The sequence below is a fragment of the Lissotriton vulgaris genome, chromosome 1_1, assembly GCF_964263255.1.
Source record: "Lissotriton vulgaris chromosome 1_1, aLisVul1.2, whole genome shotgun sequence".
Taxonomy (NCBI): Eukaryota; Metazoa; Chordata; class Amphibia; order Caudata; family Salamandridae; genus Lissotriton; species Lissotriton vulgaris.
In genome coordinates this window covers 1,217,099,211-1,217,171,299 of record NC_141685.1, presented here as the reverse complement: position 1 = coordinate 1,217,171,299, position 72,089 = coordinate 1,217,099,211, and positions in this window count along the sequence as shown.

Below are 72,089 nucleotides of genomic sequence, written 5' to 3'. Positions count from 1 at the left end.
GGCCGGTCCATCCCTATTGAAAATTAACAGCGATTAGATTAAGCATTAGCAGAAGACACCTGTATTTAGAGATTATCTTGTCCGTTTATGGAATTTATTTTGTATTTCTGTCAGCCATTTTGTTTGCCATGTGCTCACCATGTGCTCTGTCCTACCTTCCTGTTAACTACTCTTGAAATCTGCCTAGAGACAATATATATTTCTCCTCCTTTGCTTTGCACATGCCCAGTAGAGCTTACAGCTGTTCCTAACTTATAACTGTCAAGATGTGTCCACCAGAATTAGCTTACTATCAGCCCTTCCCACTTGTTGCTAGCACACTCTCTGTATGACTTTATATGTATTTGAAACCAACACTCTGTGCCTTGTACCGCCTTCATTTCAGCCCCTGTGTGGGTATAAAAGGACCAAGCTCCTTCTAGTCAGTGTGCTACTTCATACACTACCAAAGGGTGTTGTATGGTTGTGGTTCCACCTCATGAAGTTTAATAAATAATTTGTTTTCTATTCCAGGTTCTGTGCCAACTTCTTACTATTGGTCTGAGGACTAGGAGCAAAGAAGGGCGAATCCCTTGCACCTGCAGGCCTTGCTGAGGCTTGCTACGACATCCCCAGCAGCAGGAAAGGCTCAGTTGTTTCAGCAGGAGCTCAAAGATTTAATGTAGATTGATGAAGGAATATTTGAAGATTGAGCTGTTTTAGTTAGCTACATCATGCTAAAAGGGCCGTTCTGAGGGATAAAAAATAAATTTCCCATACATAAGGAGTATCGGACCATATTATGTTAGCATGATGCATCTGTATGTACCCTCTTTGCTTGATATATATATATATATATATATATACATATATATATGCATAAAACCTCCTTCCCAAAAAAAGAAGAGACAGATTCCCAGGAGGACCAGGTAGGAGACGCCTCTTTATTGGTAACCTTGCGAATGCATTTCGGCAGCATAACTGCCTTCCTCAGCGCCCAAAGCGTCCCGTAGATGAAGTACCACGCTGTATGTAAGTTCCTCTCAGATATGCTTGTTAGAGCACGTCAGCTCCGCCCTTCTGCTGAAGTCCTCGCACCTGTGAGTAGTTCCAAGTGTGGCGCGGAACTACCAGTCCCAGAATGCAGCAGGATAGATGTTAGGGACCAAGGTGCAGGGGAATGACTGGAATGTACAAAGTCATTGCGGGCTGACAGGGGAAAAGCGTGATGTCTTAGGAAACTGAATGTCCGTCTTGCTTTGGAGTTTCCAACTAGTAAGTGCCTCCTCCGGTCCCCCTTGACCACCGCAACCACATCGACCTGAGAGTCCGTAAAGCAGGGGACGAGCCACAGTGAGCCCTACCCGGCATGGGATTAATAACCCCAAAACTGCTCACACTCCTCCTTGGCTTCAATGGCGGGTTCCCAGCCTGTCCAGCAAACGCTGGCAGCATACACGAACTGCAGGAGTCCAAAGTCCCAGTGAGGCTGGTTTCCCCATAGCGCGATGGGGGTCTCTGTGAAGCGCCCCTGGGTGGCGCTGAATTGATGCACAAAACCTCCTTCCCAAGAAAAGAAGAGACAGATTCCCAGGAGGACCAGGTAGGAGACGCCTCTTTATTGGTAACCTTGCGAATGCATTTCGGCAGCATAACTGCCTTCCTCAGCGCCCAAAGCGTCCCGTAGATGAAGCACCACGCTGTATGTAAGTTCCTCTCAGATATGCTTGTTAGAGCACGTCAGCTCCGCCCTTCTGCTGAAGTCCTCGCACCTGTGAGTAGTTCCAAGTGTGGCGCGGAACTACCAGTCCCAGAATGCAGCAGGATAGATGTTAGGGACCAAGGTGCAGGGGAATGACTGGAATGTACAAAGTCATTGCGGGCTGACAGGGGAAAAGCGTGATGTCTTAGGAAACTGAATGTCCGTCTTGCTTTGGAGTTTCCAACTAGTAAGTGCCTCCTCCGGTCCCCCTTGACCACCGCAACCACATCGACCTGAGAGTCCGTAAAGCAGGGAAGGAGGTTTTGTGCATCAATTCAGCGCCACCCAGGGGCGCTTCACAGAGACCCCCATCGCGCTATGGGGAATACATATATATATATATATATATATATATATATATATATATATATATATATATATATAAATATATATATATATATATATTGCTTTTGCTTTTGCTATTGCTTTTGCAGGGAGGACAGCATTTATTCACTCCTTGCGTTAACACAGTCACCCTTCCTGACCTTCCAAGTAATAAATAGTTAAGCTTTGAACTAATCATGTGTGCCATATATGGTCTTTTTCTGGAGCTCGCAGGCCAACTGGTGTTTTTACTTTTACAGTGATTATATGTGTTGAACTGAAAAGTATATAACCTCAGGATTTGAATGCGAGCCAACAGTCTTCTCCGTGCACCTGATGGGTGAGCGTTGGATAGGCTCCTCTATAGAGTATTTTTGCTTAATAAATGATTGAACTTTCTTCACTGCCAACTGACTGAATATTTGGTAATGGGATTGGGGCTATTGGTAGGTATAGCTCTTTATGTTACTTTTATGGTACTTCAGAGGCCTTGCAAAGAAATGGAGCCTTCCAGAGAGCCATTTTTGCTAGCATAAACTCCATAAAGAGCTAGCTCTTCTCAGATTCCAGTTGTGCCCATTCTGATAGAGTCCACAACTGCGTCGCTTCATAATAACGGTCGAGATCAGGGATCCCTACCACCCTCCTCACGGGGTCGAAAACCCAGATCCTGATGCATTTGCGGCTTCTTGTTTGCCTGGACAAAAGTGTTAAATTCCGATTGTAACTGCTTTAAGACACCCGGAGGGGGTTTTACCTGTGAGGGATTGGAAGAGGTATAGGACTTTGGGGAGTATGCTCATCTTGAGCGCTGCTACTCTAACCAGCCATGAGAGATTGAATGGCCGCGATTGTTTGAGCTCCTGCCTTGCTTGAAGAAGTAACCAAGAGTAATTCTGGGATGTCGTCTTGGTAATAGATAACAACAGTGTACTACCCAGGTAGGGCATTACCTTTTGATCCCACCGTATAGGGCATGCCTGAGACAGGACCATGATGTATTCTGCTTCACTGAGAAACCCAATGCTTGTGACTTGGCCACATTGACCTTGAATCCAGATACTTCTGTGCCCTCCTATAATTCTGCCAAAAACGCCGGGACTGAGGTATGGGGGAAATCCAGCAGGGCAACATCATCATCCGCGTAAAGGCTGATGGTACAGTGCTCTCCCCCGAAAAGGATCCCCTGAATCTGCTGGTTCTCCCAGACCCATTGAGCTAGTGGCTCCATATAAAGAGCAAACAATAGTGGGGAGAGTGGGCATCCCTGACGCATTCCCCTGGTGATATTAAAGGGTTCTGAATTAAAGCCATTCACTCTGACAGTGGCTGAAGGGTGGCTTTAGATGCGAAAAACCCATTGGTGAAAGCGGCGCCCAAACCCAAACCTCTCCAGTACAGTCTATAAGAAGGGCCACTGGGCCCCGTCTAATGCCTTCTCGGCGTCTACTGATAGGAACACTCGTTCCTCCGACTGTCAGTGGGATTTATCTAAGAGATGTAGAAGCCTTCTGGTATTATCGCTGCACTCCCTAGTCACAACAAATCCTGCCTGATCCGGGTCTATGAATCCCTGCATAATAGGCCCCAGTCTGGTCGCAAGAATCCTTGTGAAAATCTTGAAGTCGATGTTTAAGGGAGATATCGGCCCAAAAAATATTAACATTATTATTATTAACAGATTTGTACAGCGCACAGCTGCCCCAGAAACGGGGTGATCCAGCGCTACCCCAACAATACCCGTAAGTAGTGACAGCCCGCGAGAAGGGAAGAGAGTTACGCTGGGAAAAGCCAGGTCTTTATGGCTTTCCGGAAAGCTAGGTGATCTTGAAGCCCTCTAATAGCAGCTGGAAGGGAGTTACAGAGATTAGCCACCAGAACTTTAAAAGAACGACCACCAGCTCTGGCTCTTAAAACTCTGGGGGCGCATGCCAGCCCTTGATCCGCTGACCGCAGACCACAACTTGGAACATATGTTGTTACCAAGTCTAATAAAACCGGGGGGGGCTTGTTGAGTTAAGATTCTATGAGCAACGCATAAAGTCTTAAACTGACTTCTTTTCTCCACCGGTAGCCAGTGTAGTTTTGCTAGGGACCTAGATACAGAACATGTTTTAAGGAAGCGCCAGTAGGGTGCGGGCTTCTGCATTTTGTATTCTCTGAAGGCGCTGAATACAGGATTTGTTGGCACCTAGTAAAGGGAATTGCCATAATCCAGTCTACATAAGATTGTGACCTGTACTATAGTCTGCCGCACATGGGGCTCCAAAAAAGCAAGTAGGGGTTTTAACCCTCTCAGGAGTCCGAAGCAGATCCCTGCGACTAATTTGGATTGGGTTACAAAAGAGAGACCTCTGTCAATCCAGAAGCCGAGGTTCTTGACTACCTCCTTTGGCGGTGGTGCTGGTTTTAGTTGGTCTGGCCACCATTGTTCTGACCAGCAACATTTCCGACTTACTGACATTTAGCTGCAACAATTTGTTGTCAGCCAGTTGGCGACTGCCAGCAAGTGATGTTGCCTGGGATGTCGGGAACCACACGTCAGACTCGATCAGTTGAGCTACAGTCAAACTTTGCAAGGTAACGAAATGAGCAGAGATTTAACTTTCCAGTGTGTAGCATTCATCCGCTGTGTAGAGATAGTCCAGGTGATTCAGCACTGCTAAATGCAGAAGCCTCTGTGGTGGCAAGTGATGGATGGGACAACAACACGGGGCCTTAAAAGTTTTACATATATGTTAATATATATATAAATGCATCAGTATTTATTAGTTTAACAGTGTGCATGCTGAAGTTAGAGTTCAAAACAATTAAAAGGCATGGGAAAGCATATGGACATTTCTATTTTGGATGGAAAGAAACATGTGAGAACAATTCTCTATAGTGCATCAGCATAGAGACATACCTGTCTGCATAGGTGGGTTGCATTGCAAGACTTGCTCTGTTGCATTTGCAATGACTTCTTCCCCAGCTGAAGCAATCAATCTGGCTGTATGAAACATAGTAATATGAACATTAACACAAAATGTAGAAATATTTAGGGTTGTTTATGGGGTGTATATATGTGATGGATACTAACAATGCAGGTAGGGGTGAACAAGAAATATGGATGGGTGATAACAGATTTGGTATTTATAGAGATACTAGCAGCCCGTCCCGACGTTGTCCAGGAGCAATTAGGCTTCAGGGCCCCCGCCGGCCCCGACTTTGTCCGTGGGTCCCCTGGAGCCTTCCTCCATATATTGCAGTATTATACCTCTAAGTTTACTTTGTACGCTTTTGTAACCTGCAGACGTAACTTTTTCCTCCTGTAATGCACCGTTTGGCTCACTTTTTTAATGCTCCGTTTGCATACTCTTGCTACCTGCACACGTCACTTTTTCCTCCTATACCTCTATGTTTACTTTCTACGCTTTTCTAACCTGCAAACGTAATTCTTTCCTCCTGTAATGCACCATTTGGCTCACTTTTTTAATGCTCCGTTTGCTTACTCTTGCTACCTCCACAGGTCACTTTTTCCTCCTATACCTCTATGTTTACTTTCTACGCTTTTGTAACCTGCACACATAACTTTTTCCTCCTGCAATGCACCATTTGGCTCACTTTTGTAATGCTCTGTTTGCTTCCTCTTGCTCACGATGTACGCTTTTGTAACCTGCACATGTAACTTTTTCCTCCTGTAATGCACCGTTTGGCTCACTTTTGTAATGCTCCGTTTGCTTCCTCTTGCTCTCGATTTTCATTTTTGATTCATTTTTCCGCCGCTCCTAAATAAATAAATAAATAACCTACCTCATCCGCCGCTCACCGCTCCTCCCCGCCTGTCTGCCGCTCCTCACCACCAATCCGGCTCCTCACCGCTCCTCCCCGCACCATGTCCGCCGGTCCTCCTCATGCTCCTGGACGCCGCTCCTCCCCGCGCTCCTCACGTCGGGCACGCACGTCGCGGCCGGCGCTTCTTCCAAGGGACTACTTTTTTTTCGGTAAATTTTTTAAATACTGTATATTTATTACGTTTATATAGCCTATGTCCATCTGCACACCGTGACGATTACAACAATGTATCGGGTGTGTGGATTGGCACTGTGGTTCCCGAGTTTACCCGCCTCAAAGGTTCAAAGTTCTTCCTTTATAATAGTAGTATAGAGAGAAGCTCATATTTGCCACGTTTTCAAAGTCCATGTTGACTAGCTAGGCCAGTGCCATTTATATATATAGTTCTGGGACTTGTAGTCTCATTAAACCTAATACAAAACCAGTACTACAAGTCTAGAATTCAAAGAAAACAACAGGGCTGGCTTACCTAGTCATGCATAGACCTTGGAAAACTTAAAGCTATGGAAAGTAGAGGGTTAGAGAGCAGTTATCATCTTACCTGTTAAACATTAGTGTTGTACTGAAGTGGCAGCCCAGATAGCAGGTAACGGTGTGTAGGAAATTGGGTTACTTTTTGAGGGGTGAAAGGCTACTCATGCAGAAATGACAATCTCTGTCAGGGTGATACAGAATCAAACCCCAAATTAAGCCATGCTTCGCCCTTTGGTAGCTTGGCAGAAAAGCAATCAAACTAAACTTAGAGGCAATGTGTAAAGTATTTATGCCGCACGCCAAACAGTAATAAAAGGAAAACACAGCACAAAAAAGCTCACACCAACTTAGATTTCGAGAGTACAATTTAATAAATTATTTGAGGCCAAAATGGCAAAAATCCAATCAGTAGAAACTGAGATATGAAATTGTACAGTTTTAAGTGAAACAGTGCTTTCAAAGCACAAGTGATACTGTGGTTATCTGTCTACTCCAGACCATGACAAAGTCACGCGTTGAAGTCAACTGTGATGGAGTGCAGATCAGCTACAGGGACCAAGTTAGGTCTACTGAACAAAAGTACATTAAATGCTGGCTTGTAAGCGTTGCGAAAACCTGTGTCGAAGATGCATTGCAAGTTCCGAGGAGCTGCAGGGCTGTGATGCAGTTTCCTGCATCATCGTCAAAGATGCCATCAGTGAAGGGCTAGCAAAAAGAGCATGTGCAGCAAGGATGCATTGTGCAGTGGTGATTATGAAGAGATTGAGAGCTGTGATGTGAGTTCCGGTATCGAAGTGCATCATTCTGCGGCGGTTCTAATTTGGCTACAAGGAGATCTGTTGGGCTGCATCAGGGATCCCAGCTGGCCTGACAGACCACATTCAGACCCACTATTAAGAATCTAGAACTATTGTGGCACCACTTGGCGGGTATGACTCACAGCACAAAGAACCTAGGAGCTGGGTTCAAGCAGATTAGAGCCTTTTCAGTCCCCGAGACTCTGACTAGGGGGCCAACCATCTAGCCCTTGGAGTCACTCTGTTTGTCCCGGGTTTAAGATGCAGGTGCATTCCTTAACTCAGGCAGCAGGGCTGCAAGGCAGCAGACAGTAGTCCTTCTGACAGAGTAGCACCTAATTACTTCTGAGTCTTCCACAGATTCAGAGGTATGCTAAAGGAGAAGTGACAGGTTGAGTCTAGGAGTGGAAAGAGTAGAGAACAGAGAAGGCAAGAGAAAGAAATGGGAGGTGTTAGGAACAGTAGTGTAGAGATAACAATAGGAAAATATATAACAGCATTGATGGACAAAATGTGGGAGAGAAGGTGAAACATTGTGAGGAAGGAAACATTTTAGTTCCTTTGGCAGAAATGTAGATTCTTTGTAGAACAATAAAGAGGAGGAAGACTTGGAATGAACAATAAGCAAAAAAGAGGTAAACACATATTATCTAGAAAATTGTGAGCGTAACAGGAATACAATGATTTATGAGTCAGTCAGGCTCAGATTTATGAGTAAAGAATTTGCTTAAATAAAGCTTAAATAAAGGAGACTATGGGTTCAGGTAGGCTATCTTGAGTTTTCCGAAATGAAAAAAGTCCTTAGTGCAATGTGTTCTGGCAGAAAATCCCAGAGTTGGAACAGCACAAGTTGAAGGCTGTTTAGTAGCTCCGTGACCTAAGCATTTCTTAACTTCTAATCAGAAAGTGTCTTTAAACCTCAGTCTTTTCTGACCACCAGAAATGTATAATGAGTCCTGCAGATATTCCGGTTCTTTTTCAAGGAGTGTTTTGTAAATAATGCAGGCCGCTTTGAACTTAATTCTCCAGTGTGGTTCTCTTAGCACAGGGGGGGATTGATCAATTTTCTTGCACCAGAGACCAGGGTGGCTACAGGTGAAGAGCTGCCACATCCTGAGTGGGTGATACACCACCATGTTTTTTATGTGGCTATTCTTTAGGATTATGGAGTCCTGGTTGGAACCCAAGAATCTGGCACACTGAAGGTGAAGTACAAATGTAAGGTACAGACCATCTGGGCGATGATTATGTGCTGCATTTTCCTAGTAGAACAATAATAATGGTTCTGTAGGACTGAAATACACAGTAATATAGTATTTCCTGGTTTGTTACTCACAACATCCGTCCCTATAAGGGTACAACGATAGCGGTACCTATACCAATATGAAACAGAACACACTGACCACACTGACCACAATGAAGATTAGAGTAAAGTTTTAGTCATATACTTTTATCTTCTCTGAATTGTATTAAAACATTGATTATAGCTGTCCAGACAAACACAAAACATATATACCACATACATTTTGATTAGGACTCATATACATTTAAAACAACATACAAAATTGTCAAGTCACGAAATTATTAGTAGCATCAACTATAAGAACAATAATCCACTAGGCATATCAATCAATTCTTGGTTCCTAGTAGATTTTATAAAGTTGATTTCACGATAGAGAAAATGCGTCAACGTTTCGACCCTGGGGGGCGATGTGCTGGTTGTGCGCATCAGGGGCGGGTCTTCATCAGGACTGTACGGTTGTGGGACAGCCTTTTCTGGACCTCGGCTTCTCTTGGGTACCTGGTCCTATATATGTAGTATTGGTGATCAGCCGACTCAGCCAATATCGGAATAATTCTTAGATCTCTGTATTGATTGACACGTACGTGCTCGAATCACGGCTACCACGCAGGGTTAAGAAGGAGCTAGAAACAGAGCCGGTCGGCTGATCCGGTTCTCAGAAGGAAGGAGTTAGACCGTGACACCTGTTTTACATATCACGGACACAACGCCTTACCGATCGTGTCAGCGCTGTATAAATAATCAATACAGAGATCTAAGAATTATTCCGATATTGGCTGAGTCGGCTGATCACCAATACTACATATATAGGACCAGGTACCCAAGAGAAGCCGAGGTCCAGAAAAGGCTGTCCCACAACCGTACAGTCCTGATGAAGACCCGCCCCTGATGCGCACAACCAGCACATCGCCCCCCAGGGTCGAAACGTCGACGCATTTTCTCTATCGTGAAATCAACTTTATAAAATCTACTAGGAACCAAGAATTGATTGATATGCCTAGTGGATTATTGTTCTTATAGTTGATGCTACTAATAATTTCGTGACTTGACAATTTTGTATGTTGTTTTAAATGTATATGAGTCCTAATCAAAATGTATGTGGTATATATGTTTTGTGTTTGTCTGGACAGCTATAATCAATGTTTTAATACAATTCAGAGAAGATAAAAGTATATGACTAAAACTTTACTCTAATCTTCATTGTGGTCAGTGTGGTCAGTGTGTTCTGTTTCATATTGGTATAGGTACCGCTATCGTTGTACCCTTATAGGGACGGATGTTGTGAGTAACAAACCAGGAAATACTATATTACTGTGTATTTCAGTCCTACAGAACCATTATTATTGTTCTATTACCCACCCAGGTTCTGAGGGTTACAGGGTCACCCCATTACATGTAATGGCATTTTCCTAGTAGCCTAGGAGAAGGCAGTAGCAAGTAGCATATTGAACCTACATAGCACATTAGGAAACCCCACAATAGATTCAAAGCTTATTGTTACTGTTTAGACAGGTTGTGAGCCGACAGGTTATATAATATGCTCAATATTATGAGCTGAACAAAAGCAAAGCATTCAAGACCTGGGCAGTATTTTGGAAAAAGAGTATTGTATCATCCCGTACCCCATGGCCAATGTTTGCTAATGCCCCAGTTACTTACCAGTAATCTTCATTACTCAGAGTATAGTCTTCCTCACCACATGATTAACAAAGTGAGCTTCAGCTCCACACCAGAACTCTCCAAAGCAAAAAGTCAGCCTCCCATGCCTCTCATCCCTTCCCAATATGGCCGACCCATTACCACCTGACCTCTATAAGAGGCGGGCTGGTTCAACCCATCAGCCTGAAACTACCAAGCACAACATGAAGCCGAGAGCCAGACAGAGAGGGAGGGATGGGAACTCATGTGGTGAGGAAGACTATACTCGGAGTAATGAAGATTACCGGTAAGTAACCGGGGCATTACCTCCTCGTTAGTCTTACTCGCCACATGACAAACAAAGGGAGCAAATACCAAAGCCAAGCGACTTCATGGAAACTCACAAGAAACCAACGGACCAGAATGGGACACCGACGGAAGAGGGCATACCCAACAGACCAGATGAGTGGAGACCCACCCAAGAGAGGCAACCCCTAGCAGGAAGAACCAGCCCAGGACAGAAAGACAATGGGAGGGCCGAAAACTTGTACCCCCGAGACATGAAGCTCCGCCAGAAATTCGCCCAACCAAGACCGAAGGAGGATAGAAAAAGGCATGGCACCCGACCACACAGAGCCAAAAGCAACAGCAAACAGGCTCCAGAACAGAAAGCAGCCAGCCGGTCAAATACACCAAGACTGCCCAATGGACAGCCAAAAGTGAGGGGGGAGCAAAAACCCAAACAGAGTAACCGAAGAAACAGAGGGCAACCCCACCACAGAGACCCAACAAAAAAACCACAGCACCAAGAGACACAGTCCGAACGAAGCCCATCCACACCGAACTGCGGACCACCAACAGCGATAGAGTCGAACCATCCGGAAACAAATGACCGGAGGGTAGAGGAAAACAAAACCCACCAGGCCAAGCGGCAATTGAGGGCCTAAGCTGAGGAACCAGAAGGAACCAACCAAGACCAGCAGGCGCTGCCAGAAAGGATGCAGGTGCAGAAAGGAAACCAGCAACCCACCCGCAAAAATGAAGGTCACCCAAACCCACTAACAAGGAGAGACAGGCGGGACAAGGGCCACAGTCGCCCAGAGGATCCTCGGGAGGGGAGCGTGACAGCAACAACAGAGCCCAGTCAGGTGCAAGACAAAACTGACCGCAGGAAACTACAACAAAGCAACCTGTCCACCAAGGGCAACCAACAGCGAAAAGCAGAAAGCCCACAAGGCCAGCCACGGAGGCCAAAGAGTGGAAAAAGAACCAGGACCAAGGCCAAGCCCTAAACAAGAAGGCAAACACCCACCAGGGGACCTCATGTACCAGAAAGCATTAGGAACCTAGAAGTAAGGGGAAAGCAGAATGAACGAGCGAGACAGCTCAGCACAAGGTACAAGCAAACCACTCCTGCAAAGTTCCACATGCAACAAAGGAGCCACCAAGGCGAGCAACCAGGACCCACCCATCTGAATAACATAGATTCAACAGGAACCGGAATGACCACAGAGGCAAGGCCGCAGGCAGTAACACACCAAAGGCGAGAACGAGCCAGAGAAAGGGCAACACCCCTAGGGAGCAACCCAGAGACAGCAGGCTCCAAGACCCCAAACCACATAGGGAACAGAGTGCGTCAGTGCCCATAGAGGCACAACACAGAACCCCGATCCAACACACCCAAGGCCAACATTGGCAGGAGCAGAAACCAACTGAGAAGCACACAGCAGAGCCCCACCAACAGGTCAAAAGTCCCGGCCGGCCAAAAAGCGGTGGACGTGAACCTTGTAGGTCACAACGCGGGTAGCCATCGGAGTGAAAGTTCCTCCGATGTGAAGTAACCCCCGCCACTTTGCCCATGAAGTGAGACAGACACTGGTTTCACATTGCAAAACCTGGAAATGCCAGGGTGAACCGGTATTAAGAACCGTGAGTTTAGTTAAGTTTCAAGAAACACTGAGGTTAGGGTACGCCTTAGAGTGCGCACACCGCCCAGTGTTTGAATTGTGTTTGGTCCTGAAGAAAGCTCGGCCAAATTGGCCTTAATGAGCAGAAACATGTCGACCATTTGACCCAATGAATAGGACAATTTGACTCAAACTTAAAGTCAATACTGTCCTTTCATAAACTTTTAATCTGGTGCTCATATTGATCTTTATTAAAGTCTGGTTTGTATCAATGTCCGCACCGTTTTAATTTTTATCACAATCACAATTTTTCACTGTTTTTATTTTTACCCAGCTCCACTGTAATTGCAGGTGTCGTAGCACACCAGGTAGGTCTTTTACCTGCCTGGTGAAAAAATACCCAATGATGAAGCATGTCACCCAATAGTCGGGTGAGTTAGGGTAATACAAAAAATTTTGTTTATTGTTTCACGTTTCACTCCACTTTAGGCACTTTTTTGAATTTGCAGTCACTCCTTTGTTGTTGGTTATACAAAAAGCCGAGAACCCATGAAAGTAAAGGGACCAATGGAAGCGCAAAGCCCAGAAAAGAAGGCAGAAAAAAAAGCCATCACCGGGACGAAAGAAAGTGACAGAGGCAAGGACAGCACCACCATGCCAATAAAACAAAGGGACAAACCCTTTGGCAGCAACCAAATCACCCAGGAGAGCAACAAGAAGTCCCAGCGGGGCAGGGGCAAATGCTAAACAAGCCAAGAACTGGGCAACAGAAGGCAGATGAGAAAACTGCCAAAAAAACATACCAACAGACCCAGCACGGACCGGGAACCCATGCACGCCCCACAGGCCAAAAAGCCACCAACAACTGGAAAGGGGAGACCAGAACACAAAGACCACCGGACATACCGGTAGACTGACATGAAGGGAGCCACTGGGGCAAGAGAAGGAGCACCCACTGAAACAGGCAAAGTCAGGAAACCCCACAGAGCACCAGGACCAACCAGACGAGGAGGACCCCTGATGGACAGATTGGGCAAGCACCGCCAGTCACCTAGGCACAAGGAGCTCAAAACCCCCCCTACGGAAGGAACACACCAGGGCGGAGAAACCAGACACGAACAGTCGGGGGACCACTCAAACCCAGACAAGAGGGGACAGCTACCTAAGGGAGGAACACAACCACAGAGCCCCAGCACGTGGGACCGACCCTGGAAGCCCAACAACCGACAACTGGAGCAACCCATCAGGGACAACAGAAACCCGACCCCCAGGTAGTGATGAGAAAAAGGACCAGGAGGAGGGCGCAGGTGATGCCTGCTGAGCCATAGAGCAGGAGGAGGAGACTGCCGTGGCCCAAGGCAAGAAAAAACAGACTCTAGGAACAAGAGCAGAAGCCAACATCCACACATAGGCCACAGAAGCAGCCAGAAGGAAGAACAGGAGCAAACAGAGGTCCACCCCAACCCGACACGCAGCCGCCCACAACCCCCAGACCCTCGAAGGCTACATCTACCAGGACCAACCAGGACAGATCCCGCACAACAGTGGAGAGCAGGCGGGGACAGGGGAATACAGGACGAAAGGATCGCAGGACCAAAACCTGGAAGTGACGCCAGGGAAGGGGAAACATCCACCCCACCGGGCCAAAGGACCAAAAATGCGCGATTTACCAGCACATAATAATAAACAGTAAAACATACAGCCCAACAAGAGGAGCGGAGCTACACCCCATGTAACTCAGAAGAAATTATAAACAAACAAGGAACGCATCACAAATGTTCGTATCAGCCAAACGCAGGCCATCCCACTCATCACTGGAGAGATCCAATTTAGAATATGTGCCACCGAAGCGAGCCCCGGTCCAGAAGGACCCAACACTGCGTCAAGCAGTGCACGTAATAGGGCTCCCTATCAGGGAACCTAACAAGCATGGGCACCCAGAAGGGCATCCTGGCACTGAAGAACAGAGGCCACGGCAACCCAATGGTTCCCAAGTAACAGCCACAGAAAAAAGAAACCTTGTGGCACCAAGGGAAGAACCCACGACCACAAGTATGAACATAGGCCACCACAGCCGAAAGTAGAGGTAGAAAACCCCAGAGAACACCAAGCAACCATACGCAGGCAAACCGTCCAACTAACCCAAGAAAAAAAGACCCAACGCACGGGGAGAATAGGAGAAGTGCGCAGAGTCACAGGATGTTGAGCGTTGGTGCTGAGACAGGAACCCAGGATCCCAGTGTCAAAGACGACTGGCCCAGCCCAATGCCGGCCTCTTCCCTGAAAAAACACTAAAAAGCCGGGAAGGCAAAAGAGACGCAACGCAGCAACAAGTGGCAGAGATGTAAAAGAACACAGAAATAAATGAGCAAAGAACTCTCAGCCAGAGGAGGAGCACCGGACCTCCAGCACATGGCCACCACGACCCCAAAACAACGTAATCGTGGAGCATCTGCACATCACCACAGCAGCCGCAAACGAGGCAGCCCGGAGTGCAGCTGGGGGAGAATGAAGAGCGTGGGCACAAGACACCCCAACAAACCATGGGTGTGCAAGATGTGAGATCCACCACAGAGGAGGCCGCAGCCCGTTTGCCCACCACCAAACCCCCCAGTCAGGAACAACACCGGCCCACAGATGGAACCCATAGACCGGAACCCAGACAAAAACCGGAAGAAGCCGCTGCAGGTGTTAGATCATCTAGTCAGAACACTGGAACTGTTGCACCTGAGAAACATAGCCCTGAGTGAAGCCGGGGGAGTCAGGCCCCACCCGATGGAGGACGTCCTAGCGAGGAACACCCAAATGCCAACAGCCCAGCCCCAACCAACTGAGGCCGGGAAACACAGGAAGAAAATTGGCACTATCACAGCCAAGAACAAGAAGACCCGTGAACAGGGATTAATCAGGCGACATCAATCGCATAAGCAAAAGGCCGTATGTGCATTAGAGCGAACCCCTAAGTTCCACCAATGACATGCCCTTGCTGAACTTGTTGAGCTACGTCGGCCCATCAGGAAAAGGCGGGACAGTGGTTGACACTGACCTGCAACACCTGTGCATCAGCGCGGGAACTAGCACCAGACCCCGCCCTGGGAGGACGAGCCCAACACAGGAGCCACGCTGCGGGGATACGGCAAGAGCCAAGCAGCACCGCCCCCACCCACCGCAATGTTCGGGGTACTCAGAGCAGCAAAGCTGCCGCAGCGCCTCAGGGGCGGGTGACGTGAAAATGGAAAACAAGCGCTCTCCCCAGCAGGGATGCGGGAAACCCAACGCGGAGGAGACTTGCAGCTGACCACTGCAATGAACACAGCGTTTAGGAGCAGGCAAGCAGCATGCGACTAATTCGGGGCACTCAGTCAAAGGACTTCCCAAAGGCACACTCCTGCTGTGCAATCCTTGATTGGACCTTCAGTGAGTAACAGCCGCGCCGCACTGCTTCCGCAAGGCCTCGAAGGGCAGGCGGGCAGCGCAAGCAGAGAGCAGACAGAAATAATGGGGCAGAAAAACACCCAAACACTGCCGCCGCCCGCCGCAGTGCCACGAAAGGCGGGGGGCGGCGAATAAACTGGGCAGAGAGCAAAAGGAGCTCACAAAAGGACAGGCTATACAGGGAGCCCAACGATTGGAGGCATGGCAGAGCGCCGGCCACATTCCCAATCCGTACCCCGGACACACCCCCTGGAAACCCACGGCCAGCAGGAGCAGAGCCTAACCAGCCAGAACACACCAGGGGAAAAGAGGGGGGGAAGAGCCCAAGAACCAAGGGTCCGCTAGAGCAGGACCTCCAACCTGAGACACACGTACCTGCTACCGCAGGCACCACTTACCTGACACATCTGGAGAGACGTGCGCAGAACTAAAAAAACAGGCTGATGGGTTGGACCGGCCTGCCTCTTATAGAGGTCAGGTGGTAATGGTTCGGCCATTTTGGGATGGGATGGGAGGCATGGGAGGCTGACTTTTTGCTTTGGATAGTTCTGGTGTGGAGCTGAAGCTCACTTAGTTAGTCATGTGGCAAGGAAGTCTAACGAGGAGGCAATGAGATCCTCTTTGGAATAAAACAAATGAACTGTGAGTAATTTGATAAATGGGAGTTATGACAGCTTGTGTTCAGATACTTGGCTTGATTGGGTTGAAAGTGTATAGAGCAGGCAAATACCTAGATAGTGCCTTGGCACTAAACACAGCTGAACGCTAGGGAAAAGCAAATGAAGAGAGGTAGCCACTAGCTTTTAGTCAGGAGTTTCCTGAATGTTATTTACTGACCACAAGCTCTTAGATGGAGATGGAGCCGATTTTGATGTTGAGTAGCTCACCCTTCCAGGGAACATGCTGATACTTTAGTGGCAGCTCACAGGTGGGCATTGCTTGATCTCTGATGCTGAGAAGGCACAATAATCAATGCATTTGCATATTATATAGACAAGGCCAGGGAGGGTTAAGCTTTGAATGTAATAAGCAATGTTTTAAAAAGGATGCTCAGGGAAATATACAACCAGTGTACGTTTTCATAGAGGCAGAAGCAAAGACAGTAGACTGAGTGTTAATCTCCAGCCTAGCAGCAGAATTCAAAACTTGGTGAAGTCTTAAGAGTAATAAAGTGATCCAGGTGATATATGATCGATGCCTGTTTGACTAAGGGGGTGATTAGGATTATCGGACAACGGGAGCACCCAACTTTCTGTCAGTGGTCCCATCAATGTAAAATGCTTCCGCCTCCAAGGCGGTTGCACTGTCTGTCTTTTGTATTGTAGCAGGTCCTGCATGCTGCAGCACATGCCACAGTACAAAAAAATAGGCAGGAAACGTATTCCTGCACTATGCGGCAGGCACCATGTGGTGCCTGCCACATGGTGCAGGGATACATAGGGGAACCTCACATCCAAAGGCCATAGGGTATGCGGGCCCACTATGGGCCCCCAATGCCCCTTTCCTTCAGCCTTTTCATAGCAGGTAAACCGCCATGAAAAGGCTGCCGGGGATGGACATTGTGATCCCTATGGCGGTGCCTGACCGGCACGCCACCATTGTAGGGATTCTGCCTCTGATGCACCAACAGGCTCCTTGAGCCTTTTGGATGTGTGGCGGTAGGGCAGGCTTTCTGGCCGCCGTCCTTAATAATGGCGGGAGGAAAACATGCACACAATGGCGATGAGACCGCCATTGACAGCCTGTCAGTGGCGATTTCACCATCATTGTAATCAGCCCCTAATTGATGAGATTTAGGAGGTGAAAAGGGAAGAATCTTGTGCTAGACATTTAGCTAAAAGAAGTACGAAGAAGATAGCTTATCAATCTACAGAAAAAAGAAAAGGTAGTGACCGAAGAGAATACTCCCAGATTTCTAACCACGGAAGCAGGCATGAAAGTGGGGTCAAGCAGGGCAGGCCAAAAAGCGAACCCAAGACTTTGAGGTCTGTTTTTTGCATGAGAATATGATAATCTCGGTTTTGTAGGTTTAAGGAAGGTTGTAGTGTCTTTTTGCCTCTGGTTATCAAAAGAGACAGGATGTTTGTGTTCTCAGCATAGCTCATAAATCTGGGTCAAGCTGAATGTATCAGTTTATTGAGGGGAAGAAAATATAGAGCAAAAAAGGCCATGATAAGGAGGATTCTTGAAAAACACCATGAGTATTAGTCTAGAAATCAGATGCCTATCAAGTCAAGTCAAGATTAACTTTATTGCAGTTCAAAGAACCATAAAAGTTTAACAAATAAAACTTTACAGTTTAAAAATATTCTAAAAACAATAACTATGAGCGAGATAAAAAGAGAAAAAAGAAAAAAACTGAGACAATTCTTAGGGTTCTACAATTAAAAAGTCTAATACAAAAATGGAACATTTAGTGCAACATGGTATTACACAGCTCAGGCAGCATTTAAACAATATAGATTTACATCACAAACAGTTGCACAATTCTTATTCAGACTCTAAAACTCATAGTGCTTCTAATATCCATCAACACTTCAATATAATTAGATACTGCAATGCAAATTTCAGGGGTGGCCAGCGTGTCCCAAAAATTAAAACCATCAATATATGTACAAGGACGGGTCTTCAATAAAAGTGGGGCTAAAAATGTGCTCCTCGCATCTTTATATAAGGAGCACAATAGAATAAAGTGCATAGTGCTCTGGCAGGCCAAGTTGTCACAAGGGCAATGTCAGCTCACCCTGTTTGGCCCACAAAGACCACTAGAAAGTGCAAGGTGCATAAATGAAATTTGGTTAAGAGAAATCTAGTCTAGACATTAATAGTGAATGTTAAATAATAATGCTGTGACACGGGGGAACAAACATAAGAGACCCGTCTCCTCATGTTGCTAATAACGCCTAATGGCCCTAGAGTGGTATGCCTCTTTAATAATGACTTTTGCGTTTGTAGGAATGCTTTCTGGGATATCATAAAAGTGTTCCAATCCTATCTCTTGAAATTTGTCTTTCATGGATCGAATCCAAGGAATTGTTAGGGCCTTAGCCAGGTTGATACAATCTTTAAATATTTCCCTTGAGATCCTTAATTCATCAGACAGCCAAATGTTTGCCCATATGAGCAGAACTCTAACCCTAGTTCTTTTTGACAAAAGAGTGTGGGGGCACTAATTGGGATCATCAATAATCTTTTAATAAAATATTTTTCCAAAACTTTTAATTGGCGACTTTTGTGGTGTCCCCACACCCCTGCCCTGTATGTTGCACCAAACATTTAGCTTTGTAAAGGGCAACTAACCCTCTCACAGGCTTATGATCTAACTTGCATTCAAAGTGAAATAGCCCCTCCACAGCCCTGTTTGTGTGATGCACCCTTGTTGTTATAAGCGGTTCCCAGTTCTTCTTGTTATTAAATAGGTTCCGCAGATAAGTGAAATTGTTCAGGTTTTTTTATTCTTTTCCCCCTTACAGCAAATGTCCTAGTTTTTATCGATTTGGGGCCACACAACATGATATATGATTGAATAAAATTGACTTTTAAGTCGAGCGACAACATAAAATAAGTAAAAGCATTTAGGGGCCGATGTAGGTAATAGTGAAATACCGAATTCTAAATACCGAATTTTACTGATTCGGTATTTAGAAATCAGTATTTTAGATGTAAGTAAGAATTCGGTAAAAAATACTGAATTCTTAATATTCTTTATTACGGAATCGGTAATTGAGATTCGGTAATAACGAATACCTACCCATTCATTCCTATGGGCTTGGAGGCCCATAGGAATGACTGTGAAGACATTCGGTATTACTGATTCGGTATTACCAAATCTGTAATACCGGGAGGTATTTCAAGGATGCCAGGGTGTCCAAAGGACACCCTGTTGCATCCCTGAAATGTGCATATGTGTACATGTGGCACACATGAATGCCCTAAGGGCATGGATGTGTGCCACATGGCACTTAAAAAAAAACAATAAAGTGCTTTTTTAAAGGAATTCTGTAAATTACCACCAACTTGAAGTTGGTGGTAATTACCGATTACTTCAGGCCCAAAAGCACTCTTTTATGTGCTTTTTACATTAAATGCAAGGCCAATTAGGAATCAGTATTAAGGAATCGGTATTTACCGATTCCTTATTACCGAATCCTTCCCTATATCACAAATGCCTAAATACCGGTCGGTAACGGTGAAATTTACTGAATTTCACCGTTACCGACCTGTATTTGGGCCACCTACATCGGGCCCCAAGTGATTTATGAAGGCTATTAGATTTCATTGCCATTAACACTGTAACATCAGCATTTGATAATAATGGGATAGGGTTGCCATCAATTTGAGGAAAATCAATCTCCTCACCTAATAAATAAGCCTCTAGGCCGTAATATGAATAAATAAAGGAAGTGGGCCAAAATTTGCCCTCGCCGGACAACTTCTGTGGACACAATCAGCTTGTTCTATTCACTGCTGCTGCCATATCTTATAACAACTGAAGTGTTAGAGTGTAACCTGTGAAGAAGGGATATCAGTACTCCTTTTACACCCATTCTTCCCATCATGTCCCACAGTTTACCCCGATTAATTGTATTAAAAGCTCTTGAAAAGTGCTTGAAGGCCAGGTGTATAGAGCTCTTCCTGGCCTTCATGTACTTATTAAAAATTAGGGAAATTAGGGAAATTGGCCTATAACATGTCGGGTCACCCCTGTTGCCCTTTTTAAAAACAGGAACCACGATAGCCTCCTTCCAAGTCTCTGGAACAGGGCTGATAACTACTGCTTTAAAAACATTTGTCAACACAGGTGCCCACAGGTTGGCATTCCTTTTAAACAAATCAAGTGTGACCCCATCAGGACTTGAGGCTTTCAAGCAAATCTCCTGCGCTAACGCCTCCTCAACCTCAGATTCTGAAATGGATGAGCTTAGGTGGGAGTCTACAATTAAGTCTGCAGCCAAATCCCTTATATTCTCCTCCAACTGCTTGAAATGCAGATTAAATATATCAGTAAAGTGAGCTCCCCAGGCATCCCCCAGGATCAATGAGCCCATCTGTGTCACTTTTTCCGTAAATAGAGGGAGTTTATTAATGTTCTAGAAGCTTTTAGAATCTTTAAGGATGTTTGCACTCTCCAAATCTTCCCATGCCAGTCTCCTCAATGCTTCTTTTCTTCCATCAATAGTAATTTTATACGTTTGCCTTGTGAGAAGCGGTTCTGGTCCACCTCTTGACTACATCCGAATAGAGCAGCCTAAACTACCGGCCAACCTCAGCTGGGTGGGAATCTTGCTGGACACCTCATAATAGAGTGATAATTTGCTATAATAGTATCTTACTCAAATTTTAGAGGATGTATCTTTCCCCAATTTAGTCTTACCCCTTTGTTCAGATCATAGTGTATCGGATGATCATAGCCCTTTCCCGCCTGGATCATTATATTTAGAGAGACTATAAGAGGATTATGGTCACTAGCACAGTTAGCATCCACCATAAAGTCACGGATAAGAGGAATAAATATCCTGAATATTAACATATAGTTGGTGAAACTTTCCCTGCCACAACCTACATAGGTAGGACACTGGGATAAAGAACCACCGACCATGTTGTTGATAAAACCTAGATCATTCCCAACAAGGCTAGAATAGAATTTTTGCCTTGAGGTGAATGAATAAAATGTGGCTGAGGCTGACCCTCAGTATCCAACAGCCCCCAGACATTTTGAAAGCTATACTTACAGGTTGTGCAATTAAAGTCCCCCACCCAGAATATAGAAAGTGCCTGCCACTTCCTAGAAATTTGTGTAACTTCCAGCTGTAGGGATTCAATAACATGACCACTATGTTGGTCAAAGATGTTATAGTGTCAATTCACCACTAGTATTTTAGCATTTGTTAATTTGGATATCATAATTTTGTTGGTACCAGGGTGATGAGCTCATACAGGAGGCTTTTAAAATTCCATATTTGACCGCAATTAGCAGTGCAATTCCGCCTTTGGCCCTTCCTGCTAAAGAAGGAATTGCAGGGTCTGTAAAGAAGCAATGCCATCTAAAACAATGTCATCCCTAGAACAAGTTTCCTGGAGACAGATGATATCATATCCTCTGATATACTCTAACCATACCTCGTTCATATGCTTAGGGCGAATTCCTGCGATGTTCCAGGAAATACATTTAAAGGGAAGTATAGTGTTTCCCTGATTTATTGAACCCTCCGAAGTGTTCTTAAAAGCGGGCAATGTATGGTGAACTAATAGTCTCTCAAAGGGGGTCACCCTTACTTAAAGTCAGTGTTGTACTTCTGGGGACAGTCCTATTAAGGGTAACATTATCTATGCTGCTAACTAGACTGCTCGCTTGGGTGGCCTTATCCCTCTGCAGGTTGTCTATTGGATTTACTTCGTTCTCACTTAAATCCTGCAACACACAGGAAAGCTGCTCTTCAATACAGACCAGTCGATCTGAGATAGGGGCCAGCGCTTCTGATACTATTTTACTAATTTTATCCAGTGAAATATCTGATCTTTCAAGTGTTCCCTTCTTCCTGCCCCCACTCGTGTTCTATGTGCACAACCGGTCTTGTCTTATTCTCTTAATCTTGGGTGTTTGACCCTTTGTGATCAGCCCCTACCAACTCAAGTTGTTTCCTTGCTAATTGCATATATCCATTCCTCTCCAAGTGCCACACTGCAGTGGGCTTTTTGTGGAGCTGGAATGTATTGTACGCAAATTTAGTGCATGTGGTTTTACAGCACTATTTGAGTACGGGCACTCATTTCCTATTCACTTTAACTACATGCACGTTGGTATATGCAATAAAGTAACATTTATTAATTTCAAAAGAGTAAAACCAAATGTGCTAAAGTCACCCACATGCACAGGCCTGGGTCTGGCAAATTGACTGCAAATTTTGGGCAAACAAACAGTAACAGCTTACAGCATTATTCAAAATTAGGTTGTTAAACCTCGATTGCAAGTACCATGGAAGACTCAAACCCCAGTTTGAACAGGTGCCAGAATTATGAGTGGGATTTACCCTAGGCAGATACGAGCAGGTGTCTATTTGCTGCACAGTGCCATTGTACCTCAAAACAAGCTATGCAATTAGCAAACCTGCATTGAAATGTCCGCATACATTTCCCAGTTTAGCTGGTCTTAATTATAAGGAAATTATACAGCTATGTGGTGCAAAGTATCTCGGAATGCTTAGAAAAGAATGCCGGGGCGGAGGCACATAAGGAGTTCGTAAACTGTGAAAAATCCCAAACTTCACAACACTGGGTTGGCAACAAGAGAAATGTGTGAACTGCTAAGTTAAGATCCTTTGCACTATGTTCAGACCGAGCTTCTTGAAAATCAGCCTTGCTTCGTTTCTTCCAGAGGTAAAAACAGCTAAAGCGGCAGACACCAGGTAAATCATAGGACAGAACTTATTGATTTTCTTGAGTATTGTATGGAGTTTATGAAGTATAGCTGGATATTTCATTTAGAGAGCCAATTTTCAGACAGGAATAGCAATGGCAAATAGCAATTAGAATTATTTCTTAGAAAATGAACCTTATTAGCAGAAACTCGGTACTTTCATATTGATGTCGGTATAGGGTTTTAAACCGTGTTTAATATTTCTAAGATGAAGAGAGCGAAGTTACATTTTGTAATTAGCTCCAACATATATAGATTTTTTCCTACTAAGATATATCCATATACACATAGGTGTCTTATGTGACTAATGAAAGAGGTGCGATAGATGTTTTAACGAGCAATTTTCTAGCCATTAATTTACCCATGTGAATTGCAATAGTATAAAAAACAAACCCATGGGTGCAAACATTTGAATAAAAAGTGCTGGCTGTGGGTGAAGCTCGGAAATGGCACCGCACTCTCACTGAGAATCTATACCACGGTTGACTTGAAGCAGGGGTGCGTTCTTGCCCCCTTACTGTTCAACATCTATATCTCAAGTCTGTCCAACCAATTGGATCCCATAAATGCTCATTCCCAAAAACCTTGGGGCCCGCCCCCTTAGTGACATTTTATATACCGACGACCAGCTCATAATGAGTATAACCCCTGTGGGTTTCAGTGACTCTTAAACACTTTTCTTTGTTTTACAAAATGGCACAAACTTGAAATCAATAACAAGAAAACGAAAGCAGTGAAATTTAGGAAGAAAGTAATTACACCTGGATCATGGAATATTGCCAGGCTCCAGTAATGAACTGAATCAATAAGCAAATACCTTGGGGTGATATTTGGTTCTAGAGGCACTTTTGTGACACTCATGGATGTAATGAAATCTGAAATCTCTTCCCTGATCTCAGGATTTCTTACACTTTAATGCTTTCTTCTCAGCCCTATTTTAGGGCAACTATGAAGACCATGGTGGCGAAGCTGTTTCCGACCATCACGTGAAGCTACGAAATAACAGCTGGTAAAGCGGCAAGATTATTAGATCTGTTGATGCAAAAGACCAGCGGCCCATTTACAAGCTCCCAAACCACACCTCGTAGACACAACTGCATCTAGAGTTGGGCTTGACAAAACCAACCTGGACCACAAAAAGACATTTCCGCAAGATGTGCCATAGATTTAGGTTGGAAGAGGAGAGGACAACTCTAGCTGCACACATCTAGATTTCAATAAACAAGCAGCACTTTAAATCAACATTCATATGTTTTCTAGAAGACATTCCGCATACGGTACAAGTTATCAATCTATCTAACAGCCAACTGGTGAATTGAAAAAACAACTCAATAGAAGAGAGAATCTACCCGTAAGAAGAAAATGTGAGTTTGGCAAAGCGGGCCCACGAATGACAAGTCATTCCTATACCTATAAGCCACTAAAGCCTCAGCTTTATGTTGATCTTGGGTTCCCATTCCACATAAAGTTCAAGTTCTTACAACTCCAGCTAGGAATGTAATCAACACTGGACCATTTGCCAGCTTAGTTAAAAACTGCCAACCCCTCAGCATGCAAACTCAATGGAGTGCCAAAGGAGACCATGATACCTGCCCTTACCATTTTCCCAGCCATGGTACCCAATCGAAAAAAGATGCTGCATGGAGCTCTTAACCAAGCTGCAATTCGAAATTGCAGGCAACCACTCATTGCTGTCCTAAACCCGAAACATACTCTCCAGTGTAAAGTTCCTGAAAGTTCGAAGCTCAAGTAAAAGCCAGCGAGGGTAATTGACAAGTTACGCTGCCACTGTTGATAATGAGCCTTTCTGACAGCGGCAGCCAGAACAGGTAAGCACTGTGGGGCGGGCAGGGAGCAGCAGGGGGGAAGCCGACAGATGACTGAATAGGTGTTATTCATTAATTTATTTAATTATACCTATTCTGTCGTCTTCCCCCGCTCCCACCCCGCCCGCCCACCGCGTATAACTGTGCCGGCCGCCACTGCTTACTGACTTCACACTTGCAATTAAAAACAGTGCACAGCGGCAATAAGAGGTGCCAGCCTATAGTTGGTCACTGGGCACCAACAAAGGAGACAAGTACTGGCCCTTGTGCAAACTTTGCACCACCATAGCTATGGCCTCATCAACTCGATACCCACAGCTGAAAATTGTTCAAATTTGCTCTTTGAGTTGGCTGGCCACTGCAGCACTATTGAATACATGCCAACTCTCCTGATTCAGGTGCCAGACTACCGATCTGAAGGCCAGTCTTCCGCCTCCTGATTCCTGCATGCAAAAACCTGATTCCTCTGCTAGATTCTGGCGACAGAGACTTGTTGTGTGTGACACGGAGTGTGAATTGCCAGTAGCCTGCTCTTTTATCACACTCTCTCTGCTTTCTCCATGCTCCTGACATGCAAGGAGACAATTTTATATTTTCATTTCTAATATCCGATTCTGCAGCAGCACAGTTGCAAGTTCTCTACATGACAATAGACTCAATTCCGGGCTCAACAGAAGTCGAAGGGAGTAATGCAGTCTCCTTAATATTTTTTCTAAGTCTCCCACGTTCCTCTTCTAAAACATTGGCATGTATGTACTGCCTCCAGAAGGATGGCATGGTCGAGCGCTGTCACTTTACCAAACTTTGCACAGCCACTGTTAGAGCTTTACTAAATTATAAGCATAGGTTTTTTACCAACTCGTGTATTTAATGAATGTATATGTGTGAAAAGATGGTTAAGTTTCGGTTTGATTGTAGATTTTTATCTTCTATTATACATTTTTATCTTTTGCTGTCTTTGTGTGAATATGTAATTGGCTTAGCTAACTATGCACAAACGAAAATTGTAAAAAAGTACTGAGGAGGTAGGCAGGGCTATATTCTTGTGCCAGTTCTCTTCTCCATTTACACATATGGAGTAGAAAAAACCCTTATCAAGTCCACAAAAGATGTTCCAATATTTGACTCGCAACCTCTACCAATCCTGGCATACGCAGATGATGTGGTGTTGATGGCCAGGACGGTCTCCGGCCTCCAGCACCTCCTATCTTCGTATGTATTTTTTATGGACTCACTTGATTTGAGGGTGAACCGTACCAAATCCTTTGCTGTGATAGTGGGTGCAAGGAAAAGAGAGAGAACACCGTACCTCCATGTGGAGAATGAGAGGATCGAGGTGGTGGATTCCTTCCAGTACCTGGGTGTTCTTATTGATAAGGATTTGGCATGGACAAAACTAGTATAAGGACGCAGAGGTGTTATGTAAAAAACCCTGTTGGCAGTAAAAACTTTCGCAAAAAAATTGGGCGATAAGCCATTATTACCAATAAAACAAATTTATCAGGCCAAAGTTACGACAGTAGTGACGTATGGGGTGGGTGTTTGGGGGACTGTAGGAACGGGTGTACCTCAAACAATAAAAAACAAGTTTTTCAAATCCCTAGTTGGCCTACCCATCTCGACCCCTAATTACATTTTGCACTTAGAACTGGGACTCCCCTATATCACTGATTCAATACAATTGGCCCTGTTCTCTTGTGGCATGCAATCTGGAGAAAGGATACACTCCCTATGACATATACAATAATCAAGAATTGTTTAAACATGCATAATTGGAGGAGATCCAGATGGTTGTGTTACGTAGAAAAAGTCCTGAATAAAATTGGATTACCTGAATTGTTTCACGATCCAGATGAATGTAGAAATATCTCTGAAGAAAAGGTCAAAACTTTGTTTAGGGTGAGGGTAGAATATGAGAGAAGGGAAACTCAGGGTAAAAAGCAGGCAATGTTAAATTATAGATTAATCCCCCCAGTGATGGAGAGAGGAGATTTTTTTCATCTGTCAGTCTGTCAGACGTTGCAAAGCCACACCACAGATTCATACTGGTAAGGTTTCATCTGAATATGATTCCACTAATGTTAGGTTACCCTGGTAAAATATACAACCATGCTGACTTAAATCTATGCCCGTGTGATGGCTTGTCAAGACAAACTGATTTGCACCTAGTTTTATTCTTCAAACTGTACAAGAAGTAGAGATATACTTATTTATAAACCGATATTACAGAAGATGAATTTTAAACAATGCAGGGTGGCACTATATTTTTAAAGAGTTTATCTGATCCTTTGATTTGTTTTACATTAGCTTCGTTTCTATGGGCGTGCATGAAAAAAAGGAAAAATCCAGCACTAGAAGCAGTCACTGGATGAAAAGCATATAATAGGAGTAAAACCATGGAAACTTATAATTTGTATAATTCTTATTTTTACATGTTTAATAAGCATAAAATGAACTATCATATTTTGGATTCTTAAATGAAATTGAATATTGGAAATCAATTTTTATATATGTACTTTTATGATAATTTTGTATTTGATTGAATAAAGGATTTTGACTATGAATATGACTTTTGGCGAACTCAATATGTCTTCTCAGCACTAATAGGCCATATTATTGGTTTTGTCAATGCTTGTTTGCATTAGCATTATTTAATGCCAAAATGGCTGCAAGTGGGCACTAAAAGCACGTACAGCATACATGATGATTCATTCATACACATGCAGACACGTGGACAGTCAGCTTGGGATGGATTTTCTATTAAAGAAAAACATTCCAAGATGGCATCTGACGTCAAGTACACATTCCTTGTGACACAGGTGTGTATTGAGACACATGCATGCACACAAATCCATTCAAAGATGACCATATGTTTATGCTTGTGGTATAATGCATGTGCAACCCATAGTCACGCTGCATTAGTGGTCCTTTATTAAAAAGTGAAAACAAAGTGCACGGAAGCGCCAGTACAGGAAACAATCAGCTGCATAGCACTTTGTAGCTTGTATAAACATAAGAAAATTGAAATGGGGAGCCGGCAGATGACCTGGGAAATAAGGAATGGATAGTGTGACCAAGACCTCAAAACAAAAACAAACAAACAGAACAAGTCATAAACATAAAAGCCGGACTAACGTTTGCATCAACCCTCGACTATTTGACAGCTAGCATAGACATAAAAAAAGTTACTACAAAAACAGCCTCCTCCAGAGACTGTAATTATGTGGCAGGGGAGCACGAAATTATGTGTCAGGTGGAATGCCACATCACTGGACCCGGGTCTAGAAGGCGAAACCGGACCAATGGGGGCCCAGGGTAGAACGCCATCCGGAGGCGGGAGCCCTCCCCCGCCCCCTCCCCATTAGCATGCCAGCCTAGGATGGTGGGGGGCCAGGATTGGATTAGCCCCCTTAAACAAAGCAAGTCTGACCCCAGTCAGGGGGCATGGAAGGAATTGTGGGGGGAAGGGCCGAGAAGGGGCCAACAACCCAAAGTAAACACATTTCCCCCCTCGCAGGAAGACAGAAAGGAATCCCACCCACCCACACCTAACACAAGGGCATCGCAGCTGTAAGGGGAAAGAGGGTAGCTGAACAAACACAAGGAAGCCAGTAAAAAAAGAAAAATTACTAGAAGGTAGGTGGAAGGCTCTCACAGTGTCCCCAGGCTGCCTCGTGGCAGGGGCCTTGATTGCATATATATATATCCTACAAACAATGTTGTCCCCTTGACAGAAGCCTCACAACAGGAAGGTAAGTATTTTGCATTCATTTTCTTGTAAGCTGCTGCTTCCAGCTTGAAGCATTTATTCTGATATCCCAAGTCAAACTGCCAACGCGTTTTGTGCGCATCTCGCAGTTCTTCATGGGCTGATTTCAAGTAACAACGCCAAACGGACCCCAGCATCTGATATATTTTGTGACGCTCGCCCCTGTGGGCGGTGACAATCGAGCTGCCTTCTGGTTTGGTGGTGCCGGGCAGTATTATTGCAGTGAATTGCTTGAGCGCTGCCACATTTCACATATAAAAGTCCCAAGTGGGATGATAAATTGTCCACACATCGAAGGCTGCACGGTATGACTTACACCATGCTCATTACTGCACATAGATGCTGAAGCTGGTTGGCACCAGCAATGATCCGTGAAAACACGTCGGGCCTGTTCGGTTTCAGAATCAATAAAAAAAAGGTTGAAAAAAAGAAAAGGGGGCTGGGTAGAAACATCCTGACCCCTAGGCCTGCTCACGGGGTCCCACAGGGACCCCCAGGCCCAAACAGATTTTTTTGGTTTTTTAAATCAGCAGAATTTGTGCTGCGAGCTCGAATCCTGCTGGGAAAATCTAAAAAAACAAAGAGCGGGCTCCCGCGCTTCGTTATCTGTAAGCCCTCGGGTGGGTAAGGTCCTTGAGGCAAAAATATAGAGGTTGCCCATGGGGGCCCCACAGCCCCACAGCCCCAGAGACCATCACCTCCATGGGGTTATACTAATTATATGTGGGGCACGCGGCCCCCCGCATTCCTGGGGACCGCAACCTCCCCAGGGCTTCTTTAAATAGGATGTAGGGGTTGCTCTAAGGCCTCACCAAACCCTTGGGACAGCCACCTCCCCAGGGCTTTATTTAAATAGGTGTAGGGGCAAGCGGCCCCCCTTCTGCCCCGGGGACTGCCACCACCCGGGGCTAAAATTTGCATTAAAAAATGCGATGGGGGCCTCACGGACCCCCCACACCCCGGGGACCACCACCTCCCTGGGGCTTTCTTCAATTATTTGCGGGGGTCTTGCGGGGCCCTCCTGGAGCCCTTGATGGCCTTGGGGACCGCCACCGCCCAGGACCTGCTTTTGCAATGTCCCGGGATGCCCACCCCCGGCTGTTTGCTATGGCAGGGCGGGAGCACGGCTCCCGCCCAGCCGTAGCAAACTCTGCTTTGCTTCATTGAAGCGGAAGCGGGAAAAACTGCTATTGCTTCAATGAAGCAAAGCAGGATTGTTCCCGCAGGAGGCAGGGAGCTGGCAGGGACTGTGGGGGCATTGGGGCTCCCCCCAGGGTCCCCAACTTGAGGGCTGACCCCAGGGGATGGGGTCCCTGGGGCCAATAGTGGACCGGTAGGGAGGCCACTCAGTCCCCTACAATTTCATAAAAAAGTTAAATAAAAGCAGTCTGGCCCAGTGGGATGGGATCCCTGGAGCCAATACTGGCCTAGGGAAGGGGGCCATGCAGCCCCACTTCCCAATGAATACATTTAAAAAGTAAGTCCATTCCCCGGGGGATAGGGTCCAAAGGGCGGAAATTGGCATCTGGAGGGAGTCCGCACGGCCCCTTCCTTTTTTTTTTTAAAGGGGTCAGGCCTTGAGAGATGGAGTCCCCAGGGCCCCAAAAATAGTAAAAGAAGGGAAGCCACCAAGCCCCCTTTAGAATTTAAATTAAAAAAAAGCCGGCATCACGTCGGAGGCCACGCACCACTCTGCAAACGCACCCCCCTGTCGCGTAGTAAGTTGGGAAATTAAGTCCCCATGAATACTGAGGGTCTCTAAAGGCCAACTAGCCCACCAGGTACCTACAATAAGCGCCACATAGCTGGTTTGCAGACAGGTGGTCTGAGGTCATGCCCCTTTTTATACCACTCTGCAAACGCACCTCTTGGTGCCCTGCTGGTGGGGCGATGAGGTTGTCTTGTGCCCTGAGGACCTTAGAACACAAGTGGACTTCATCCCCCAAGCAGCAGTGCGCCAGGAGCCATGTTTGCAGAGTGGTGGTAAAAGGGGGCATGGCCACTGACCATTCTCATTAATCCAGGTGTGTGGTGCTTACTGGAGGTACCTGGTGGGCTAATTGGCCCCCAGGGACCCTCAGGAATGAAGGGGACTTAATACCCCATCTTAGAACACACCAGGAGGTGCGTTTGCAGAGTGGTGGGGAAAGGGGGCATGGCCTTTGTCCACCTCTCTGCAATCCCACTGTGTGGGGCTTACTGGAGGTAGGAGGTAGGCTAGTTGGCCCCCAAAGGACAACCAACAGCAAAGGGAACTTCAATCCCCTTCCAAGAGCGCACCAGGGAGCGTGTTTGCAGAGTGGTGGGCAAAGGGAGCATGGCCTGCTATGAGAACTTAGCAATCCTGCTGTGTGGAACAGACTGGAGGTAATAGAAGGGGTAGTTGGCCCCCAAAGTTGGCCGTGGGGGTCAACTACCCCTTTTGTTACCTCCAGTAAATCCCACACAGTGGGACTGCTAAGACGTCTTCGCATGACATGCCTCTCTTTCTCCACCACTCTGCAAACATACCCGCTGGCAGACTACGGGATGGGGGATGAATGTCTAAGTTACTCCTGAGGGACTTTGGGGGCCAAAAAGCCCTCCCAGTACCTCCTCTAACTCCTAAGCAAGCAGCAGAATACCTGAGCGCTGGTCGGAGGCCCAACACCCTATCTCAACCACTTTGCAAATGTGACTACTACTCTTTCTGCTCCTCTGACTTAGAGGTAGTTTTATACCCTCTGCCCTATTATGTACTAGGGCTTTACAGAGGAGGTCATGCCAATTACAGGGATACCCCAACACATAGAGTTCCCTAGTGTATGTAGGTGTTTTCACTGTATTCTAAGTGTCTTTTAGCATAGCACTGGCTCTAGGCCTGGTTAGTCAGAGTCAGTTACCACCAGTTCCCAACAGCAAAAAGTTGGGTGCACAGGATGACTTTGCAACAAGGCCTTTTTCTGCTCCTCTGTTGGCTCTTTCTGCACTGCTCTTGCTTCTTTATGCACCTCACTTGTCTCTTTCTGCACTTCTCTAGCTTCTTTCTGCACCTCTGTTGCTTCTTTCAGCAATTCTCTTGCATCTTTCTGTACTTAACTTGCTTCTTTCTACATCTCTCTTGCTTCTTTTCACAATTCTCTTGCCTCTTTCTGCACTTCACTTGCTTCTTTGTGCACCCCTCCTGCCTCTTTCTGTACCTCTTTAGCCTCTTTGTGCACTTCTCCTACCTTTTGCTGCACCCCTCTTGCCTCATTTTGTAGCTCTGTTGGTTCTTTCTGCACAGCTCTTGCTTCTTTCTGCGCCTCACTAGCTTCTTCTACATTTTTCATGCTTCTTTTTAAACCTTTATTGTTTCTTTCAGCAATTCTCTTGCCTCTTTCTGCACTACGCTTGCTTCTTTCTGCACCTCTCTCGCCTCTTTCCGCATCTCTGTTAATTCTTTATGTACCCCGCCTGCCTCTTTCTTTACCCTCTTCGCTATTTGTGCAACTCTCTTGCCTCTTCCTACACTTCGTTTCCCTCTTTCTGCACCACTCTTGCATCTTTCTGTAGCTCTGTTGCTTAATTCTGCACTTCTCTTGCCTCTTTCTACACGCTTTGTGACTCTTTCAGCACCTCTGTTGCTTCTTTCTGTACTCCTCTTCCTTCTTTCTGCATGCCTCATGCCTCTTTCAGCTCCTCTGTTGCTTCTTTCTGCGCTACTCTTCCTTCTTTTAGCACCCCATGTGCCTCCTTCTGTACCTCTGTTGCCTCTTTCAGAAACTCTATTGGTTCTTTCTGCACTACTCTTGCTTCTTTCTGCACCTCACTTGCCTCTTTCTGCACTTCTCTTGCTACTTTATAAACCTCAGTTGCTTCTTTCAACAATACTCTTGCCTCTTTCTTCACTTGTCTTGCTTGTTTCTGCACCTCTCTTGTGTCTTTCTGCACCTCCGTTGCCTCTTTCTGTACTTAACTTGCTTCTTTCTGCACTTCTCTTATCTCTTTCGGCACCTCTGTTTCTTCTTTCTGTACTCCTCTGCCTCTTTCTGCACCCCTCTTCCATATTTGTCTAACTCTCTTGCCTCTTGCTATACCTGTCTTCCATCTTTCTGCACCACTCTTGCATCTTTCTGTACCTCTGTTGCTTCTTTTAGCATTTCTCTTGCCTCTCTCTGCACCCTACGTACCACTTTCACCACCTCTGTTGCTTCTTTCTACATTTCGTCCTCCTTTCTGCACCCCTCATGCCTCCTTCTGCACCTCAGTTGCTTCTTTCTGCACCTCTTGATTCTTTCTGCACTTCTCTTGCCTTTTTCTGCACCCTTTGTGCCTCTTTCAGCACCTCTGTTGCTTCTTTCTGCTCTTCTCTTCCTTCTTTCTTCACCCCTCTTGCCTCATTCTGAACCCCTGTTTGTTCTTTCTGCACTTCTGTTGCCTCTTTCTGCACCTCTCTTGCTTCTTTCTGTGCCTCACTTTCATCTTTCAACACCTCTGTGGCTTTTTTCTGCAGATCTCTTGCCTTTTTCTGCATCTCACTTGCCTCTTTCAGCACCTCTGTTGGTTTTGTCTGCAGATCTCTTGCTTCTTTCTGCACACCTCCATTCTCTTCCTGCACCTCCCGTGCCTCTTTCTGCACACTATTCCATGATTCTGCACCTTTCCTGCCTGTTTCTGCACCCTTTACACCTCTTTTAGCACCTCTGTTGGTTCTTACAGCACGTCTCTTCCTTCTTCCTGCACCCCTTTTGCCTCCTTCAGCACCTCCGTTGCTTCTTTCTGCACTTCTATTGCCGCTTTCTGTGCCTCTTTTGCTTCTTTGTACACCTCTGTTGCTTCTTTCTGCACTCACTTGCCTCTTTCTGCACTTCTCTTGCTTCTTTCTACTCCTCTGTTGCTTCTTTCAGCAATTCTCTTGACGCTTTCTGCACTTCTCTTCCTTCTTTCTGCACCCCTCCTGCCTCTTCTGTACCTTCTTGCCTCTTTGTTGCACCCCTCCACCTTTTCTGCACCCTTCTTGCCTCTTTTTGCACCTCTGTTGGTTCTTTCTACACTGCCCTTAATTATTTCTTTATCTCACTTGCCTCTTTCTATACCCCTGTTTCCTTTTTCTGTACCTTACCTACATGTTTATGCACCTCTCTTGCCTTTTTCTGCACCTCTGAGTTAGAGATAGTTTGAATCCCCCTGCCGTATTATGTACTAGGACCTTAACGGGAGGTCATGCCAATCACAAGGGGTACCCTGACCCATAGTGTACCCTGATGCATGTAGGTGTTTTCACGGCATTCTAAGTCTTTCATCATAACACTGGCTGTAGGCCTGGTTAGTCAGAGTCAGTTACCACCAGTACCCGTGTGCAAAAAGTTGGGCGCACAAGATGACTTTGCAACAAGGCCTTTTCTGCTCATCTGTTCGTTCTTTCTGCACTGCTCTTGCTTCTTTATGCCCTTCACTTGTCTCTTTCTGCACTTCTCTTGCTTCTTTCTACACCTCTGTTGGTTCTTTCAGCAATTCTCTTGCCTCTTTCTGTACTTCACTTGCTTCTTTCAGCACCTCTCTTGCTTCTTTTCGCAATTCTCTTGCCTCTTTCTGCACTTTACTTGCTTCTTTGTGCACCCTTCCTGCCTCTTTCTGTATGTCTCATGCCTCTTTGTGCACCTCTGTTGGTTCTTTCTGCACTTCTCTTGCTTCTTTCTAAACCTCTGTTGTTTTTTTCATCAATTCTCTTGCTTCTTTCTGCATGTTACTTGTTTCTTTCTGCACCTCTCTTGCCTCTTTTGGCACCTCTGTTACATCTGTCTGTACCCTGCCTGCCTCTTTCTTTACCACTCTTCACTATTTGTGCAACTCTCTTGCCTCTTCCTACACTCCTTTTCCCTCTTTCTGCACCACTCTTGCATCTTTCTGTAGCTCTGTTGCTTAATTATGCACTTTTCTTGCCTCTTTCTGCATGCTTTGTGACTCTTTCAGCACCTCTGTTGCTTCTTTCTGTACTCCTCTTCCTTCTTTCTGCATGCCTCGTGCCTCTTTCAGCACCTCTGTTGCTTCTTTCTGAGCTACTCTGTCTTCATTCAGCACCCCTTGTGCCTCCTTCTGTACTTCTGTAGCGTCTTTCAGAACCTCTGTTGATTCTTTCTGCACTACTCTTGCTTCTTTCTGCACCTAACTTGCCTCTTTCTGCACTTCTCTTCCTATTTCATAAACCTCAGTTGCTTCTTTCAACAATACTCTTGCCTCTTTCTTCACTTGCCTTGCTTGTTTCTGCACCTCTCTTGTGTCTTTCTGCACTTCTGTTGCCTCTTTCTGTACTTAACATGCTTCTTTCTGTACCTCTCTTACCTCTTTTGGCACCTCTGTTGCTTCTTTCTGTACTCCTCTGCCTCTTTCTGTACCCCTCTTCCATATTTGTCTAACTCTTTTGCCTCTTTCTATGTCTCTCTTCCCTCTTTCTGCACCCCTCTTACATCTTTCTGTACCTCTGTTGCTTCTTTCTGTATTTCTCTTGCCTCTTTCTGCACCCTACAAACCACTTTTAGCACCTCTGTTGCTTCTTTCTACATTTTGTCCTCCTTTCTGCACCCCTCATGCCTCCTTCTGCACCTCTGTTACTTCTTTCTGCACCTCTGTTGCTTCTTTCTGCTCTTTTCTTCCTTCTTTCTGCACCATTCTTGCCTCATTCTGAACCCTTGTTTCTTCTTTCTGCACTTCTATTGCCTCTTTCTGCACCTCTCTTGCTTCTTTCTGTGTCTCACTTACCTCTTTCAACACCTCTGTGAGTTTTTTCTGCAGACCTCTTGCCTTTTCTGCACCTCACATAGCCTCTTTCAGCATCTCTGTTGGTTTTGTCTGCAGATCTCTTGCTTCTTTCTGCACCCCTCCTTTCTCTTTCTGCACCTCTCCTGCCTCTTTCTGCACACTATTCCCTGATGCTGCACCTTTCCTGCCTGTTTCTGTACCTCTCTTGCCTCTTTCTGTACCTCTGTGTCCTCTTTCTGCACTTTCCTTGCTCTTTCTGCACCCTTTACGCCTCTTTTAGCACCTCTGTTGGTTCTAACAGCACTTCTCTTCCTACTTCCTGCACCCCTTTTGCCTCTTTCAGCACCTCTGTTGCTTTTTTCTGCACTTCTATTGCCGCTTTCTGTACCTCTCTTGCTTCTTTCTACACCTCTGTTGCTTCTTACTGCACTCACTTGCCTCTTTCTGCACTTCTTTTGCTTCTTTCTACTCCTCTGTTGCTTCTTTCGCAATTCTCTTGCCTCTTTCTGCGCTTCTCTTCCTTCTTTCTGCACCCCTCCTGCCTCTTTCTGTACCTATCTTGCCTCTTTGTTGCACCCCTCCACCTTTTCTGCACCCTTCCTGCCTCTTTTTTGCACCTCTGTTGGTTCTTTCTACACTGCCCTTAATTCTTTCTTTACCTCACTTGCCTCTTTCTGTACCCCTGTTTCCTGTTTCTGCACCTTTCCTACCTGTTTTTGCACCTCTCTTGCCTTTTTCTGTACCTCTGAGTTAGAGAAAGTTTTAATCCCCCTGACCTATTATGTACTAGGACCTTAATGGGAGGTCATGCCAATCACAAGGGGTACCCCGACCCATAGTGTACCCTGGTGTATGTAAGTATTTTCACTGTATTCTAAGTGTCTTTCATCATAGCACTGGCTCTAGGCCTGGTTAGTCAGAGTCAGTTACCACCAGTAACCAGCAAAAAGTTGGACGCACAAGATAATTTTGCAACAAGGCCTTTTTCTGCTTCTCTGTTTTTTCTTTCTGCACTGCTCTTGCTTCTTTGTGTACCTCACTTGTCTCTTTCTGCACTTCTCTTGCTTCTTTCTACACCTTTGTTGGTTCTTTCAGCAATTCTCTTGCCTCTTTCTGTACTTCACTTGCTTCTTTCAGCACCTCTCTTGCTTCTTTTCGCAATTCTCTTGCCTCTTTCTGCACTTCACTTGCTTCTTTTTGCACCCTTCCTGCCTCTTTCTGTACATCTCATGCCTCTTTGTGTACCTCTGTTGGTTCTTTCTGCACTTCTCTTGCTTCTTTCTAAACCTCTGTTGTTTTTTTCATCAATTCTCTTGCCTCTTTCTGCACATTACTTGTTTCTTTCTACACCTCTCTTGCCTCTTTTGGCACCTCTGTTAAATCTGTCTGTACCCTGCCTGCCTCTTTCTTTACCCCTCTTCACTATTTGTGCAACTGTCTTGCCTCTTTCTACACCTCTCTTCCCACTTTCTGCACCACTCTTGCCTCTTTCTGTACCTCTGTTGCTTCATTCTGCACTTCTCTTGCCTCTTTCTGCACGTTTCGTGCCTCTTTCAGCACCTCTGTTGCTTCTTTTTGTACTACTCTAACTTCTTTCTGTACCCCATGTGCCTCCTTCTGTACCGCTGTTACCTCTTTAGCACCTCTGTTGGTTCTTTCTGCACTACTCTTGCTTCTTTCTGCACCTCACTTGCCTCTTTCTACACTGCTCTTGCTTCTTTTTAAACCTCAGTTTCTTCTTTCAGCAATTCTCCTGCCTCTTTCTTCACTTGTCTTGTGTGTTTCTGTACTTCCCTTGTGTCTTTCTGCACCTCTGTTGCCTCTTTCTGTACTTAACTTCCTTCTTTCTGCACTTCTCTTGCCTCTTTCTGCACCTCTGTTGCTTCTTTCTGTACTCCTCTTCCTCTTTCTGCACCCCTCTTCCCTATTTGTCTAACTCTCTTGCTTCTTTCTAAACCTTTCTTCCCTCTTTCTGTACCACTCTTGCATCTTTCTGTACCTCTGTTGCTTCTTGACATCTCAAATGACACCACTTATGACATCACTGATGACATCATCCAGTGAATGTGTGTCTTTCTGAATAATAAATATTATTTATATATGTATATCTAAAGGTCGACGGAAGAATAAATGGGTAAATACGTGTCTAAATAGATGGCTTTTTTGTCAAATTGATTGTATAAATGACTTATTAATTGTATCTTAGTGAATACATGTATTAACGAGTAATGTTTAAATATTTAAATATCTGTATCAGTGTCTCACTTTATGTATAAGTGGCTGCATGGGTTGGTGAGTAGCTACATGAGTGTGTATATGGGTTATTAGTTTGTATTTTGAGTATCAATATGAGTGTCTGTATGGTTCGGTGGGGAATATTACTTAGTGTGTAGATGCATGAATGAGTGACTCACTGTTTGTATGTTTTTTTAAGACAGCATGTGTGCTGGACTGTATGGGTGGATGAGTGTGTGTATGGGTATGTTAATGAGTGTGTCATATAGATATGCTTTGCCTATATGCTGTGTTAAGGTAGCATGAGCTTATTAGGAGTTTAAACGCCATTTTACCTTTCTGCTGCTTCTGCACACAACACATATCTGTTGCTTTAGCTTTGAGCCTAGTAGGGTGTTTTGATTCACGCAAGAATAATATGTTGTTAGTCTGATATCAGCCGTACTTGGTGAGATGTGTCTGTAAAGTGAGTGCTGAAACCTTCAAGGATATCTTAAAACAGTGGTTGTTGTGAGGTCTGATCTTCGCACGTTCCTAGACATAACATACATGCAGCTGCGGCCAAATTCTGGCTTTAGGCACGTTTTATATTGCTTTGCACAGAGCATACAAAAACACTTGATGGTGCTTCGCATGCAGAGAGCTGGTGGAAGATGATGTGATCCCTTACCACTAGGATCTTGAGGTATGGGGCCCCCCTGCTAAAAACCCAAAGAGACCTTCTTAGATATAATATAATGTACTAGTTAGGGAGTGTGAGATTTAGGTGTTGCTGAACCCTATTCATTTTAGCATTTTACCATGCTTTCACCTTTTGTATTCTATGGACTAGTGACTATGCTGATTACTTTGTTTCTTATAATATGCTTGCTTGTATTAGCTAAAATACTGCGTTTGAGAACACTGCATTAGTAAATAAACATTTCAAATATGCACGCGTCCTCATTTACTCCTTGTGCTGGATTGAAATGATTGTATAACGAAAGAGTGTTCATGTGTTCCACGTTACCTGAGGTGTACTAAGTCCATGTTCTGGTTTGTCTAAGCATTGGGAGTTTGTGATAACCAATGAGACACTGTAGATAGTCTGGTAGGGGATTTTGGGTACTGAGGTGAGTTTTGGTACACCCTAATTCACTGAGGTTCCAAGTCTCTATGCACAGTTCTGTATGAGAACGAAATCCCTGCGACATGGCGCCCAACGTTGGTGGCCCTATTACATGACACTTGAGTAGTACAATATTCAGTCCTTAACACCTTCACTATTGTTTCCGGTTAATGGTGGTGTCGGACAAACCTACCTATATTTACATAGGTCTTTTCAAGCTTGAAACTTTCGAAACGGTTTCCTTGAATTACTACCCGTTGTGCTACAAAGTTTACTTTGTACCTTTTCCTTTTTGTGTCACTATGGTCACGGTGAACATTCCCCAACATAGTCGCATTGCGGCGCGCAATCATTTGCAAACTTATAATGTTCCTGTGGATGGCATGGCCATGATAATGGTGGTGAGTGCAGAGGTGGCTTACCCGTGTGAAATTTTTTACCCATGACTGACCTTCCCAGCTGTGAACGCAAATACTAATGTGTTCGACACGTACACTCCCACGGCTGTGCCACATGAATATGCTCCATTTAGGGTACAGGAAATTCCTATAGATACTTGGCAGCACCGCGTTTGGTTTGATGGCGACCTACCCCATTCTCTGAGGTTAGGTCCCTTGTCCATTCCAGGTGCAAATTGGCCTGTTTTGGCTGGATTTACACCTCATCCTCAACACGGGGCATGTACCGTGGTTGAGTTAAGATGATTACATGTATCCGCAATTAGCGTGATTAGGTTGTTAGTGCAATACATAACCCGTAATCTCCCGGGCGGGGCCCCGGGTGGTGAGGCACTTCCTGCCGGACAGGGCGGAATGAAACTCAGTCCCGGTATGGCCAATGCTGTGATGGGCAAGCGACCCTAGGTAAAGGATGATTTTCCTTTCTGGCTTGCCGAGAAGTTTGAGCAGCTGGAAGCAGTATTTCCTAACACGACTCCTGGTGAAAAACACAGGATTCTGACAATTAGCTTACAGAAAGACTTGACATTTGCTACGGTCTATACGAGGTGTTACGGCACTCTGTCTATGACTGTCCTGCCGACGGTCCTTAAATGTGTTCAGGATGAGCACGGACCTGAGGCTGCTGTTGAATTGGGTATGCGCCTCTGTGGCTCCTTTGATGTGGTTTCCAATCTCTTACTTGCAAATGTCAAGGGGGATGCGTTGAGGGGATGCGTTGAACTTTCAGGTTGCCAACGCTTTGCAGGCAATTCCTGATGCCGAAAAAACCCCGACAGTTGGCGAGGATTATTGTGGCGGCTTATAAAACTGTGGGCCGCAATAGTAGGGGTCTCAAGCCTTTTTCTACTAAAGAGAAGAAACAACTCCAAGGGCAGAAGTCAGAAACTGACGAAGAGCCCAAGACCAAAAAACTGAATTGGCCGAAAAAACAAAAACATGGAAAGCAACAACAACAACAGAAACAGGAGTCTCGTCCTGCGTCTCCATTGCCTGCGCCCCCAGAACGTGTTTATGACTTGCGCGATCGCGCAATGATAAAATCACCTGATCGTTTTCAGGTTTCTGATCAACGCTCTCCTCGTTCTTTTCAGGACTCATCGGTCTCATCGACCGGTCGTGGAGGAGGCGGCAGGGGTCGGGGTGGCCAGCAAGGACGCGACCAGCCCCGCCCAAAAGACGGCAAAGGCAAGCAGGACGTTTCTACACCGAAGAGACCCCAGTTTCAGAAAAAGAAAGTCGCCGCTTTATCAGCGAGATATGCCACAGACAGTGAGAATGCAGCTTCAGAATCAGACATGGGCTCTGACCTTGCTGGACAGCGCGGCGTAGATTACAATAGTGCGAGAGGCCCTGCGTCCACTACTGAAGGTGACAGCGACTGACCATTACGTTGTTGTGGAAACAGCTGACACTAGAGTTGCTCCCCCTGACAGACTTTATGAAATAGTCCTGTTCATTGAAGGTGACATACAACGTACCATAAAACCGGTATTTTGGTAGAATCTTACGACTACCTATGACATTTTGTTAGCGGAGGCTGACTGACCCCCACCTTTTGTGCTCACGGCTCCAAGAGGGGAGGAGGTAATCCTCCCAAGTTTCGCGCACACTGTCTCGAAGGAGCATGCGCTGAAATTTGCAGAAGAGTGGGCTAAAGCCCTCGCACCGGCTCTGTACCGTACACACTGTGGCTGGGATAAATTTTCCCCACACCACGAGATTCCGTTGCGGTCTATGCCACAGCCTCAACCTCAATATCCCATTAGACGCGAAGCTAAGGTTTCCGTTGCAGAAATCCTTGAACAATTGGAATATCAGGGAGTGATTGAAACTTGTATGTCACCAATGCATAACCCTCTTTTTACTGTGACCAAGCCTGACGGTTCATATCGTTTGGTATTGGATTACCGGCATTTAAACTCGCATTGCCGTACTTGAGCAGTACAGAATACTCACGGCTCTGCCTTAGTGGATAGTCTTGTGCGTAAGCGGTTTGAAACCACGCTTGACATTTCCAACGGTTTTTATGCCCACCATTTGGATGGTCTAAGTTCCCAATGGACTAGCTTTACTTGCGGCGGTGTCCAAAACATTTCAAACGTTTACCGATGGGCTATGAGAATAGTCCTGGGGTGTTTGCTGCCCGCATAGTTTCTCATAGGGTTGACCCAATGCTTGTTTGTATGTAGATGACATTTATCTCACGGATTACGAACTTTGGGAGCATCTGTGTCATGTTGACCGCTTCATTTGTAGCTTTGCAGACTTCGGTTACAAATTCAACTTTGCAAAATCGTACATTGCGGAGTACACAGTGCTGTTTCTGGGCTACGAGCTGAACAATGAAGGGCGAAGATTAGCTCCTCACTTCTTGGAGAAATGCGCACAACTGCGTGCTCCGACAACTCTGAAAAAAGTACAGTCTTTGCTGGGATTTTTGAATTTCGGGAGGATATACATTCCTGAATATGCCCAGGGTATCAAGCCTTTGTATGCTTTGATACAACCAACTTTTACCAAATCAAACTGGCTGCCGGAGCACTCAGCTATACTGCAATCTTTGCAGGCTGATCTGCTCGCTTCTAAATACTCATTGACTCGTGACAACCACACCAACCTGGTGATAAGAATCATCCCTGGGACGGTGGGTTTCACAAACCTTACTTTTAACGAAGGAGACACAGTACCTATTGCCTACAAGTCACACTTGTACACATCAGCTGAAATGTGATTTTCCACTGTGGAGAAAGTTTTGACGGCTGTACAGATGGTGATTCTTAAGGAACGTGCTCTGTCACAGGGAAAACACATGCTGGTTGTTACCCCGTGTCCTGCTTTGGAAGCAGTTATGAAAGCCAGTGTACCTAATTCTAAAGCTTTGCACCCTCAGTGGATACAATGGGCAGCATCATTGACGTCTCCGGATGTCACCTTTATTTTTGGTGCCTCCTTACGGTCGCAGGAGTTTTTGCAATATGAATTTGTTCATCCTGCACCTTTGGCTATGCAGCCTTTGGAGGATTTCCATTGCAGCATAAACACTGATGGTTCGGCGCAGGTTGCGCATGGTTCTAAATACGCCTATGTTTCCGCATGTGCCATTGTGGTAGGTGCCATGGTGAACGATGAGTTCAAGTCCAGAGACGTGCAGACGCAGACTCTAGGGGACTGCACAGCACAATTGGCAGAGCTTTGTGCTCTGATGCTTGCATTGGAGTACGCAGATCCTAGTGTGACAACACTTATTGTAAGTGATTCTTACTACTGTGTCCAATCTTACAATGAAAACTTGTTCTTTTGGATTCAGAATAATTTTCGTGATTCCAAGGGTAGCACAATAAAACATAAAATGATCTGGGTCCGAGTGGCTGAGCTTAAAGAGCAGTTGCCACTTGTGTTTGTAATTCATACTCTTGGTCATCAGCGCGCTGGAGTTCACGCTGTTGGCAACTCGCTGGCTGATGAAGCAGCAAAATCTGCGGTATCGACATATTTAGTTGCAGCAGTCGCACGGTCCAAAAGTAAGATTGATGATGATATCTTGGCGGCTGTTGCTGCCACTGAGAAGGGAGGTAAACATCATAAGGGGTTCCCTTTGAAGTGCACATACCACTTAAGTCCCGATAAGGTTCCTTATGTGAAAATTCCTGAAGTTGGGGAGAGATTGATTCCCAACTTGGATCGCAGAAATACATTGATCACAGTGACCCTTGAAGGAGCTGCGTCTGCGCATGTGGGCGTTTCTGCCACTGTGTCTCAATTGCAACAACGTTTTTGGTGGCGGGGACTGTACAAACAGACGTGTGATTATTTCCTTCAATGTGACATTTGCCAGCAGATTAAGCCTTCAATTGCTGTGTGTCCGCCCCAAACACAGTTGTTCATTTCTAATGAGCCACTGGGTTGTCTTTATTTAGATCACTGCAGTCCTTTTTCTTCTGATACTGCATATAAGTACATCTTAGTCGCAGTTGATTCATGCACACGCTTTGTATGGGTCTGGCCTCACCGCAGCGCTGATTCACAGACTGTCATAAGGGATTTGCGTGTCTTTGTAGGGATTTTTGCCTGTGGTACCTTCCATTCGGATCAGGGTCCTGCTATCGCCTCTAAGGCGTATAAGGATGCCATGGCTTCGATGGGGGTCCAAGTCAAGGTTTCGTCTCCATACAGGCCTGAGGGTCATAGTGTGGTGGAACGAATGAACCGTGACTTAAAGCAATCATTGACAGCTCGAGTTATAGGCAAAGGCAGGAACTGGCTGGCCAATCTGAATGGCGTGCAGCGTGCTCCTAATAATCTCCCTAGAAGGTCACTGGGTGGGCGGACCCCATACGAAATGCTCTTTGGTATCAAGATGTATGTACCAGACCTTGACGGTCTAGACTCGGTGGCTGTTGCTGCCTCCTTTGACGTAGATGAACATTGCAATGTTTTACAGACTCTACAAAAGACAAGAGACAGTCTTGCAAAGGAACATTTGCCCTCCACTTCAGATGATGAGTTGCAGATCCTGGTAGTTGGCTGGCTACACCAAGTTGGAGAATTGGTTTGGGAGAAGATCGATAACAAGAAAGAATTTGGTCCCTCATACCGTGCTCCAGTTCCTGTACTTGGTGTGAAGGGCACAAGAACAGTCATTTTACCACCACTTCCAGGACGTAAAGAAAACAGGTATATCTCCATTGACAATGTCAAGATACACAGAGTGGCCGATTCTTCTTAGTATGACACCGGCAGTCTCATGTCCTTCGATGATGAGAAATTCTGTATTGGCCACAGCTTCGAATTCTGAGCCAGAGGTGGCCCTCGAGATGCCTGCAATTTCAAATCCTTTATTGAGTGCATTGCCTGGTACTCAACTTGATGAAACTGACTACACTTACCCAACTGACTTATCGATGCCTGATTTGCAAACTCGTTTGGCCACAGAATCCAGATTTTCACTTGACACTGTTTCACACACTTCAGGAAAGCCCACAAGGATTAGAGTCTATGCAACATTATTTAAAAAACATTTTTTGATTCCCCCTTGGACTTATATTTGGCAGGGGCTTTTTTCACTTTACCTTTTTATGTCAATTGGTTTTGTGTTTTATTTTTTCCGATTCATTAATGGACACTATGTCGAGGAGAGAATATGCATTCGACATCTGAATAGAACGTTGGGACCCCATTCCTCATCACATCCTGCCCACAGATTGAAGAGAGACTTGGCTTTTGTTAATATCACTGCTTGGCTTGTCCTGGATGGGATAGTCTGGGATGCTGTTAAATTTCAAATCCATGGGCCCACTGAAGCTATAAATGTCCCTAATGTGCTTAGAGTTAACATGGGGTGTGTGGTTAAACAAAACATACGTTCTGATGATTGGGATGTTCAAGCCGTAGAGGCTTTGTTTGCTGATTTGAAATATTATGCTGCCTTTGATGCTGAAGAGTTATATATAGATTCTGCTAATTATGGTGATTTGTTTTGCTTCCAACATTTTGGCAATCATTACCTACATAAAACTAATTCCAGGAGGAGTACCGTCAATTATACACAGTGGGAGCATTGCCCAGCTCCTTTGCAGGGCAGCTCAAGTAAATTTTTTTAAAAGTACACTTATTTTACTGATTTCCATCAGTCCAATCCCACTCCATTTTATTTCAGAATGACAGAAAAATCCATGTCCAAAGTTAGACTTACCGATACTAAGTTATTGTACTCGAAGTCCTTTCTAGACCAGCTAGCTGTTGGAGGCTACGAGTTGTGGCAGGAAACAGTTGACCTTAAATCTGTTTGGGGTTCTAAAAATTGGCAGGTAAAAGGCACTGAGGCTTTGCACCGTGTATGTCTCATCCCGAATCATATGTTGTTTTTGAATTCTACGATCTCACAGACAACATGCTTTGGATTGGCTACTTCTAAAAAATTAAATACCCCTTCCTTCCCTGATTTGGAAGAATATTCAGGGTGGATTAATACTACAAAACATTCGATTAGAGAGTTACAAACTCTATTGCAAAACTCGTCCTTTAACATTTCCAGTTTGGATCCCAAGGGTTGGTTGATGTGGCACAGAAGTGCTGATGCGTGCCACCATCGTTTTCTGGGTCTGGCTGATGGCTTTACACAGATCAGGGTCGATCCCCTATTTGAAAGTGACCATTCTGTAACCACTTATTCAGTAGGCAAGTTATGTCAGAATTGGCTCAAACATTCTACATTGGCGTCGGTCAAACTGCATTTGTCTAAACTGACTGACGATGTTGATTGAATTATTTCATAAAAGGCCCAGCAAGAGGTAGATCCAGAAGTTGGATATATGCCGTTTATAATGAAATCTGGTAAACATCACAGATTGAGGACGCTACCCGCCTTAGGGCTATTGATCACTTTTTTAAAGTAGTTAGCAGTGGTCTTGTGACCTCTTTCCAAAAGATAATTGGAATCATTCCTGCTTTCTTCCATTCGATCTTTTCCAGCCTACTTGGTGGATTTCCCGTTTTGCTGGCCCTGGCTGCAGGCTTTCTGGTGCTGTTTTCTTTTATTAAAAATGGATGCACGTCCTGTGTTCCAAGACGAGCTGTCTCGGTTGGCACTTTTTCACAACAGGATGCTTGAATACTATGGAACGCTGCCGCTCGCCACCTTAAGTGCTTCAGAAAAGGGGGTGGTGATGAACTGAGTGTCTGAATTAAGCAGACCACTCTTACCCAGTCCAAAGATCAGGGCTTGATCCATCACCGTTATTTATCTCACTGCCCCATCCCAGCTCAGAACCTGGCTTTATTCAAATCAGTCTGTCCCTGGCCCAGTGCATCATGGGAACAGGGCAGACTAAACTACCAAGCCAATTCTTCACCAGAAAGGAGACAAGCTACCGGGGACCGGTTTCTGGCATTTCAGCCGTCTTCGGCCCGGCTTGCTTGAATCCTGATGGAGCAGTGAGAAAGGGACTCATGTCTGAGTATACCCTGCCACACCTATAGTGGCCAAAAACGATTCAGAAAAGGGGGTGGTGATGAACAGAGTGTCTGAATTAAGCAGACCACTCTTACCCAGTCCAAAGATCAGGGCTTGATCCATCACCGTTATTTATCTCACTGCCCCATCCCAGCTCAGAACCTGGCTATATGCAAATCAGTCTGTCCCTGGCCCAGTGCATCATGGGAACAGGGCAGACTAAACTACCAAGCCAATTCTTCACCAGAAAGGAGACAAGCTACCGGGGACCGGTTTCTGGCATTTCAGCCTTCTTCGGCCCGGCTTGCTTGAATTCTGATGGAGCAGTGAGAAAGGGACTCATGTCTGAGTATACCCTGCCACACCTATAGTGGCCAAAAACGATTCAGAAAAGGGGGTGGTGATGAACAGAGTGTCTGAATTAAGCAGACCACTCTTACCCAGTCCAAAGATCAGGGCTTGATCCATCACCGTTATTTATCTCACTGCCCCATCCCAGCTCAGAACCTGGCTATATGCAAATCAGTCTGTCCCTGGCCCAGTGCATCATGGGAACAGGGCAGACTAAACTACCAAGCCAATTCTTCACCAGAAAGGAGACAAGCTACCGGGGACCGGTTTCTGGCATTTCAGCCGTCTTCGGCCCGGCTTGCTTGAATCCTGATGGAGCAGTGAGAAAGGGACTCATGTCTGAGTATACCCTGCCACACCTATAGTGGCCAAAAACGATTCAGAAAAGGGGGTGGTGATGAACAGAGTGTCTGAATTAAGCAGACCACTCTTACCCAGTCCAAAGATCAGGGCTTGATCCATCACCGTTATTTATCTCACTGCCCCATCCCAGCTCAGAACCTGGCTATATGCAAATCAGTCTGTCCCTGGCCCAGTGCATCATGGGAACAGGGCAGACTAAACTACCAAGCCAATTCTTCACCAGAAAGGAGACAAGCTACCGGGGACCGGTTTCTGGCATTTCAGCCGTCTTCGGCACGGCTTGCTTGAATCCTGATGGAGCAGTGAGAAAGGGACTCATGTCTGAGTATACCCTGCCACACCTATAGTGGCCAAAAACGATTCAGAAAAGGGGGTGGTGATGAACAGAGTGTCTGAATTAAGCAGACCACTCTTACCCAGTCCAAAGATCAGGGCTTGATCCATCACCGTTATTTATCTCACTGCCCCATCCCAGCTCAGAACCTGGCTATATGCAAATCAGTCTGTCCCTGGCCCAGTGCATCATGGGAACAGGGCAGACTAAACTACCAAGCCAATTCTTCACCAGAAAGGAGACAAGCTACCGGGGACCGGTTTCTGGCATTTCAGCCATCTTCGGCCCGGCTTGCTTGAATCCTGATGGAGCAGTGAGAAAGGGACTCATGTCTGAGTATACCCTGCCACACCTATAGTGGCCAAAAACGATTCAGAAAAGGGGGTGGTGATGAACAGAGTGTCTGAATTAAGCAGACCACTCTTACCCAGTCCAAAGATCAGGGCTTGATCCATCACCGTTATTTATCTCACTGCCCCATCCCAGCTCAGAACCTGGCTATATGCAAATCAGTCTGTCCCTGGCCCAGTGCATCATGGGAACAGGGCAGACTAAACTACCAAGCCAATTCTTCACCAGAAAGGAGACAAGCTACCGGGGACCGGTTTCTGGCATTTCAGCCGTCTTCGGCCCGGCTTGCTTGAATCCTGATGGAGCAGTGAGAAAGGGACTCATGTCTGAGTATACCCTGCAACACCTATAGTGGCCAAAAACGATTCAGAAAAGGGGGTGGTGATGAACAGAGTGTCTGAATTAAGCAGACCACTCTTACCCAGTCCAAAGATCAGGGCTTGATCCATCACCGTTATTTATCTCACTGCCCCATCCCAGCTCAGAACCTGGCTATATGCAAATCAGTCTGTCCCTGGCCCAGTGCATCATGGGAACAGGGCAGACTAAACTACCAAGCCAATTCTTCACCAGAAAGGAGACAAGCTACCGGGGACCGGTTTCTGGCATTTCAGCCGTCTTCGGCCCGGCTTGCTTGAATCCTGATGGAGCAGTGAGAAAGGGACTCATGTCTGAGTATACCCTGCCACACCTATAGTGGCCAAAAACGATTCAGAAAAGGGGGTGGTGATGAACAGAGTGTCTGAATTAAGCAGACCACTCTTACCCAGTCCAAAGATCAGGGCTTGATCCATCACCGTTATTTATCTCACTGCCCCATCCCAGCTCAGAACCTGGCTATATGCAAATCAGTCTGTCCCTGGCCCAGTGCATCATGGGAACAGGGCAGACTAAACTACCAAGCCAATTCTTCACCAGAAAGGAGACAAGCTACCGGGGACCGGTTTCTGGCATTTCAGCCGTCTTCGGCCCGGCTTGCTTGAATCCTGATGGAGCAGTGAGAAAGGGACTCATGTCTGAGTATACCCTGCCACACCTACAGTGGCCAAAAACGATTCAGAAAAGGGGGTGGTGATGAACAGAGTGTCTGAATTAAGCAGACCACTCTTACCCAGTCCAAAGATCAGGGCTTGATCCATCACCGTTATTTATCTCACTGCCCCATCCCAGCTCAGAACCTGGCTATATGCAAATCAGTCTGTCCCTGGCCCAGTGCATCATGGGAACAGGGCAGACTAAACTACCAAGCCAATTCTTCACCAGAAAGGAGACAAGCTACCGGGGACCGGTTTCTGGCATTTCAGCCGTCTTCGGCCCGGCTTGCTTGAATCCTGATGGAGCAGTGAGAAAGGGGCTCATGTCTGAGTATACCCTGCCACACCTATAGTGGCCAAAAACGATTCAGAAAAGGGGGTGGTGATGAACAGAGTGTCTGAATTAAGCAGACCACTCTTACCCAGTCCAAAGATCAGGGCTTGATCCATCACCGTTATTTATCTCACTGCCCCATCCCAGCTCAGAACCTGGCTATATGCAAATCAGTCTGTCCCTGGCCCAGTGCATCATGGGAACAGGGCAGACTAAACTACCAAGCCAATTCTTCACCAGAAAGGAGACAAGCTACCGGGGACCGGTTTCTGGCATTTCAGCCGTCTTCGGCCCGGCTTGCTTGAATCCTGATGGAGCAGTGAGAAAGGGACTCATGTCTGAGTATACCCTGCCACACCTATAGTGGCCAAAAACGATTCTGAAAAGGGGGTGGTGATGAACAGAGTGTCTGAATTAAGCAGACCACTCTTACCCAGTCCAAAGATCAGGGCTTGATCCATCACCGTTATTTATCTCACTGCCCCATCCCAGCTCAGAACCTGGCTATATGCAAATCAGTCTGTCCCTGGCCCAGTGCATCATGGGAACAGGGCAGACTAAACTACCAAGCCAATTCTTCACCAGAAAGGAGACAAGCTACCGGGGACCGGTTTCTGGCATTTCAGCCATCTTCGGCCCGGCTTGCTTGAATCCTGATGGAGCAGTGAGAAAGGGACTCATGTCTGAGTATACCCTGCCACACCTATAGTGGCCAAAAACGATTCAGAAAAGGGGGTGGTGATGAACAGAGTGTCTGAATTAAGCAGACCACTCTTACCCAGTCCAAAGATCAGGGCTTGATCCATCACCGTTATTTATCTCACTGCCCCATCCCAGCTCAGAACCTGGCTATATGCAAATCAGTGGGCAGACTAAACTACCAAGCCAATTCTTCACCAGAAAGGAGACAAGCTACCGGGGACCGGTTTCTGGCATTTCAGCCGTCTTGGCACTTTTTCGCAACAGGATGCTTGAATACTATGGAACGCTGCCGCTCGCCACCTTAAGTGCAGCATATGGATTATCATTTCGATTTTCCTATTTCACATGTGTCCAGCCTGTCTTTCATTGCCTGAGCTGCGATTTCGACTGGGCCCTGGATTTGTGTCCCTGCAATATGGTGTCTCCTGAAGTGGATTTTAATCAGCTCATGAGCCCCTTAGTTGCTCATGAATTGCTTTGTTCTGAGGGAGGGATTATGGCATTTGCAGCGATGCATGGAATACTGGGTCGTTGGAATATATTCGCAGCGGCGCAAGATTTCTTGGCACACAGCTTCATTTAGAACCCGCCGAGTTGTCCTCTTATGGTACTAGAGGCTCCGGTAATTGAAGAGCATGTATGTTCTTTCACAATATTAAATTGGATGGCTGAGTTATTTTCGGATGATAACAGTGACTTCCTTTTGGAAGCTGTTGCTGCTTATTTTGCATACTCAGTATTAGCCTGAATCCTATCAAGGCCCTTGATATCATGGAACTTTTTCGTTATTTTTTGGGGGGAAATTATGATGAACATTTTAAGTCTCGGACCTATTGTCTTTGATTAAAGTGAACACTAAATTGTCATGCTGGTGAGATTTTGTTTTTTTTGACTGTCAACATTTTTTTTTCCTCGCCTTCTCAAATTTGGACTGACTATCTTTTTTTGAACTCTGCCTTTCAAAATTGAGTCCTTTATCTTAGATTATCTTATCCGTGCTCGGATCATGGGAGGGTATCATATAGATATGCTTTGCCTATATGCTGTGTTAAGTTAGCATGAGCTTATTAGGAGTTTAAACCGATTTTACCTTTCTGCTGCTTCTGCACACGACACATATCTGTTGCTTTAGCTTTGAGCCTAGTAGGGTGTTTTGATTCATGCAAGAATAATATGTTTTTACTCTGATATCAGCCTTGCTTGTTGAGCTGTGTCTGTACAGTGAGTGCTGAAACCTTCAAGGATATCTCAACACAGTGGTTGTTGGGAGGTCTGATCTTCGCACGTTCGTAGACATAACATACATGCAGCTGCGGCCAAATTCTGGCTTTAGGCACATTTTATATTGCTTTGCACAGAGCATACAAACACAATTGATGGTGCTTCGCCTGCAGAGAGCTGGTGGAAGATGATGTGATCCCTTACCACTAGGATCTTGAGGTATGGGGCCGCCCTACTAAAAACCCAAAGAGACCTTCTTAGATAAAATATAATATACTAGTTAGGGAGGGTGAGAATTAGGTGTTGCTGAACCCTGTTCGTTTTAGCATTTTACCATGCTTTCACCTTTTGTATTCTATGGATTAGTGACTATGCTGATTACTTTGTTTCTCATAATATGCTTGCTTGTATTAGCTAAGATACTGCGTTTGAGAACACTGCATTAGTAAATAAACATTTCAAATATGCACGCATCCTCATTTACTCCTTGTTCTGGATTGAAATGATTGTATAACGAAAGAGTGTTCAAGTGTTCCACGTTACCTGAGGTGTACTAAGTCCATGTTCTGGTTTGTCTAAGCATTGGGAGTTTGTGATAACCAATGAGACACTGTAGCTAGTCTGGTATGAGATTTTGGGTACTGAGGTGAGTTTTGGTACACCCTAATTCACTGAGGTTCCAAGTCTCTATGCACAGTTGTGTATGAGAACGGAATCCCTGCAACAAGTGAATGACTGTCTCAATAGTGTCTTTATTAGTAAGTACATATGTTTTAAACTAGTATATGTGAGTATTGATGTATATAAGTGAGTGTATGTGAGAGTGAGAGATTGGAAGAGTTTCTGTATAAATAAGTATGTGTTTCTATGAGTGATTGTTTAACCTCTTCCATGCTCATGATGAGCTGAGCTCGTCATGAGCCACGGTGCTCCGGTGCTCATGATGAGCTCAGCTCGTCATGGCCCGTGGAACGCTTACATGCGGGGATAATTCCCCCGCTGTGCTGAACGTTCCACGGAGCCAATGCACCTGAGCACAAGAGCACTGTAGCTCATGACGAGCTCAGCTAGTCATGAGCATGCGGGCGCTGTGCGCGCCCCCCTCTCCCCCAGCACAGCGGGGGAATAACCCCTGCAGCGAAGGGGCTAAGAGAGTAAGTATGTGTATGTTTCTGTAGAAGTAATATAGCTGTATATGCAAGTAAATGGATGTTTGATAGTTTATTTGCATGTGTGAGTATGTGTGTGAGTAACTCTATGGATGAGTATTGGTGTGTAACAGGATGTATAGGTGTATGAGTACATATGATGAGTGAGTACATGTATGAGTGACTATATAGAACTGTTGGTGAATGAGTGGATGTGTATATAGATTTTGGAATTACTGAATAGGTTGTTGTAACTGGTATCGGTATCTCCATTGCTTTGACATTTTTAGTTTCTATTTTTTAATGTGTGTATCAAAGGTTATATTACGCTGAGAGGAGGTCTGCCACTCTTTCACAAGGATGATGTCATCAGTGATGTCATTTGAGATGTCATCGGTGATGTCACTGACCATATCATGAGTGATGTAATATGTGACATCATCAGCAGTGCATTGCGGGCGCGCAAGTTATAGTTAGCTGAACTAACTATAATGGCGGAATTTCAATGGTTTTGTATGAGTGCAATGTACAGCTAACTATAACATGTGTGAAACCTATGTTTTTTTCAGTGAATTTCTAAGGTTTTTTAAATGCTAATTCCTAACTATAAAGTGGCTGAAACCTATGGTTTTTTCAGTGAATTTCTAAGGTTTTTTTAAATGCTCATTCCTACTTATAACGTGGCTGAAACCTATGGTTTTTTCAGTGAATTTCAAAGGTTTTGTAAATGATAATTTTTAAATGTATCAATTGTTAGTTTTTTTAATACTAATTTACTACATTGTTTTAAAGTATTTATTTTTAGATATTTTATTTTGTAAATTACATTACATATTTTTAATATAAATGAACAAAAAATGTTTTTAAAAATATTGAAATTGTAATATTTTTTTTTAAATATTTTTTTATTTATATATATTTTATGTAGCAGGCATTGATATCCTAGGGAAAGAAATTCAAGTTACTGGCAAGTTCAGTTAAATTTACTTTTCAGGCATAGTAGTGAGCTGAAAGATGCAGCACTGAGGTCTCTCCAGATAACAGGTGAGTAAATCGGAATTCGTAGCTCTCCTGATAACAGGTGAGTAAATCGGATTTCGTAGTTCGGCAGATGTTTGAGGAATTTTTTAAAGTTCCAAAACTCCACACTTAGAAAAATTTCCAAGTGAAACCAGTCAATGTTAGCCCATGAAAGGAAATTCAAGTTACTGTAACTACGATTAGAATTACTTTACAGGATCAGTATGGAGCTGAAAGATGCAGCACTGAGGTCTCTTCTGATAACAGGTGAGTAAATCAGAATTCGTAGTTCGGCTGATTTTTGAGGATTTTTTTTAAGTACCAAAACTCCACACTTAGAAAAATTTCCAAGTGAAACCAGTCAATGTCAGCCTATAGAAGGAAATTCAAGTTACTGTAAGTATGGTTAGAATTACTTTTCAGGATCAGTAGTGGGCTGAAAGATGCAGTACTGAGGTCTCTCCTGATAACAGGCGAGTAAATCGGAATTCGTACTTCGGCTGATTTTAGACGAATTTTTTAAAGTTCCAAAACTCCACACTTAGAAAAATTTCCAAGTGAAACCAGTCAATGTCAGCCTATAGAAGGAAATTCAAGTTACTGTAAGTATGGTTAGAATTACTTTTCGAGATCAGTAGTGGGCTGAAAGATGCAGCACTGAAGTCTCTCCTTATAACAGGTGAGTGAATCGGATCTCTTAGTTCGGCTGATTTTATAAGAATATTTCGCTCAAAATTGAAGGAAGGGGGCGGGGCCTGAGGTGACATGTGTGCAAACACGCCCTGTGTCGCGTTTTAGTTTGGGGAATTAATTCCTCTTCAATCCTGAGGTCCCCTGTGAGCCAACTAGCCCACCAGGTACCTCCAGTATGCACCAGGGAGCTGCGATGCAGAGAGGTGTTCAAAGGACACATCCCCTTTTTACAACACTCTGCAACGCAGCTCCGTGGTGCTTACTGGAGATACCTATTGGACTAGTTGGCCCCTAGGGGACCTCTGGATTAAAGATGAATTAATTCCCCAACTTAAAACGCGCCACAGAGCATGTTTGCACACATAGTACCTCAAGCCGCGCCCCCTACCTTCACCACTGTGCAAACACACCCCGTAGCTCGTTCTAAATTGGGGGATTAAGTCCCCTTGCATACTGGGGGTCCACAGGAGCCAACTAGCCCACCAGGAACATCCAGTATACGCCCGGTGGCTATGTTGCAGAGAGGTGTAAAAAGGGGCGTGGCCTCATTACACCTCTCTGCAGCGCAGCCCCGAGGCGCGTTTGCAGAGGGGAACTAATTTCCCTTGCTTACTGGGGGCCCCTGGGGGCCAACTAGCCCTCCAGGAACCTCCAGTATGCGCCAGGGGGCTGCTTTGCAGAGAGGTGTAATGAGGCTACGCCCCTTTTTACACCTCTCTGCAACGCAGCCCCCTGGCACTTTTTCAGAGGAGGAACTAACTCCCCTTGCATACTGGGGGTCCCTGGGGGCAAACTAGCACACCAGGAACCTCCAGTATGCGCCAGGAGGCTGCGTTGCAAAGAGGTGTAATGCTGCCATGCCCCTTTTTACACTTCTCTGCAACGCAGCCCCCTGGCGCGTTTGCACAAGGGGAACTGATTCCCCTTGCATACTGGGCATACTGGGTGTCCCTGGGGGGCAACTAGCCCACCAGGAACCTCCAGTATGCGCCGGTGGCTGCATTGCAGAGAGGTTTAATGAGGCCACGCCCCTTTTTACACCTCTCTGCAACGCAGCCCCCTGGCACATTTGCAGAGGAGGAACTAACTCCCCTTGCATACTGGGGATCCCTGGGGGCCAACTAGCCCACCAGGAACCTCCAGTATGCGCTCGGGAAGGTACAGAGTACAGTACAGAGTACGGTACTTCATCTATAGATATATCTATGATTTTACTTTTGATTTTCTCAGGAACTACTGAACGTATTTACACCATTTTAAAAAAGGGTAATCTGCAAACCGAACTGTACCTTTTTGGCAAATTTTATGTAATTCCGTTCAGCCGTTCGGGCTGTAGCCCTCGCTAAAAGTCCCTATGGAAAATTGCATGGGGAAAAAACGTTTTGGGACCCCCTTTTTCCTCAGCCCCCGTTTCACGAATCACCCCTAAACTTTCAGGGAAGGAGCGGAGCGGAGCAGGCCATTTTCTTGGAGAATTTCGCGTGTATTCGTCGACCGGCGCCAAAGTTATTCCAAATAGAATGTTGCGGATTTCCTATGAAAACTAGGTCCTAACTATAACTACCTACTGGCGACTGCCAGTAGGTAATATACATATATGCACTGCTGATGACGTCACATATTACATCACTCATGGCATAGTCAATGACATCTCAAATGATATCACTGATGACATCATCCAGTGAATGTGTGTTTCTGTAAAGTTTATATATATTTTATATATGCTAATGGCATATTAAGGTGTGAGGAGGTGCATCAGATTATCATGTGGATGAAGTCATCAGTGATGTCCTCAGTGATTTCATTTGAGATGTCGTCAGTGATGTCATCAGTGATCTCACTGATCATGTTATGAGTGATGTAATATGTGACGTCATCAGCAGTGCATTGCGGGGGCACTAGTTATAGATAGCTCTATTAGCTATAAGGTTTGAATTTTTCTGGTTTTGTTCGAGTGAAATGTCCAACTAGCTATATGCTAATTTCTAAATATAACGTCCCTGAAACCTATGTTTTTTCAGTGAATTTCAAAGGTTTTTTAAATACTAATTTCTAATAATAATGTTTATTTAACTTATAATTTTTTCAGTGATTTTAAATAATCATTCCATTCTCAACCTGGTGAAAACAGCGATATCGGCAGTTTTCCAGCAATAGCTTCTGCAAAACAAAATCGCCACAAATGAGAGCAACAACTAATGCTAACAATATGCAGAGTAGGCTTTCCTGTGCAAAAATAACACGAAAACACCACTTCCCGATATTTTCAATGAGATGCCAAATTGTGGTGTGATCCAAAAACAGGCGAAAAGCTGCCTTAGCAGCAGGAATGTAACATCTGCCTTTTACTAGTGTGAAGTAGCATGACTACCTACAGTGGGAAAAGGAGCCCATCCCAGAATCACACCTGAAGACCAACACATGTCATAGAACTACTGATCATGCACCTTTGACCCTCAATAAGGCCACAAACCCCACTGCCACCAACCTCAGGACCTCCCCCCGGAACCCTCCCCTACTACCACGAGGCAGCGCACAACAAGACAGCGGACTTTCCAAAAACGGCATGGCCCCTCAGCCTCACAATAGCAGAATGTTGCGAGATGTGGCAACCAAAATGTGTGAATGATGCAAGTCACCCACCAATAATAATGCACACAATACCAAGTGTAGCGGTGATGTGCAGGACAGACCTCACTATGCTGAGCACCAACCTTTCCATAATTCAGCGACTCTGTGGAACTCACTACCGCTGAAGCTGCGAGCTGAACCAAGCCATCTGCCATTTCGGAAACTTCTCTAAACTTTCCTTTTTCCCCAGGGTCCCTAACTCGACATTTCCGCCTCAGTAACCTTGGCTCGTCAGTGCTGGGACGTCTCCGGGTAACCATGCGTTCTACAAATCTGCTTCCATTCCATTCCTTCCATTCCATGTGTACATATACTGCTGCTGCTTGTACTGTTGTGGACAGTGGATGCAACCATATTACCTCAGGCAGTAAGGAAGATCTTGGTCATGTACCTGTGTCGTCGTCCCCTGTAAGCGGAAGCATAGTGGTCTGGTCCAACGTACGCCACTCCAGCAAACAAGTGTCAATAAATAGGCCGGGGCTCTGGGCGTGGTTCACTTGTGTGATGGCTAACGCGTCTACCAGAGCGTCGGTCCTCACCCTCCCACCTGGCCGCCACCATGACTGCGGGCATCCTTGATACAGGTCCCCTGCGAACACAGTGGCACAGCACGGCAGACTTATGTCTGTACAGACTACTGCCTTCAGTCTACACTGTGGACAGCAGGGCTCATAATTCAGATGGAGTGGCGATTGCAGATGACGCAGTCTAGTAGGCAGGACACATTGCTCTCAATATGGTCTGCCCGGACCCCGCATCATTGCATGCTGCGCACATGCTGAGTGCCAGAGGTATCACTAACTCAGTGCACCACAAGTCAATGCCACATGGCCCCATTAAGGCAGAATTTATTAGACAAAAGACATTGCTACCAGTGCGGCCTGCCCAGACCGCACATCATCACAGTGTGCGCACAGGCTGGGTGCTTCAGATGCCACTAACTCAGTGCACCATAAGTCATCGCCATCTACCCTTATTAAGACATAATTCATTAGACTAAGACATTGCTACGAGTGCGGCTCACCCTGACCAAGGATCAACGCAGGCTCCTTACATGCCAAATGCTTCTGATGCCACTGACTGTGCAGCTCAACTCAATGCCATGTGGCTGTGGGCCCTTGCTGACCACTGCCTCTGGCCTACACTGCGGTCAGCAGAGTTCACAATTAAAATTGAGTCTTGATTCATTATTTACAGAGTCTAGTAGGCAACTAACTACAACGTCCCTAATACCTACATAGTATCCTTTTAGTATCCTTTATTCAAGAACTTTTTTTATATCAATTATAGCTTTAGTACAATGACCAAGTTCATCTTACAAGTCCAAAGGAACACTGAATGGCAGTCTACACTGCGGACAGCAGAGCTCACAATTTGAATTCAGTTTTGATTTATTTATTGCAGAGTAAACTGTACTCTATGTCATTGGATTTTCTCAAGAGGAAGTCATAAAAATCATTCCTCAATGTCTTTGCTGACTACTGCCTTGATCTACACTGCGGACAGCAGGGCTCACAATTCAGATGGAGTCATGATTTCATATGAAGCAGTACAGTAGGCAAGAGACATTGCTCCCAGTGCGGCCCGCCCACACCACGCATCATTGTTGGCTGCGCACAAGCTGAGCGCCACACCTACCACTAACTCTATACAGCTCAAATCAACACCACGTGGCTGTGGGACCTTCCTAACCACTTCCTCTGGTCTACACTGCAATTAGCAGGGCTCACAAAAGTACAGATGCAAATTGTGTAAGAGACTATAATAGGTTAAGAAAACCAAACACTCCCAATCTGTGCAGCTCAAGTGAATGCCATGTGGCTGTGGGCCTTTACTGACAGCTGCATCCAGCCTAAACTGTGGTCAGCAAGGCTCACAATTCAAATTCAGTCTTGATTCATTAATTTGAGAGTCCAGTAGGCAATTAACTATAACATCTCCGAAACCTACACATTTCGACAATGTATTCCATACATATTTCATCTTTTGTTACCTAGACTGCGGTCAGCAGAGCTCACAATTTGAATTCAGTTCTGATTTATTACTTGCAGACAGAATTGTACTCTATGTCCTCGGATTTTGTCAAGAGGAAGTGACAAAAAGCATTCCTCGATGTCTGTGCTGACTACTGCCTTCCTTCTACATTGCGGACTGCAGGGCTCACAATTCAGATCGAGTTGCGATTGCAGATGACGCAATCCAGTAGGCAACAGACATTGCTACCAGTGCAGCCCTCCCGGACCATGCTTCATCGCTAGCTGTGCACACGCGGAATGCTTCTGATGCCCCTATCACAGTGCACCACAAGTCATGAACCCTTTACGATAGAATCTTTTGTGTGTTATTTCACATCTAGTGCCCCTAACTTAAGGGTCGATTATGATTGCTTTGATTCCACCTCCTCCGGGCCAGTGGAAGCCACCGCCGGCCCGAAGGATGCGGAATCACCGCTGTGGACATTCAAAGCACCCACCGCCAGATTATGATGGCGGTGGGATCAGAGGCGGATGGTAGGTCCGTCCGCCGCTGATCCGCTGGGTGTTGGCCGCAATTTGGTGGCGGTGTCTGCAAGACACCGGCAGCCAAATTACGATGGGTTTGAAAACATGCTTTTCCGCGGCGGATTTACCGCTGTGGAAAAGCATGTGGACAATAGCTACTGGGAGGCCCTTGCGAGCCCCCAGGGTGTCGGGGGTGGGGGGTGCACATGGGGGGTACCTATGGTACCCCCCCTGCATTTGCATGTACAAAGCGGCAGGCATTGCGCGGTGCCTGCGCTTTGTGCATGCAAATGCAAAGCATGCATATTTAACCTTGCGACTGGTGCGGCTTAAAGCAGCACCTGACGCAATGTTAAATATACAGGATGTGACCGCCAGTGTGGTGGTCACATTCTAATTCCAATGGAGGGAGAGCCGCTGCCCCTGCGGACGGTCCCTCCACCTCGGGGGTGGTGGACGGACGCAAGTCCGTCCACCATCCTAATAGACATCTTAGTGCAGCACAAGTCACGGACCCTTTATGATTGAATCTCTGTGTGTGATCCGGAGATTACTGTTGTACTTATTGCCAGCACCAGCCATTCTCTGAGGGCTGCCATACACTCACCGCACATGCATCCAGCACAGACATCACTGGACGGTAATAAAAAAGGCTGAGCGTACGTGCCCGTACCCAGTTCCACTATCTATCTAACTGTGTCTGTGTGCCTGATTCTGCCCCTGGCCCTACAACATTACATTCTGCTGTGCACAGCGCTCGCAACCATGTTTCCTCTGGCAGTGTGGAAAACTTTGGTTATGTAACTTTGTCTCGATCATTGTATAAGTACATAGGTAGAGACTGGATAATTAGAGTACTGCAAGGAGAGTGTATAGTTAATTTATAAATGCTTCGGAATTGCCGGAGTGATTGGATAAGTACATATGTTGGCAGAGCCTAACCCCCCTGCCCAAGCTTGGCTCTAATTGGCTGCCCTCCATGAGCCAAAAACAGAAATTTGTGCTTTGCATGGCCCTGTATTGCTAAAGCTGCAACACTCCACTGAATGTGCAATAAACATTCATATCCACACAGATGTGTCATGTGCACGATCTTTCATGTGTGGAATTATGGATGAATGCAGAGTCAGTGATTCCCCTACCTTCCATGTTGGCCATGTTTTGGGTCTTGGGTCACAGGGTGACACATTGGTGCTTGCTGCCAGGGTGGCGGCAGCACTACAACAGGGACACCCACATCAATTAATTCCTCATCCAGCCCAGGACAGAACCACGCCCAGAGCTCCGGAGTCATTGTTCACAGCCTCACCCTGGACTGGCATACACCAGGCCAGCCCACTCCTCTTACGCATACAGGAAGGGATAACAATGCTACTTGATCCAGATTTTCATTGTAGTGATCTGCTGCTCACAGGTCTAGTTGTCAGTATGCCACAGCCACTCCCTGATGTCTGGTTTAAACCCACATCACACCTATCAAGCACAGATGTCACAGGACACCTGACCCTGCCAATAAAAAGGACCGGGTGCACATGCTCCACGCCATTTCCATTTCAGACTTGGTTGCACCGGATGCCCTAACTAAGCTTGAGGGCTCCGCTATGTCCCGGAATGTGGTTGGAGATACATCGGTGGTGGCAAGGTGAGCTGTGAGGGTTTTGTCCACAGTGTGAGCACTCACTGCCCCTCTCGATCTCTTTCTTTCTCCCCCTCATACTCTTTCTCTCTCTCACACTGTTTACTTCTTTCTCTCTCTCTTCCTCTCTCTCTCACTTTCTCTCTCTCTTTCTCCCTCTCACTCTTCCTTTGTTTCTCTTTTCCTCTTTCAGACACTGTTTCTCTCTGTCTTCCTCTCTCTCACTGTTTCTCTCTCTCGTCCTCTATTTCTCTTTCTCTGTCTTCCTCACACTCTTTCTTTCTCTCTCTCTCTCTTCCTCTCTCTCACTCTCTCTCTCTTGCCTTTGATGGACGCATGACACACAATCTTATCTTGATTTTTGTCTAGCAAGCTCTGATTCACATATTGACGACCCCCCCACACACGGACCTCCCACCACAAGGAGATGACCTCAGTTCCACTGAGTTAGTGCCACCAGACCTGAGCTCGTCTGTAGCCTGCGATGATGCATGGCCATCCAAGCAATCAACACCCACTTTGAATTGTGAGCTTGTCTTGAACCCATGTACACAACAGCTGAGGAGGTTGCTTCAGAATGTGGTGGACCCTCTTCGACACACGCCTTTGGTGGAAGGTGAGCAGAGAGGCTTGTTTGCGCAGCGGTGGGCAGTCATCTCTGGGCAGTGGGAGTGGATGGGATGCAGCAGTCTGGGTGCTCAGCAGCGGGCAGACACCTCTGGGCAGTGGAAGTGGATGAGGTGTAGCTGCCTGGATGCATAAAGGTGGGACAGTTATTTAGTCGTGCACAGTTCTATGTACTCTGCCACTACTGATCCCATACTATGTTTCAGATGACTTAGCTTGAGGGCTGCACTATATCCCGGCATTTGGTTTGAACACACTGGTGGCAGAAAGGTGTGAGGATTTTCTCCAAAGTGTCAACACTTACTCTCCTTCTCTATCTCTTCCTTTCTCTCACTCTCTATCTCTTCCTTTCTCTCTCACTCTCTATCTCTTCCTTTCTCTCTCACACTCTTTCTCTCTTTGTCTCTTCCTCGCTCTCTCAGTCATTCTCTTTTTCTGTCTCATCCTCTCTGTCTCACTCTTTCTCTCTCTCTCTTCCTCTCTCTCTCTTCCTCTCTCTCACACTATTTCTCTCTTTCGCTCTCTCTTCCTTGTATCTCACTCTTTCTCTCTTTCTCTCTCTTTCTTCCTCTCTCTTATTCTTTCTCTGTGTCTCTATCTTCCTCTCTATCTCACTCGTTCTTTCTTTCTCTCTTCCTCTCAGACTGGGTGCACAGGAGCAGGCAGACACCTCTAGGCAGTGGGAGTGGATGGGGTGCAGCATTCTTGGTGTGCAGGAACGGGCAGTCACCTCCGGGCAGTGGGAGTGAATGGGGTGCAGCAGCCTGGATGTACAGCAGCGGACAGACTCTTCTGGGCAGTGGGAGTGGATGGGGTACAGCAGCTTGGGTGCGCAGAGGTGAGCAGACACCTCTGGGCAGCGGGAGTTGGGGTGCTGCAGCAGGGGCAAAACAGAGAATTAGGCGTGTGCAGTTATATGTACTCTGCTATTAATTATTGTATACTATGTTTCAGATGACTAAACTTGAGGGCTGCACTATGTCCTGGCACGTGGTTGGGGACACACTGGTTACAGAAAAGTGAGCTGTGAGGATTTTCCCCACAGTGTCAATACTCCCTCTCCCTCTCCATCTCTTCCATTTTGTCAGTCACACCTTTTTCTCTCTCTCATTCTCTATCTCTTCCTTTCTCTCTCACACTCTTTCTCTCATTCTCTATCTCTTCCTCTCTCTCTCATTCTTTCTCTTTCTCTCTCTCTTTTTCTCTCTGGCTCACTCTTTCTCTCTCTTCCTCTATCTTACACTGGTTCTCTCTTTCTCTCTCCCTTGTATCTCACTCTTTCTCTCTCTCTTCCGTGCTCTCTAATCTCTGTCTTTCTCTTTCTCTCACTATTCCTCTCTCCACTCTTTCTCTCTCTCTCTCTCTCTCTCTCTCTCTCTCTCTCTCTCTCTCCTTTGATGGAAGCATTACGCACAATCTTATTTTGCTTTTTGTCTTGCAGGCTGTGATTCACAAATGGTCCACGGATAACATGCCATGGCAGTACATAGTTTTATTTGTTATTGTTTTGTTTAAATAACATGTTTATTATGTAAATCCATACATGCATGTGATTCTTATTTGTTCAACCTCTCATGCATCTACTTAATTATAATTGTGCAACATCAGCCAATTTGTTACGTTCCAGATTTCCTAAGGTTGCTATCACATGTGTTTGTGGGGGTGGGGGGGAGTGAGGGGGGATGGCGGACAAGGGGCTGGTGGCAGTGGTGGCGGAGCAGTTTTGGGTGTCCGAGCTGCATGATCATTTTTCCATTGCATCTGATGTTGTTCAGGTGTGGCTCTGGGCTGGGCTCTTATTCATGTTGCAGGTTGTAGTCCAAATTTACACCAGCTCAGAGCACGTGTAAACTTCCTGCTACTAATGCACCTTATCACCTGTTTTTTTCTCTTGTCGATGATTTTGCTGGTGGTTGACAAACTTGCAAAGTAATGTGTTCGCTAGTTTTAGTCACACCCACACCTTTTTATTTAGGTCCTGAAGAAAGCCAGCATATTCATAAGGCACTGGCTGAAACATGTCGACCCACCACTGTATGTGAGAGGTCGTAACTCGCCTCCTACATCCAATAGCCTTATTTTTTAACCGCTGATGGAGGCCCAGGTATTAAAGTTTAATTTACCCTTGGGTACTGGGACCCCCGCCAAGCCGTTTTAACATCACTACCCTGACACTCCTCACTGCACACTCAGAAACATACCTGCTCCGCTGTAATCAGGCGTCGAAGCACACCCGGGACACGCTAGGTGTCACTGGGTGGGCCCGATGATGAAGCATGCCACCAACTAGGTTGGTGGGTGAGGGCTTCATGAACACACCTACCAGGTGTTCCCACCCCCAGACGAAACATACCCGAGTCCTTTACTTTTGGTAATTTTGTAATAGATGAGCTAGTCTCCTTTTGATTAATCATATATAAACTTCGGGGATACGGACTAGCTATCTGGTCCTCTCTCTCTCTCTCTTGACACGCATTCATTGCTTTCTGATCCAGGCACTACCTTTTTGCCAAATTTGGGGTAATCGTTCAGTAGTTTCGGCTGTAGCCTTGCCCAAAGTTTCCTCTGGGAAATTGATTTTTTGACTTATTTATTTTTCAGAAAGACACACATTCACTGGATGGTGTCATCAGTGATGTCATGAGTGATGTCACTGACCATGTCATGAGTGATGTAATATGTGACGTCATCAGCAGTGCATTACAGGCGCGCAAGTTATAGTGAGTCCAACTAACTATAACGTGGGAATTTCAATGGTTTTATGTCAGTAAAATTTCCAGCTAACTATAACTGCTGTGAAACCTATGGTTTTTTTAGTGAATTAAATAGGTTTTTTAATTGCTAATTCCTAACTATAACTGGTGTGAAACCTATGGTTTTTTCAGTGAATTTCAAAGGTTTTTTAAATGCTAATTCCTAACTATAACTGGTGTGAAACCTATGGTTTTTTTCAGTGAATTTCATAGGTTTTTTAAATGCTAATTCCTAACTATATATAGGGCCTCAAACCTACGTTTTTTTCAGTGATTTTCAAAGGTTTTTGAATAGCAAATGTCTATAGCTATGAAAATGAATCCTATATTGTATATTTATGTAATACTATTTTTTTATGTATATTCATTTTTTTTTGCCAAAGAGCGCTCCCGGTGCGCGTACCGGTGAGCGCACCAGTAAGGGCAGTATTCCGGCGCGCCCCGGTGTGCATACCGGGTCACGTCCCGTTAGCGCACCCAAAAAAAAATAATGAAGGAGTGAGCATATGGAAAGGGGACAGAGAGAGTGGTGTTAAGAGAAAGAGAGCTAGAGGGAGGAACACAGAGGGACTGTGTAATAGATAGTAAGACAGAGAAAAGGTGTAAGAGGAAGTAACTGAGAAAAGGAAAATGAATAAGGGAGCAAAAGAAGAGAAGAAATAGGAAGAAGACTAAAGCAGAGGTACTGGGAGAATGTGAGTGGGTGATGAAAGTAAAGGGAAGGAGAGTAAAGGATGGGGAATGAGGGGTAGTGACAGAACCAGAGAAAAGGAACAACGGTGAAAGAGGATGAATAAAAGTGAATAAGGGTAAGACATGGGGAGTGACAAGGAGAAAAGACAGAGAGTAAAGGAAGGAGTGACAGAAAGGGACTGAGTGAAGCAGAAAAGAAAGGTAAGTGAGGGAGTGTGGGTGAGTAATAGGGAGTGAGCATGACGAAAGAGTAGTGACACAGTGAAAGGACAGAGACAGTGAAGATAACAGAGATGGAGTGAGGGAATGGGAGTGAGGAACTGTGAGGACAGAGGGACTGAGAGAAGAAGTGAGAGGAGTGGAGTAAGTGAGTAAGGGAAAGGGAATGAGTGAGGGAGTGAACAAAGCAAACACAGGGTAAGGGAAGTAAAGCAGGGGGACTGAAAGAAGTTGAATGTGGTAGGAAAGTAAGGAAAAGAGAAGTAAACATGGAGGATAAGAATACGTGAGGGAAGCAGAGTAAGGAAACAGGGGTGAGGTAGGGTGAGAGAAAAGTAGTGAGGTTAATGCAAAGGGTGATGACAAACTACATTTTTTTAGTCACACTTACCATATAATTAATGTAAACTTAATTACATGTTTTTACTACACTTTGTATCTGTGAAAGAGAGAAGAAAAAATAAGTTATAATTAGTAAAATATATATTTTAAAATAGAAGAGACAGGTCAAGAGGTTAAAAATCATAAAAGTGTACTAAGAAATAAAGCAACAGTGAAGGATACAGAAAGGGAAACAAAGTAATGTAGAAGGACAAAAAGAGGGAAAAAGAAATAGAAGGAGAGCAAATTACTAAGAGTAAAGCAGATAAATTCAGTGACAGAGAGGAAGAGAAGAAGAGAGAAATGAACTGAAGGTAAGTAAGATACTAAAAGAATGTGAGTTAGCAAAACTAAATCAGGAAAGAGGAGTAAGTAAAAGGGGAATGAGTGAGAGAGAAAGAAATCTGAATGAGGATCCATTTACAAGAAAGAGGAATGGAAGATGACTGAGAGTGAGTGAAGGGGACTCACAGAATGAAGGGATGAAGGGAGTGAGGATAATATAGAAGGGTTGAGGGAAAAAGAGTGAGGAAGTAAGTAGACAGAGGGACTAAGGGAAGGACTGAGTGAAGTGGAGTACAATGAGTGAGGAAAGGAAAATGAGGAAGGGAGCAAAAGAAGGAAAGAGAGGGGAAGAGGACTAAAGCAGTGGTACTGAGAGAATGTGATTCGGTGATGAAAGTAAAGAGAAGGACACTGAAAGATAGGAAATGAGAGGTAGTAATGGAACCGGAGTAAAATAACTTGGGTGAAGAATGATGAGAGAGGAGAAGTGAAGTTGTTGAAAGAAAAATGATAGAAGGTAGATAAACACAAGTGAGCATAACACAAGGAGAGTGAGGGACTGAGGACATCGAGGTAGTGAACGAAAAAAGAGGACAAAAGAAAGAAGCAAAGAAATATAAGTGAGGGAGAATGGGTGAGTTATAGTGACAGAGTGCGACAAAAGAGGTGAGTGAGTAAAGAGGAATTAGTAAAAGAGCAAAGGAGGAAAAGACGGAAAAGGGAAGTAAAGCAGAGAGACTGAAAGCTGAAAACTGGTGCAAGGGAGAGAGGGGATGCAGACAGTTGAAATGGGATTGAGGGGTTGTGAAAGAAGTGGAGTAAAGGAACAGGGATGAAACAGAGTGAGAGAAAGGCAGTGTGAGTGAGTAAAGAGAGCTGAAAGAGGGTGGAAAAAGGAACGTGAGTGTAAGACAATGGGAATACAATATAAATTACACAATACAAACTATAGAATAACTTGTAGAACATGTAGATAGTTTATTTTTGCTGTTCTCAGAATATATTGAATTTCACTAAAAACAGTGAGCCCAAACTATTCATCATATGACAGCGGGAAAAAAACACAATCTAAAAGATTGTGTTTAAAAAAAAACATATAAACTTACATATCACATATGTACACTAATCTTTGATTCACTTGCTTTTCCTTGAGGCCAAATAGTAGATCGGGAAGGTCCTTTTCGTAGGAAAATACTCTGCTGTTCTCTAAAACTTCCATTTCATCGACTTTCTATAAAAAAAGCTCCAAGAACATCTGAAATATATCTCAATGTTTTCATTTCCTCCTTGTGTTAAGTCATGACTCTTTGCTCATTCCTTCACCTTTCCTTACGACCAAATAGTGTCAGATATATCAGTATGTTTTCAAATTACTCAAAAGAAACTCTGAAATTACCGTTTTCCCGATGTTCTGAAAGAAAAGCTCATAGAACATTTTCACAATGTTTAAATATTCATATTCCCATCTATGGATCACTCATGTTCAACATTTCCTATAATACTGATATCACTTACTATGAGATCCACTTACAGTACCTATATGAGAACTTGATTTTTTATATTATGTTGACCACTTTTACTCACAATAGAATTTTGAACAGTAGACTAACTTTTATTAACTGCCCCCGTCTTCATAGGCCAATTACCTTTACTTAAATTTTGGTTCTAAAAACACTAGGCAAGATTTTTTTAAGTCAAAAGGCAAACGTTGTTTGAAAAGCAAATGAGTATCATTACAGTAAGTCCAACCTTTTCGACATTTTAAATAAGCTGTATAATGCCCTGATGTTGTCGAAGGACCGTCATGATAAATATTAGCTACAGTTGCAAAGGTTCTTCTTGAAATTGATAACTGAGAAGCCACGAAATTTTTAATAGAAGTTGTCAATTTAGTTCCATCAGGTCTACATCGTTGGAACATTAAAATGACATACTGACCATACGTTTGTATAAATACTGTGGACAGCATTGGACACTTACATTGGGTACACACCATATTATGATCAGCTGCTTGAACTAGAGTATTAAAAGACACTGATTTGCAGTCTGGTAAAGTCAAACAAATAAATCTTTCAGTGTCTATTCTAGTAGTAGTATTCTAGTAGTACTTGATAAAGTACAATTATCGCAATCATGCTGCCATTGATAAGAAAGGCTAAAAAGATTTTCTACATCTACACCTTCATCTTCTAAAACACCAAACATATACATTAAAAATTCCTGACAATTCTGCTGAAAGTTCTGTGAATTTTTTTTTTTGACCATAACATATGTCTAAAAGATTTTGAATTTCTGAAACACTTTCTATTTTTGCTCTATCACTGCTACATTTCTCAAACACAGAATTCAATAAGCCGCAGAATCTTTGATCCCGATTTTCAACAATCTGTTCTTGTAAAGTTTGAAGAAAAAAACATTAACCACTACATTAGCATAGCAGTTGACACCAGAACTGTTTCAAACTGAAATCCAACAACATCTTCAACAGAATCCTTTTTCTTTCTGCTTACAATTACAGTTTCATCTACTTTTTGTCTTTTTGCTACTACCTCACTGCAATTATTCTCATTTCTTCTTTTTCGGCCTACCACACGTTTTTCAAACAGAGGATATTGAGGCAAATGTGGAGCATACTCTCTTCTTAACCTATTGTATTCTTTAACACAATCTAGATCTGCACAAATCTTTGTCTCATCACACTTAATCAAGTACAATCCTGATAAAGTTCTGACTCGTGATAATGACACATTGCCATACCCTCTTTAAACACAGAACTTCCAATGTTCACCAAAGCACTATCTACACTTAAACCTTGAGATTTATGAATTGTCACCGCATATGCCAAACAAACAGGAAACTGTTTTCGGCGAACATATAAGTCTTTTACAAGCAAAAATCTAGCAGAACAATGACTGATTTGTTGTACTTGCTCAATGCCATCAAATTTAATTTTTAAAAAGTCAATTCCATCTCTATTTCTATAATTCACAAAATCAACAACATTACCCATTGCTCCATTTACCAGACCTCTTTCAACATTTAAATTCCTTCTCAAAATGAAACTGCAATTTAAATGCACATTCAGAGTCTTTTCAAGGTGGTTTCTCTTCCCTGAAAAGGGTGAAAGTGGGGAATTTCATAATACGCTTGGCAGTGCCACAGTGGCAAGTCAGCATTTTAGAGCCTCACACTGCTGCACCACTGCCATCGGATCAGGGATCCCTGGAGTTTGCAGCAGTCCAGTGGTGGTCTCATAGCCATTGTAATATGGTGTGTTGACCGCCACGGTCAAGGGACCGCTACCACCGCTACCACGGGGACCACCAGAGTCATAATTCGGCCCTTAGTCTCTTTTTTGGTAGACAAAAATATTCAGAGGGTATTAGCTGGAGGCTTTTGCCAATGAGAGTTCTTGAGGCTGGATACCCCTTCATTGATGGACCACTGAACAGGATTTCCTACTGCGAGAAGGACTTAGTTGGATCCACTGCAAAGTCTGGCCAACTAGTGATGCCCCTTGGGCGAATAGACAAGCAGGTTGAGCTAGGTCTTCCCTCAGTTCTCAGGGAAGTTTTTAGCACCAAAAAGTCTAAGTCCCAAGTTTTTATTTGTGGTTATCTGGACAACTTTAGCACCAATAGCAGGGGTCCAGGATTAAAAAGCCAGCACTTTGGGATTGGGACTCACTCAGGCTGGATCCAGGTGGGGGTTCGGGATGATGGGAGCCATTTATGTCCCTAATCAGGAGGCCTGCAAAATAGCCCTTTAAGTCACTCTGGCAGTCCTGAGTGCAGGAGATGAAGTAGGGCTCAAGCAGCAGGGCAAGCATCTGAGGATTAAAGGCACACTTCAGGCAGTCAGTGCTTCCATGTGCAGCAAATCAGTCTTCTGGAGTGCACAGTAGGCCACTGCAGCAGGCAGTTCTCTGAGACCCCTTCCACAGATCCAGAAAGGGAACTGAAGAGTGGCTCAGAGGCTGCTCTATTTATCCATGGCACCTTTTTTGAAGTAGGAGAGGTTTCAAACGAATTCCCATTGAAGTGATTGAAGTTTCCTGATTACCCTTGCCCTGTCTCCAGGCTGGCTCAATTAATAATGCAAGGATGACAAGTTTTTGTGAGAATGCAGAGCACAGCCTAGTCAGGTGCAAGTGGGGATGTGCCCAGCTTTGCCATCCCAGCATGCCCATGGATGGCCCATTCTGGTACACGTAATCCCTCTATTGTGTGGCTCTCTGGGAGGATTAGACAGTCTACTGCCAACTACACCCAGTCATGTAACCCAGGGGAGGATGCAGGTACCAATTCGTTTAGGACAAAAATACCTCCTATCTAAAAATGGCATTTTTAAAATGTTAACTTAAAATCTGATTTTGCCATTAAAAATTATTTTTGATTGCAATTTCTCAGTCACCAAACATGTGATGCTTACCTGTTCCTAATCAAACATTAACAATTATTAAATGCATTAAGATGAATTCAACCCCATGGTATCCTTTTGTACAGGTAGGCCTTGCAGTAGTTAAATAACATTTGGACTTTTTCACTATTGGGATATGTTAAACTAAAAAGTACATGACCAAACTTTTATTTACAATTCAGTCTGCCCTCTGGGCTACCTAGGGCCAAACTAAGGAGTGACTTATATGTAATAAGAGGAGAACTAAAGGCTTGGCAAAGGGGTTATATTGCAAACACAACAAAATGATGGACGGTTCAAACATGCACCCCCAGTCTAGAGATCCGGGTTAAATCCAATGCTCCTTTGCCCACCATGCCACCCCAGTTTGGACCCAGCCATATGCAAATCAGCCTTGATCCTGCTCCCCATGGGAACAGTCCAGCCCGAACTGCAAATCCAGGTCCTACCTGGACCAGAAACAAACATCCTGGGACTGGTTTCGCTGTATCAAACCTCATCAGGGAGGCTAGCTTGAATCCAGCTGCACAGCGAGCAATGAACCCACATCTGGGCATACCCTTGGCCTCTTAGGGCGAACATACTAAATGGAACAAGATAATGGATGGAGTGCTGACACTTTCCAAACATTCACACCCAGTCATGAAATCTGGGTTAAATCCCTTGTTCTTTTGCTCACCATGCCATTCCAGTTTGGACCCAGTCATATGCAAATGTGTCCTGAGCCTGCTCCCCATGGTAACAGTCCAACCCGAATTGCCAGGCCAGGTCCTTCCTGAATCAGAAGTAATTATCACCTCTCATCAGCCAGACTTGCTTGAATCCAGTGTCACAGCGAGCAAGGGTCACACATCACGGCATATCCTTGGCAACTTAGGGTGGACAAACACACACCCCCATTCATGAGATCTGGGTTAAATCCATTGTTCTTTTGCTCACCATGCCACCCCAGTTTAGACCCAGCCATATGTAAATCAGTCTTGCCCCTGCTCCCCATCAGAACAGTCCAGCTCAAACTGCCAGGCCTGCGGTGCATAACCAGAAGAAATTATCACCCCTCATCAGCCAGACTAGCTTGAATTCAGTTTCACAGCGAGCAAGGGTCACACGTCTGGGCATATCCTTGGCAACTTAGGGTGGACAAACATTCACCCCCAGTCATGAGAGCTGGGTTAAATCCATTGTTCTTTTGCTCACCATGCCACCCCAGTTTGGACCCAGCCATATGTAAATCAGTCTTGCCCCTGCTTCCCATCGGAACAGTCCAGCCCAAACTGGCAGGCCTGTGGTGCATAAGGAGGACATATAATTCAGGTAAAATAATAATGATAATAATAGGAAAAATAAGGATATACATTCATCCTCCCATTTCATACCACCTGTGTAATTGATCTTCATTAAAGCATGCTAAGCCAAAATCACGGGAAATGCAGGTGTATAAGCTATGAATTTCTAGACTCATAAGTAGGTGGTCATCTTCCCATGTGATTTCCTTGATGATTCTCAGGAAATCACCCCTACCACAAGCATCTGAACCATGCAGAGAAATAGTTTGTGAGTCATGGGTGATGGACACTAGTGCAAACCCAGTCTGTGTACTCTTACTCCATGCTTCACTTGGCATGTTATATATCTTTCTCAAGTATCAAACCCACATTTTAGTGCATATAATACACGTCTAAGATATGCTGCAGGTATGCAATATAGGATGATGTTTGGTGCTTAAGAGATTCAGATATGTCCTTTGAGTTGAATAAGTTACTTGTTAACTTGCAAGCCCCTATGCCAAGTTCTTTATAGAGTATGCAAGCCCCAAAACAAATGACATATATTTTCACAAAAGAGCAGAGCCTGTCTTTCAGTTAGAGAGGCAACTACAGAAGCACTTATACATTCAGTCAGTCACCAGAAACTATATATGCATGCAGCAGACTCAAATGTAGTTGCAGTGATACCTACTTAGTTCTCGATTGCCTAACACAGGCTTGAAGTACGTTACGTGACCAAAGGAAGAGGAGGAGCGAGGAGCGTGCAGCGAGCAGTGAGAGCCAGAGCCACTGTGTGCTGCGCTGTGTGGAAGAGCAGCTTCTAACCTTTAAACCTTTAAACTTCGGTTTCAAAAAACCAAAGGACTGAAAGCCAAGAAGCCGAAAAGAATCCCGAAGTGGCCGCCTGAAATATGTGGCAGCCAGGGGGTTTCGCGGCAGTGCGGTCTTTATCGCACTCGGACTCGGACTTGGTGCGAGGATTTCTTGGTGACCAAACCGGCCCTGTACCTGCGCCGCCAACGAGGTGAGATCAATAGGGGCGGGATTAGAGTGAAAAACATGAGCGCGGCTGCCGATAGAGGCGGCCGCGAAGTAAGAGCCACGGGAGGCGGTCCTTGGCAGGTCTGACCTGGTCTGACAGTGCCTGTGCCCCCCGTGTGCTCCGCTTGCGTTTACCCGTTTCT